This window comes from Populus trichocarpa, chromosome 3, assembly GCF_000002775.5.
Source record: "Populus trichocarpa isolate Nisqually-1 chromosome 3, P.trichocarpa_v4.1, whole genome shotgun sequence".
Lineage (NCBI taxonomy): Eukaryota > Viridiplantae > Streptophyta > Magnoliopsida > Malpighiales > Salicaceae > Populus > Populus trichocarpa.
The window spans coordinates 20,472,361-20,544,449 of NC_037287.2; the positions used below are offsets into that span (position 1 = coordinate 20,472,361).

Genomic DNA, 72,089 nt, shown 5'->3' on the forward strand with positions numbered 1-72,089 from the left:
AGATGCCAAAGTCTTGAAGACCCGTCGACCTTGATTTGTCATTTTTACCTACCTACCTAATTCCATTTTTAACCTTAAGATTTTCAAAGACAATAAAATGAGTAGCCCAAGTTGTCCATGGCATGTTCAACATCATCGCATGCAATGTTAATGTTGTTAAATCTTCTCTAGTTTAAATTTAAATTCCACAAAAATTGATTTAGTTAAATTTAGTTAACTCAACTAGTTAATTCACGATTTGATTGATCTATATATAATCTCTGCAAAATTAAAACTTGATTTTTTTTTCAAAATAATATTGTTACAACTTTGTTAAAATAACAAATTAAATACTATATAAATTATATCATCGATTGATGTTAGATATACATTTCTTAATTGGATCCTTTTTTCATATCCACTAATTTTTTCAATAAGTTCCATTTTATTGCACAAGAGATAATTAATAATGGATATTTGATAGAATGATCTAGTTGAAAAATGTATGAAACATTATGTTATGGACTTGATTCTTGATGAACCAGCATTAATATAAATAAATCCAGCTGCTCGGATATATTTGCTTGGTGAGAGAATTTGATGAAGCATATACATTATACACCGACAAAAATAGGTTTGTAAATTGAATCATTTATAAAATTTGGTAATTTCTTTATCAAGTACTTTAGTCAGGTCTTGTTATATACATGTCTTTTTTTTTATTTGTTGGCATGATGTCTTGCAAAATGTACGTTGTACAATGTCTTGTCAATTCCTAAAATTATATAGAACACATGTACACATCTCCCACCTAAAATGGGGACATTATGTAGAATCAACAATGAACTAAATATTCTGTCAAAATTATTGAAGAAGGAAGAGGGGTGAATTGATTGTTAGAGGACTTTTAGGCTATGAAATATAAGGATCCACCTCGCCAGAAATTAAAGATGGGGAAATTGATTTTATATTAATCATATTTGAAATCATGATCTTCGTGTGATGAAATTGGACTATCTTGCTTTCATTTCATAATTTAAGTTATTTTTTTGTATAAGCAATTTTTTTAATGTCAAATTTATTTGCTAAGACAACATTATTGAAACAATATGCGAAATTTTCTAAAATTAAATAACAATTAATCTTAATTGTCTTGAAATTTATAATTATACAATGATTATTTCTTTAAGCATTCATTTTCTGAAATAAATTTATTTTCAAGCAGTCTTATCATCAGCACAAGAACTCATGTAATGACTATTAAATTAATGTAAAAAATTATAATCTAGCTAGAAACATAGCGCAATAGCTCTAGGGACAAAGGACCATGTAATTTCTCTCTCATTTTTCTCTACTTTGGACGAAGCTTTTTATAAATGGACAAGAAATAGCCATGGATAGCTAGAGATTGATCATAGGAATAGGCCGGCAGGCTTAATTTGAAATAAAGCTAAAAGACAAGCATTAATCTTAACCCTTCTCACCCTTTTTCATTTCCCTTTCCCTCTCTAACTTTATGTGCGTGTGCATCTTTTTTCCCTCTTGTCTCCATCGATTTGCAAAGATTTCAAGAAATTCTCCTCCTCGGCAAACAATTGTTTATAGGAAAGTCTTGCTTATCACCTCAAAGCTTAATTTCTATTAGACACTATTCACCACGCACGCACACATAGTTAATCAATTCTGATCGAGAGGCATATATATCATTATCATTACTTTTTCTTTTTGAGATTTGAGAAGATTTTATTGCTAGATGGGAAGAAATTGTTCCGAGAAATATATGAAGCAATAGTGTTGTAGATATGGTTATCTTGACAAAGAATATCATGGAATATTGTTGGTATTTTTATATAGATATACTTGAATTTTTACAAAAAATTATTTACTAAATGATGTGAGACCTTGTGCTTGGTGATTTATCAATCATTAATATTCCATTTCATAATTATTTTTTATCATTAAATTTGCTAAAATTCACATTTCATGATTTGAATTACTTTCTTGTATAATAAATACCATACTCATTTAGTAATGGTGAATAAAATCTCAACAAAAAGTTCAATATTCTTAGCATTATTACTAAATATATCATCACGCGCGCAATCACTTATTGCCAACAAAAGCTGTATTTCAAAAAAAATATTATTTTTTATCTCTCTTCTCTAGTATTCGTCGATGTGATAACCATTAGCAATAACAGGAATGAGAGCAACGCTCCCATGTATATATATTGTGATGAATAATTGCTATATTCAATGGCGCCAATGCAACCAAAATAAAACTAAGAGATAGGTTTATATATGATGATAAGACTTAATTAGGGGCCAGCTTATGACAGGTCTGGGATAGGTAAATTTTTGTTTTCCAACTAGTTTGTAGGCACTCTTTCTAGCTTATAAATATTGACAAAAATCTTATCACAATATGGCTTTTATATGTCATCCGAAAATTTTCTTTAATTTAACTTGACATATCATAGATGGACCCATTGATTCATCTAGTCCTTTGATAATTAACTGTTGCTGTTCAGGCATTTGATAATAGCAATGCAATTGTAGGACCACAACATTTAAAACCATGCCTGTGAATTGTAGCAATCAACACTAAAAGCATAGCATGTGATTGATCAATCTTTTCTTGATCCCAGGTATGAACAGAACCTCTCGATTTAGCTGTATTGTTCACTCTAGCAAGCAGCAAACTAGTTAATGCATGCTCCATGCATCATGACTATACATAACCTTTTCCTGCAAAATTTAACAGCACATATGCATGAACAAGCGTGAAAAAAGGAATACCGGCTCATATGCTCCATCATGGATGTATGTATGCATTGGGAATGGTGGTTCTTGCACCATTTTATATATGCAATTAATTAAAAATTGAACAACTATGGAATTGATATTTCATATCTATGTACTTTACAAGCTAGCAACAAGAGCAAGATGTTGAACTTTGCTTACCTGGGATGAAGATTGGTTTGCAGCTTTGTTATTAAACCCAGCCTGGTTTAAGCTGAGTTTTAAATTAAATTATATAAGAGTTAATCTAATAAGATCCAATTAACTTGGTAGGTCAACTAGCGACTCGGTATGTAAAAATTTGATTATAATTTTTTTTTTTTAAAAAAAAAGCAATAACATTTTATTTTTAAAAAAAATCTTAAAATAATATTGTTTTGAATTAACCCGAGTCATTCAGAATTAATTTGCTCAACTCTTAACTTAGACTTTAACTTAAATTATAAGTTGAGATGAGTTTAATAACTTAGTTTGAAAGATAATTTTACCATTGAAAGAGAAAAGTAGAAGAAAAGACAAGTTTTGTTAATGAAGCTTGAAGTTTTGTGTCTAAGCTTTTTGTTATTTGTTTTTGTAGGGTTTGATTAAAGGGAAAACACAATTTTGGTTAGAATAGGTTGAAAAATGAAATTGATGTGATATATCTTCTAAAATATTTAGGGAGCATCTAAACATGTAGTAATAAGAAAAGATTTGATGGCCATTAAAGGATTCAATGAGAATCAAAGAAAATCAAAATGACTAGGAAATGAAAGCAACTTATGCAATTGTTTTTTGGATAGGTGAAATCAGCTAGCTTAGTTGAGTTCAAGCGTCAATATTAATTTCCTTATCTATATATATAGTATAATTAATAGCTTTTGGTAGGTAATGTTATTAAGGGTTTGATCTACCAGCAATACCTAACATATGATCATCAATTAACATAATTAATTAGCTTTAATGATACAACTAAATCTAATTTAATTTGAAACTAATCCCCACTTTAATTACTCATCTCGAAGTAACAGCCTTGCCACTTTAAATATCATTATTTATGATCAGGTAGTAGATTTGCAAATAAACACTTAATTGTTTTTAATTGATGTTTGCTAAAAAGTGGTTATAATTATGTCTGCCAACACACGTATTAGCTAGATTTTCAGATTGTTTTTCTTTTATGATCGAGTTCATAGAATAAACATTGGACCGCAAACGCGATGCATGATAGCCAGGTCTAGCTGCTAGCCTTTAATTTTAGTTACTTTTTCCTTTTCTTTTTCGTTTTTTATAGAACTCTATTAATTAAGCAGTATTTAATTACTGTTTTGGAATAAAAAAATAATTAAAGATAAGAATTGAGAAAATTTATTTTCCTGTAACAAAAATAAGTAATTTTCATAAATAAATTTATTTTATATTACCATTTCATAAATCATTCTACAAGTTGGGATGTCCAACTTAAAAATCCCTTCCACTCCCAAATACCAAAAAAAAAAAAAAAACTTAACTGAATTCAATGAAGATTTAAATATTATATGCTGATTGCAACATCAAATGAATTATTTTAACCTGTTATATCTCAAGTTATGGCTCTCAGTGATGCTTCCCATGTTTGGAAGCAGCAATGAACTTGCCTCGAATATTAATTTGACCTCTCAATTATTTGCTATCCTAAATAATCCTTGAGACAAACCCTAATCTTGATATAGACACAATCCTAAATTTCTGCAATTTATCTGGAGAATAATTTGGTGTTGGCCTGTACAAAAGTCAATATATAATTTAATATAGAGCAACCCACATGCATGTATTAATATTCCAAACATGTTTTTTAAAAACAAACAATCTAATTAATTAAATTAAGAAGTAATCTGGTTTGAACCTGATTTTGCGATCAACTAACTCAAGGCTCGGGTTATATATCAGACAAGCTAACCTTAATCAATAGAAAATTTTGTTTTTAAAATTTTAAAAAAATTATCAGACAAGCTAACCTTAATCAATAGAAAATTTTGTTTTTAAAATTTTAAAAAAATTACATTGTTCTATTTCTATAAAATCAAATAAAGTTTTGACCGCGTCAATCAAGTTGCGAGCTAATTTCCCCTAATTTAATTTGAAATTTGATTCAAATGAATTCCCGAACATATAATTAGTCGTCAGGTTGAACAACAAGTTGTATCCTATTTAATAACATTGGCTTGAACAATAATTGTAGATAAATCTTTCTTGAAAAGAAAAAAAGAATGAACAAGGTGACAACATTCCATCAACAACCCTAAGTCCATACCTAAGGTGCACGATCACATACTTCCCTTAGATTATGGAAGCCACCATGTGATAACCATGAAAAGAAAATCTTTTCTTGTCTTTTGTTTGGCTCTATGCAATATGCATTGCATCTTCTCTTGACTCCTTACACGTGTGTCTCCCATTTCCCTTGCTATATTTTTTGCTTTTAGGAAAATAAAGACCCATACTTTAACGAACAACTCATTACACTTAAGAACATATGGCTGCCATTAAGTACTGCTAATAATTCTGTTGTTAAAATGATACATTATTATCATAAATAGTACAAGCAACAAGGACACTTTTAGGACTGTGTTACAACCCAACTAGGTTGGTTGCGACAGCTTCCTAGTTGGCCTAGCTGTTTCAGAGGTTGTAATGAGGTAGAAAAGTGTTCTTCGTGGGATATCATTGATAAATGTTTATTAAACTCAAGTAGATCTAGTTGGTCGATTGGAGACTCGTTCAATCTAGCTCGATTATAAATTAGGTCTTTTTTAAAAAAAGAGTGAGGATCGATTTGGTCAAATTCAAACAACACAATAAGTTTATCTATAACCGGTTAATACGATGAAAATTAAATTTAATGTTTTTTTAAAATAATTTTGTTTTATTTAAAAAAATATAATGATATTATTTTAAATGGTTCGAGTCAATCAAATCAACTCGTTATTTAAATCTTGAGTTGAGTCATGAACTGGGTTGAAATTAATAACTTTAATTAGTATTTATTTTGATTAAATTTCTATAATTGAATATGAAATTAAATATAACACATAGTACAATTTGACTTTTTTTCATAATTACTTACTTATATTTTTAACAATTGAAAATGAAATTCATAAAATCTGAACTAGTTAATATATCAAACTATTTTACCAAGCGTGTTGCTTCCACTGCCTTTGAATTTTTTTTACATGCACCAAACCAAAACATCAATGTTATATTTTTTTTTAAAAAAAAACGATATATTTTTGGTAAGGAAAAAATGATATATTCAAGCTAACATGGCCATCAATAACCTGAATTTTATATCGAATTACAATCCAAATTTAATTTTATAACTATGTTTTAAACATTATAATCTTTCTCATCGACAAACTTGTAGTTTTCTATATTTCTCCACAAGCTTGAATAAAAAAAAGAGGATATATGTTGGTATGAGTATCAATTAATCTTAATTTCTCCAAAACTATAAAATTAAGAAATTCTACCATTAAGGTAGCAATTTTCACCACAAGAACAGCAAGCTTCAACCTAAAAACTTGTTTAGAAATGCAGGGTAATCTATATTTTTAAAATTTTGTTTTTTTATTAAAAATTAGTTTTATTTATATGTTTTGAATTGTTTTGATGAACTGATCTTAAAAATAATTTTAAAAAAATATTATTTTAATATAATAAATATTTTAAAAAACAATTACAACTACGTTATCAAATATGCCCATAACCCAAAGCATTGCTGTAGCATTACATAGCAAAGAGAATGCCAGCTATAAAGTAAACAGCCAACAAAGATAGTACAGAAGCTGCAGCAGAACCCAATAAATCTACTTCTGTTTCCTTCTTTCCCAAATTAGCCTGGACAATCAGCAAGTTAATCCATACCCATGGTGTACAAAATAGTAAATATACTCTCATAAATCCCTATCACTTAAAAAAAGGTAAAACAGCCAAAACCCAAATATATAAAAACAAAAAATACTAACTATAAAACCCAAATTTTAGCTCTCCATTGCACCCTCAAAATCCTCTCTCCCTCTCTAAACATGGAGCTACCACTATCTGCACCACCTCTATCGTCATCACAAAAACCACTGCTTCTTCCTCCACCACCACCGCCGGAAGACCAACAACACCAAAAAGACTTAGTCTTTGACAGCATTAGAGCTATCAAAGTCCTAGGCAAAGGAGCCATGGGGACAGTTTTTCTTGTCCATAATCAAGAAACCGACCCAACAGCCAAGAACCCCTTTGCCCTCAAAGTAGTGGAAAAATCCACACTCCACACCAAGTTTGACGCCGAGCGCCGTGCACGGTGGGAGATCCAAGTTCTGAACCAATTATCCACCCCAAAAACAGCCCACCCATTTCTCCCTCACCTCATTTCCTCCGTTGAAACTCAAGAATTCCTTGCATGGGCTGTCCCCTTTTGTCCTGGTGGTGACCTTAATGTCCTCCGCCACCGCCAAAACGACCACGTTTTCTCCCCTGCTGTAATCCGCTTTTATTTAGCTGAAATCGTCTGTGCCCTTGATCACCTCCACGAAATGGGCATTGTTTTCCGGGACTTAAAGCCTGAAAACATCCTGATACAACATTCTGGTCATGTGACTCTGACCGACTTTGATCTTTCTCGTACGTTAACGAGGAAAACGGTAAGAAATCTTATCTGTAACGCCGCCGCGTCCGGCTGTCATTTAATCACCGGCAACAGAATTGAACAACCTCAAAAGAAGCAGCAACAACAGCATAGGAGGAACTTGACGAGGTGGTGGTTTGTCAATGATAATCAACAAAAGAAGAACGGGTTAAAGAAGGCAAAATCGGCACGAGTTAGTCCAGTGAGTCGGAGAAAACTGAGTTTCAACAACGGAGAACGATCCAATTCTTTCGTAGGCACAGAGGAATATGTCTCGCCGGAGGTTGTAAGAGGGGATGGACACGAGTTCGCCGTTGATTGGTGGGCTCTTGGGATTTTGAGCTACGAGATGTTGTACGGGACGACGCCGTTCAAGGGGAAGAACAGAAAGGAAACGTTTCGAAACGTTTTGTTGAAGAAGCCTGAGTTTGTTGGGAAACGAAACGATTTAACGGACTTGATTGAGCGGCTGTTAGAGAAGGACCCCACACAGAGGTTGGGGTATCAACGTGGCGCTTGTGAGATTAAAGAGCATGGGTTTTTTAAAGGTGTTAGGTGGGACCTATTAACAGAAGTATTAAGACCGCCGTTTATTCCGTCAAGAGAGGACGGGGAGTTGACGGTAACGACAGGTGGGGTTGATATTAGGAAGTATTTTGAAGATTTAAGGGCGCCCCCTCCGTCAATGCCTCCGTCACCATCTTCGGATTGTCATAGGAAGTTGTCCGAGTTCTAACCCACACGTGTGGCAGATGGCATGTGAAAAAAAGTAGCATAGTTAATTTTTTTTCTTTTTAATTTCTGTATTTGTGTACATAAAATAAATGGGTTAGAACTTGAAAAACACTAGTCTTAGTGAAGAAGAAGAAGAAGATTACTTGTTACAAGCTATAAATAATAATTTTATACATTTATTTATAGTTTATAATTATAAAATCAATTTTATATGCTTGGTTACTTTAATATTTATATATGCACTAATGAGAATTAATTTAGTCCAACAATACTTTATTATAAAGAAAATAAATAAGAGGAAGATAGATTCAAATATTTATGTCTCTATGATTGCTATCTAAGTATCAAAAAACTAGAAAAACATGGTGGCTTGTTACACCTATATTATTGGAGAAAATAATGCATAAAATTAAATGGGTCTTGGGTGGGGATTGCTTATGGGAAAAATTATGCTTCTTGTAAAAGAAAATAATATTTATCTTGCATTTCTTGGAAGAAATTTCTTGAGGATGAGTGCTCATCGTAGCAAGCAATACAATATATTTTTTCTTGAGAAGGAAGGAACAAAAGTGATTGAGTTTTGTTTTATGAATATGGAAAGAAGTATATATTAAGAAATTAAATTATATTCAATTAATTAATGTCTACTTTTTATTACTCTGATCATGTTAGCTAGTGGGTCTTGATGGCTTTGGTTTTATAATTAATTACAGTGGTAATGAGAGGGATTAATAGGCGAGTGGGGTCGTGAATTTTTAAAATTGACATCATTTTGTTTACCGAAAGATGATAATAATGCTACTGTTCGTTCCGTGAAGAGTGGTGTGAAAAGATCGATGAAAAATGTTGCTGCAATTTATTGGAAGCTAAGATTTAGATTCTTTCATGTTCACGTGCAAAGATCAGATCTTTCATCACTGATGTTTGCCTAATTATTCTAGAACTTCATGATTCTTAATTAGATCACTGCCCTTGATTAATACGAGATATTAATTAGCGTGTTGATTTCATAATTTTAGGTATAGCTGGTAGATTCGGCTTTGCCGCAAGTAAGGTTTCAAAAACCTGAAATCTAGAATATTCTAGAATATTACTTTAATTAAGTTTCTGAATAAGATAATACCATAACAAAACTCAATCAATTTAATTAAAATAAGATATTTTTGTTTTGTTTGGGAATTATTCTTAAAACATATGGATATTCTAGCTAATATGCTAAATCTAAGATGCTTAAACTTGATGATTAATCAAGTATAAAATAACATAGGTTTGATATATTTGTCAAATCCAAACATTATAAGTTTGATATGTTCTTTTTTGTTTTTTATCTATATAATATATAAATTTTGATGTGAATTAATATGAATACACATACCGATGCCTGCCCTGTAATTATGAAAAAACTATTTATCGATGGATTAATCATTTGAAAAAAGAAAAAGAAAAGGAAAAAGAAAAAATAACCGATGATGAGTTTGAAGGAGTCAATAGAGGAAGAAAAAGGAATTAACTTACTGAAATTTAATCTAAAAAAACTGGGAAGCTCGATTTAATTTGTATTTCACAACGCCTATAGCCTATAGGAACTTTCCTTCCAACTTGCAAGTAAAAATTAAGGGTTGCTTGTTGGGAGATGACCACTTTGTAAAAAAGGTTAATTATTTTTTGGTTAGTTTATAAATTTCAATATGAAAAGTGAAGCTTCAAATGATTACCAGACAAAATGTTCTCAGATTACGGGGCTTGCTGGAGGGCTATTGCTTAATTGGCCTCTCAACTTTATTACACAATTCCTGACTTCTAAGGTTTGGCGTCCATTGTAATAATTACACCTTCCCTCAATCTTAGACTTGAAAAATTTTGCTAACATGTATCTTTTGGGTAGTGTCCCGTTAGGTAGTGATTGAATACTGTTTTCGAGGAAAGAAGATTGCGAGACTATGAATAATAAAAAAAAAACATTTTTTTTTAATACTAATCCAGCATTTATTTATTGATGTCACTAGTTTATTATTAAGGTTATGGTAAGTTGGATTTATTACATGGATTAATATTGGAAGTATTTTAAAAATAAAATTATTTTATGTTTTTATCTTTATTTTTTTAACTAAACATCTTTTTATTTATTTGTATTTATTTTTACTGTTCATTGTAGAAGAAACAATGATAGCAAGGTGAAAGGAAATACATTTATGTTATATATTCATTTTTATTTATTCAATCAAATATTTTTTTTTCATTTTATATTTGTTCATTTTATCTTAAATTACTAACGACTTTATATTAACATTCAAATGAAGAAAAAATCAGGTGACAAATAGGTGAAATAACCTACTTATTCAATCTTATTCGAATATAAAAATCCTCGACTTCATACATCCTTTGAAGAGTTTTTTTTATGCCAATTCTTGAATTATAGAGTTATAAAATGTTTTGATTTGCATATCTTTTATTAGTTTCTCTCAATCGAAACCGTTGAATAATACGTGGGAGTCATCACATGTTTTGATGGTGCTTTAGTTTGTCGATGATAATTAAAACAGAAAAAAATAAAGAGAACGAGGACTAAATTCAAAAAAAATAAAAAATCAAGATTATAGATCCAATGATAAAATTAAAAACAAAATAAAATTTGATAAAAGAACTAAAAATCAAAATTTAAAATAAAAATATTGAGGGTCTAACTTTAAATATTATCAAACTTTGAATCGAATGATAAAATTAAAAAGAAAAATTAAATTAACAAAAGAATCCAAAACAAAAAAAAATATCAGGAGAATGAGGATCAAATTTTAAAAAAAATAAAAAACCAAGATTATGGATCCCAAGATGAAATTGAAAACAACTTAAAATTTGATAAAATGAATAAAAATCAAAATCTGAAATCAAAACATTGAGGGCCTGACTTTAAATATCATCAAACTTTGAATTGAAGGGTAAAATTGAAAACCAAAATTAATTCACAAAAGAATCCAAAATAAAAAATAAAAACCAAGAGAATAAGGACCAAAATTGAAGAAATTAAAAATCAAGATTATAGATTCAGGGATGAAATTTAAAACAAATTAAGAATTGATAAAAATACTAAGAATCAAACTTAGAAATCAAAACATTAAGAATCAAATATGTAATGTCATAAAATAAGATGACAAAGTTAATTTTTTAATGGCCAACACGAAATTTGATGGGAGAGAGGGAAAAGAGGAAAATAAAAAGAAGAGGCGGTCGACGACAAACCATCATTGCAAACACCACATGCGTCCCCCCACGTGGAAGCTGGTGTCGTGAAGCTTCAAAGACTGTAGCAGAAGCTGGTGTTTCTATCGGACGACAACTTAGGTGTTGGTCAAAGAGTGCGAAGTAGCCTCACATGCTAGCACGTGTGTAATAATTTTTTTTTAATAATTGTTAAAAATGGAGAAAGATGATTGAATCCCCCTAACCCAACTTAATAATAATAAAACAACTTATATGAAATGACAAAAATATCTATGGATGCCAAACTTAGAAAAATTGATTTTAGAAGTAATTTAGTCATTTTAATTAAAAAAAAAACCTATTAGGAACCAAAAATGCCCTTTAAAATAATTAAATGAAAATAACTTTTAAAAATATGAGATGATTATGATAATCCTCGTGAATTTGACAGTGATATTTGAACTCTTATAAAAAGACTGAGTTACCGTCCTAGCTAACCAAGTTGTTCATGTAAGGAAAGGGTAAAATGATAAATTTATTATGCTAAACACTGTAAATTAAGAGTGTATGTACAGTAAAAAACCGATCGCCTTTTAATTTTTTTTTTAACCTTTTGATATAATAATTGTCTCAATTTTCCTGCATCTGTGAAGACACCTGAACAATGGTAACCCTTTATTAAATGCCAGAGTTGCAAACTAGCCCTTGACTCCAAACAACTAAACTGTGACCATCCAATTATACCAAAAAAGTAGGTTCAAATTTGTGTACGTTAAAGCTTATAGTTAGTACTACTAGAATCATATAGAATTTGCTAGACCACTAGCAGATGGCACCAGGTGCTTAGATCACTAAAATTTGGAACTGGTTCCCTAGGAGGCACTGAAATGGTCTAAATTTGTTCTATCAGTCGCGGAATTCAAGGCTTAACGTGACAAAATGTTTATAGCAAATGTGAGGTTAGGTCCACTCATGCTAGAGACCAAATTGACCCTTTGTCGTCTACTTGTGGATCTTGGCATATTGCAATTTAATGAGAGTCGGCCCTCCACTCATCAACACAACTTGTTATGTTACGTTTGCCGTAATGAACAGGGAGAGGGTCGCAGAGGTGGGTGGCCCTTACTTTCCTCTTATAATTGACAAACATCAGTAGGTTACTTTAGTGTTTTGTTTTTCTAAGCCCAGCTAGGTGGAAAGACGTATCATTTCAGTTCTTGGACAAGAAATCGATCAAATGTGAGCTTCAATTGTAGTTATCACATTATCTATCCCCATAAATTTCCAGTGAAAGCTAGAACATAGAACTAAAATTGTGCCCTATGGCAATTTGGTGTGTGGCGGGGCAATTCTATTCTCATCCCTCATAATATATTCTATTACTTCAAGAAAAAATTATCAAAAGTTAGGTCACGTGCAATGTTGAGTGTACGATTTGCATGGAACTTGGCATCATATTGTAAGGTCATGGACACGCTTTTGAATTTTGAGCCATATCCAGTCCATTTTGTCAAAAGCTTGATGGATACAAACCATGAAACAAAATGGAGTTGGTGCCAAGCTCTCAAGCTTCTCTAGTGTCATGATCATCTCAAGTAAAACAAGAAGAAAGGAGGCCTTGATTATGAGTTTGTCCCCCTTTTACTAGTTTTGACCATGACCAAACTTTGGAACCCTCTTTCCAATGTCAGGCCAGTACTGTTCGGTTAATTTTACTTTGATGTTTTCAACATGCATGGCATCTATGTTTACCGATGAAGAATAGGATCTTCATGACCATGATACTTTAACATTTTTATGGTGCTATAAAGGCTATTCTTTAAGTTGTCAAGAGAGTCAAAGCAGACATTTAGTTTTGAATCTTTTGATGAATGGGATCTCTAGGATCCTTTAGTAATATCATAATATGTTTGGATTGAAAGTAATTAATTAAGTTCAAGGAAATTATCAACTTCTATTGCCCGTTAAAATGATTTCTAAGTTAGGTAATTAACAAGATTTCCTTTTCAAAGTTAGGACTTCCAACCTTTCGAAGTAAGGACTTGAAACCTTTTGTAGGTGGTTGTAAAAGCATATAATTTTGTAAGGCTAAATGTTCATTTACATATTTGATGATGGGTGCTGCTGCCTGGATTTTGCTACTCGGCCTCTTATGCAACTACAAGACTTTCATTTTCTGGGCTCGAGTATTGGACTGTTTGTACTTTTTTCATGTTGTCGGCTCTTGTTTCTTCTTCTTCTTCTTCTTCACTTATCTTTTTGCCCTTTGTTACACTAGGATAGAGACTCATTGGGCTTTAGCTACAGTATTATAGCCTATAGGAGGAGTAGCTCTTTCTTTCCATGAAATCTCTTTCCCTAGCTTTTCTAACCTAGTAAAAAAACAATTGGTTTGTTGACTAAGGAGGTATGTTCACTTCCTTAACTTTAGGAATTCAAACCTTGAAACAGGAAAATTTATTAATTTTTTAAAATATATCATATCAATCCTGAAAGTATTTTTTTTTAAATTATGAAACTTAGTCTTAATTGATACATAAATTGATTCAATTATACCCCTTATCATTAAACAAAATTTTATTTTTCTAACATTGATGATTAAAGTATTTTTAGACTAGCTTTCATTTATCAAACACTAAATTCTAATGGATACAGAAAATTCATTAAATTCAAACTCAATATGATTGTAGAACAAATCTACTTACCAAAGTATTATTATTAAACGAGCTAGTCAAGATAGCTTCCTATTTCTCCTTTATCAAATAAGTAGTCAACATGGCTAAATTACTATAGTGTCTTTAGACCAACTGCATACACCCTTTTAGCAATTAAACTTCTTCAAGGTTGAAATGATTTCTACTCTGGTAAATAAGTTACTTTTTCAAAGGCAGAAAGTAGTTTTAATGGTCAGTTATGTGACTTTAAGGTTGAATACATCATATCTATGTTGTTGAACTTGAAACCGGCAGCTTCAGTCGAATGTTTCCTCTTTCAAACACATAATCAATTGTTCTTAAGTCAAGACATATAAGATCATAGGACCATTCTATAAGTAGGCAATAATTTCCAGTTGAACAAGGATCCGATAAGGAAATGTAGGAAATATCTCGACACCCATAAATTAGTTGACCTGGTTTATTTCTCTTTTTCGGTAGAGAATAATAGTACCATAGAGTAAATGCAGAGAAAAAGTACCCTAGTGGAAATGTAGGAAATAGAGGCTAGCACACATAATTATGTCTAGAATCACTGGTAAAAATTTGCGATTACGTACTGGTAACACTTGATTTTTACATGACAAAGAACAATTGTCCTTGAAAGTGGAGAAAATTCGTACGTAAAAATGATAAAGTGATCAATCATGTTCATTAAGCTTGGATATAGAAGGTTACTTAAATATTTCTTGAACAATTTAACATGCTCCCTCTTCGTAGTTTCATGAGGATATCAAAAACTTAACACACACACATCTTTTTTTTCATCTTTTAAAATCTTTTTGATCTCTCTCCCTCTCTCTCTCTCTCTCTCACACACACACACACACACACATCTTTTCTTTCATCTTTTAAAATCTTTGTAATCTCTCTCTTGATTGAGAGAGAGAGAGAGAGAGAGAGAGAGAGAGTATTCAAAGTTAATTACATGATCTAAAAGTAACTTTGAAGTGCAATTTTACTTCCATTCTAAAAGAAGTGTCGAGTACTCTAAGGTTATGTGGTATTTTTTCTCAGTTATTATACAGCAAATAAAGATTTGAGTTCATAATTTTATAACATTATCAAGGTTTAGCGTGTGATTGGAATTAATATTGCGATTGGAATTATTATTTTAGAACATGTGGTATAAGAAAGGGAGAAATCATAAAGGAAATGAATGTAGATCCAGGAGTAAGTGGATGAGAAAGTAACATTCAATGAAAAAGGTAAAGCACATGCTTCCGATAAGAGAATATGGACCTTGTACCAGGTGAAAGATAGAACAAGTCCAAGATAGATTAGGTGCAAGATGATAAGCCCACAATAAGGATAATTTTTTATTTATTTATAATAGCCCACAATAAGGAGATGAGTCCTTGTATGAGAGATGATGTGATATAAGAGGCGACAACACATGAAGAATGAGAAAGAGTGAGAGATATTAATTCTTAAAGAATGAGATGAAACAGAGTCATATAAAAGAGCCATTTAGAGAGGAAAATCATGGAAGAAAGATTTTTGGCCAAAAATATGTGAAATGGTTAAGAGAATCCATGTTCAAGCAAATAAATTTATTGAAGAAAATACAAATAATGAGATGGCAATTTGATGCCGCAAACTAGCCATGGTGAGAAGAGAATGACTAAGACAAAGATACAGGAACTAAAATTTGAACACTAAAAAAAATACGAATGTGAGTTTATGTTAAAGAATCATCTTAACGATTTCAATTCAATAGCTTAAACTGTTAGGTGAGATCATAGGATATGAATTTATATTAATCTTTAACACATCTCCTTAAGTAAAAGTTCTTTGAGCTTGAAACTTGCACATGTTCATTTTACCTTGTGCTTAATTTTTATCAAATAAATAGGGATGATGAGATTCGAACTCGTGACCACTTGGTCATCAAGGCTCTGATACCATGTCAAAAAATCATCTCAACCCAATAGCTGAAGCTGTTAAGTGAGATCTCAGGATATGGTTTATATTATTCTCTAACAGTTTATTCAGAAAATCCTTTTAGTTCTTACAGGTTTATATACGTAAAGCATTAATGGTTTGATTATCCTTAAATTAATAAATGTATATGTTGCAAGTATTATATTTCAAGTCCAAGTTCACATCCCTTTCTCTCTTATAAAAATAATATAATATGATAATGGGAGATGTGTTTCTATCAAGCTTCCTCCTCCTCCTTCCCCCAATTTTTTTTTTCTAACAGCGTGATAGGAATAGCATTGTGAAGGGACACATAAGGCCATAATTATACCCAATATAAGAAGTTGAAAGCAGTTGATTGTTAGGTGTGATATAAAAGTTGCAGCTCTCGATTGCATATTTGTGGACAAAATAAAATTTCCACCTCTAGAGAGTTCAGCTCCCTAGCCTGATTTTTCTTTAGCTAGTTTAATTGTTGCGTTTTGTCTAGTTTTTGATGTTTGAGCTTCTACCCTTTTGTATTTGTTTGTTGCGTTGGCTAATATTCTTAACCTTTTATAATTTTTTTTTTCTTCATCACATTCAAAAAAATAAAATAAAAATGAAAGTATGCTTCATTACCATGAAAAAAGGAGAGCAAAAGATTCTATTTTCTTGGATTTATTAAGTGAAGTTATTGATGGAGCTAAATTGTTATTAATTAAGCTGAATTAATTTTATGTTTTGACCGTTTAATTTATACACCCTTTCTGCATACTTGCAAGGTAAATAAGTTTCTTTTTCTAAGGTAGAGAGTAGGTTCAAAGGTCGGTTATGCGGCTTTAAGAGTTGAATACATCATATTTATGTGTTGGGACCAGCAAGACAAGATGACAGTGTCCTTCTCTTTCAAGTTTCAATTTCACAACAATGGAAAGGGAAAAAAACATAAAAGAAAAAGTTGGAAGTGAATTAAATGAGGATATCTAGAGAGGACCACTTCTATAAGTCGGAAATAATTCCAGTTCAACAAGATCGTTCAAGGATCCAATGAAGAACTAACTATTTCAGAATCACCGAGGCAGTGTAATAGTAATAGACAGCACAAGAAACAGTTTTATGTGTTCTTTGTAAATCAAAATTTGCCAGAGTATTATTTAATTTGATCAAATTAACCTCTTCAACATCTATTGACAATATAAATTCTTGTATAAATCGATCAAGTTTGAAGCACATATTGAGGGTAAGACGATCAATACCTCCAGATATAAGGGTTTAATAGGTGATCTTTAATTAAAAATTACGTATTTTTATCGCATTAGTCTCTAATTAGTGATCAATTTTTATCTCATAGATTTCATTTTGCTGAGAAAATTCCAAAAACATGTTGGTTAGATAGTGTAAAAACTTGTAACGTTTTTTTTTTCTTTGTGAATTAAAACATTGTTTTCTCGAGTGAAAAAGGAAATTGAAAATGATTGATGAAGACAATATGGAAGGAAATTAAAGAAGAAAAAAAAGGAGGATTTTTCACGAGATAAATTTGGTGATCTACAAACCACAAATTAACATTTTGCTTATCTTCAACGATCTTTCCGTTTCTTTAAGAAGTGTGACCTGCGCGCACTCATGTTTTAGCAACTCTATCGATCCCTCCTCCTGTGTCCTAAGAAATGATAAAGCAATTTAATCGTACCACTGGCCAAGAATGGGTCATACACATTAAACGAACCCTTGATGAAGGTATAGATGATGAAGATGTAGGCGTTCCTGTCTGCATCTTCAGTGTATCCAAAGCCATAGTTTCAACCAAACAAGAAGCATACATCCCTCAACTAGTTGCAATAGGCCCTTATCATCATCGACGCGTAGAGCTCTTCGAAATGGAGCGTTACAAGCTCATTGAAGCGGAAAGAGTCCAGAAGAAGTATCAAAACATTAGGTTCAGTGACATAGTTGAGCATTTGGAGGAAAATGATGCCACTGTCCGAGCTTGTTATCATGCCTACTTGGATTTTGATCGAGAAGAACTGGCCTGGACTTTTGCCATTGATGCTTCCTTCTTGCTTGGGTACCTCCGAACCTTCACAATTAGAACTGAAGAGCCATCAAGGAATCGTTCATCTTCTAGTCTAGCAGATATGGTCAACCACCTCGCCAAGAAGAAAACCATTCGCCAAGCAATCCTCGGGGATATGCTGATGCTGGAAAACCAAATCCCTTTTTTCGTGCTAAGAAAAGTCAATAGGTATTTTCAGTATGAAAATCCTGATGAAGCGTTGGCCATGATGTTAATGAAATTTTGTAAGCATGCGTCTCCGATTAAAATCGTGGATGGACAGCAACGTGTCAGCGAAGAATGTCTCCAAAAGAACCATCTACTTGATCTTATCTATTGCACGGTTGCACCAAAATCCGAAGATATTGAAAGGGAAATCGAAGAGTCGAACGAGGGCAACGAAGAGCATGAGGAGAATGGTTGCTTTAAGAAAACTTGGAAGTCAATATGGAGCTTTTTATGTTTCATTATTGTAGTTCCTCTTCGGTTTCTTATACGAATACTCAAATCAAAAGCTGTCAAGGCTGCAGTAACCTTACCATGGAAACTCATAAAGAGTGTTTGCCATCTTAAACCCACAAGTGAAATAACCAATCTTGTATCAACAGCAGAAACTGTAGCTGCAGAGATCGAAAGTGTGTCTGCATTGAACGATGCGAGTCTATTGATCGAAGAGCTATCGATTCCATCTGCGACAAAACTTTTTGGGATTGGTGTCAAATTCATTCCCACAAAGGGAGGCTTGAAGACTATCAGCTTTGACAAACCTCGTGGAGCATTTTATCTTCCGGTGGTGAACTTGGACGATGACTCAGAGGTGTTACTGAGGAATCTTGTAGCTTATGAGGCTTCTTTAGCACCAGAATGCACGGTGTTAGCACGCTATGTTGAATTGATGAGTGGAATTCTGGACACAAAAGAGGATGTGAAGATTTTGAGGGATTCAGGGATTGTCTTGAATCGACTCAAGAGCGACGAGGAAGCAGCAAATCTTTGGCATGGAATTACTAAATTCATGAAGCTAACCAAAGTTCCAATTCTTGACAACGCAATAGAGGAAGCAAATTCTTATTACTCAAATAACTGGAAAGTTCGGATGTCAACGTCTTTCAAGAAGTATGTTTATAGCTCATGGCCTGTTCTCACATTCTTAGCAGCTAATCTTCTCATCTTGCTGTCTGCTTTGGAGGCCTTCTGTTCTGTGTATGGCTGCTCTAAATGGTCAGCTTCTCTATGATAAATTTGTAGTACTGTATTTTAACATTTCTATTGCCAATGTCATTGTAACACACTTCTAAGAAGTTTCAAACAAGTGATCATTTTCATCCATACTATTACAGGGAGGCAAACCATGCAGCGGATAACCTGGCAAAATTATGGAGGACTTCATAGAACAAAAGACCTCATTGCTTGGCTTTAATTTCTGTAACAGATTTGATTAGTTTGGATTTTTTTTATTTCTGTTTTTGACCTTTTAAGAGCTTTCTTATGTAATCTATGAATCTTGTTGGCTTCAAATTATGGGACACAACATCCTTGTGTTCCTCGTTTCCTTAATGAAAATCGACTTAAGTTCATCAAACAATGGGTATTGTAGTGAAGAGTTTTTTTAGTCTTGTCACTAGATAGAGACATCTCGATGATTTATGATTAGGATTGATAGAGTAAAATTGAAAATAAAAACCATCACCTAGTTTTATAATAATTAGAAACTTTAATTGACCTTTAAAATTCTAGGTATGAAGCTAATTATGCTAAAGATAAGATTTAATCTTTTGCTCCTTTAAAGATATATCTTAATTTTTGGCTGACTATATATTTTAATTAAGACATGATCATAGGTGCTAAATGACAAGCCCACAATAAAGAGACGAGTCATTGTATGATAGATGATGGTACTGTAAGAGGAGATCACACATGCAGAAGAGAGAGAGCTATGAAAGAATTCACGACTTAATATATATGAGAGTAATATATATAACATGATATCGATAGAATGTGTTTCTGCCATGTTTGCTGCTCTTCCTTCATAAAGATATCTAGAGAGGACCACTTCTGTAAGTAGGCAATGATGCCAGGTCCATAAGATCACAAGAATCCAATGAAGAACTGACAATTTCATAACCACGATGCTCTGAAATAGACAACACTTAATTAAACAGCTTTATGTCTACTTTGTAAATCAAAATTTGTTGTGCAAATTGAGCCAAAGTATAATTTAATTTGATCAAATTAATTACGTTTTCAACATCTTGAAAATATAAATTACAAATTCTTGTGTCAATTTCATAATCTCTTTGATCATGGGATTTTTTTTGGGATAAATTTGATAAAATAACATTATTGAATAGATGTATAAAATATCCAAGAGATCATAAATTAAAAAAATAGTTGGTAAAAAATCAACAAAAATATTAGAGGATAATATAAATTAATTATTAAATTTTATATAAAATTTAAATTTAAATACTTTTTTTTATATGAAAAAACAGAATTGATTATTCAAAATAACGGTAAACGTACTTCAACGTCTCATTTTTCATTTCAAGTTATCATCATCATTATTATTGGAGCTTTAATGTAATTTTCATTTCAAGTTTTTCTCTCTCTCCTCGCTGGTAAGTTTGGTGGTCTTCTGTTTTATTTTTCTTCTCTCCAGCTGTCCTGACCTTTTCTTCTCCTTCTGGCCCATAACCTGGTAAAGCTATGGAGGACTTCAAAGACCAAAAGACCTCATTGCTCGGCTTTAATTTCTGTAACAAATTTGATTAGTTTGATTTTTTTATTTATTTCTGTTTTGGGCCTTCATAGAGGTTTCTTTTGTAATCTACGAATCTAGTTGGCTTCAAATCATGGGACACAACATCCCCTTGTTCGTCTTTTTCCTTAATGCAAATCAACTTAAGTTCATCAAAATATTATGGGCATTGTAAGAAGAGTTTTTGAGTCTGTTAACATCAAATTGGATTTACAGCTTTTCGAAAGTGTTGTAGTTACTTTTTAAAATATTTTTCACTTGAAAATGCATTAAAATAATATTTTTTTTAATTTTTAAAAAATTATTTTTAATATCAGCGCATCAAAATAATCTAAAAATAGCAAAAATAAAAAAATAATTTGAAGGAAAAAAATAAAAAAATTCAATGTTTTTTTAAAAGTACTTTTGAAACGCAAAATAAACAAAAAACTTAATGTTTTACAATCATTGATCAGAAAATAAGGACAAAAATAAAAAATCAAAAGTGTAAGAAAGTATTATAAAATTATTCTTGGAACCTTACCTTACACCTTAAACTTTTAGAAAAGTTAATTTTTTGATATAATATCAGAGTTTTGTTGACCAAGTGATCACAAGTTCAAATCTCACCACCCCATTTTAGTTAATAAAAATTAAGCACAAAATAGTATGAAGCTGTACAAGTTTTAAGTTCAAAGAACTTTTCATTTAAGAAATGTGTTAGAAAATAAATATAAAACTCTGTAAGTTTCAAGTTCAAAAAATTTTACTTGAATAATCTTTTTAAAAAAACTCACTTAAACTTTTAATTGAGATGATTCTTTAACAAAAAAATAATAATAATTGCATTCATTTTTTTTCATTCCCTCGTTTGATTTTTTTATTATGAAATGACTAAAACAAAAGTTATTAAACCCAAATTTAATTAGTAATTAAAAATTAATTTTGAATAATTTTTCTAAACCAAGTTTTTAATGGATCGACAAAGGTGTTGAATATTTAAATATTGGATCAAAATGAGTAAATTTCTGGTTGATTTGTTTTTTTATAAAAAACCAGTTAAGATTAGTTTATTTAGCATGCCTAGCTATCATTTGACTCTTAAGGAGGTGTCCTAGTAATTAAGATGATTTACTTCCATTTACTTAATTTTTTTTTTTTAGTTTAACGTGGGTGTCCGGGCCAGCTTGTGCGCACCTCGACTAATCCCACGGGCCCTGAAGTTAACGACCATGTAAGCCTCCAATGACCATCATATAAACAACCACAGGGCTCGAACCTGAGACTACGGAGAAAGCAAACCTCTTAATCCCAAGCTTTTATTATTGGATCACCACCAAGATGGTTACTTCCATTTACTCATTTGATTTCGTGAATCGTGAGTATAAAACTAGAGGTAAGTGGAAGTAAACCATCTTAATTACTTCCATTTACTTATTTAAATCGCGTGTTTAAGAAAAATAAGCCTTGCCCATCCTGCAATTGTGGTGGGTTGGGTTGGGTTGGGGTACAGAACTCTCGGTTCGACGTGGACATTAATTGTGGTTATTGGGTCTAGGCTTTAGATCTCTTTAGCTGGACCAGATAAATTTTAAACCCATCTAAAACTAGAAATAAATAATATTTTAGCTTATATTTCCACCTTCTTCGACTGTATACCCAGCATTAATTTTGCACTACTTTTTCTTTAGCTCGACATGGACGTTTTTAATTGATAGATTTGTTTTACAATATGTTGTTTTCCAAATCGTAATGTTGCCTTCGTATATGTAATTGGCTGTCTATAGATAAGGTTTATACGCATGTGGTTGTTGTTAGCTTATTGCTAATACATTGATTAATGGAGGAGGATGGAGCAAAAATGAATTTAAAATACTTAAACTGGAATTATTTGTGTATTTTATTGATGTCCAAGTACTATAAGCCTCTAGGAAGCATGCCACGATTAATTTATTGAAATATGCAATGATTGATTTAATAAAATATAGATTTTTTTTTGTCTTGTTAAAACAATTTAATATTCTAAATTCTATGGGGGATATTGAGTATGTCGAGGTGTTTGTTAACAAAAGTATACACCAACTAATACCAGCCCAATACATAAAACGCTGCCAGATCTTCCATGATTCAAAACAATGCATAAAAAGGTGATTAACATACTCAGTTACCTTGGTATAGAAAGGATAAACTGCTTAATTTGCTCCAATGGATATTAAATTTCTTCAACTAAAAATTCCCTTGTACTATCTCTATCTTGAAGAAGCAGCCACAAGAACATTTCAACCTTTGATGCCGCAATTGATGCGTATATATATATGCTCCAAGAAATTCAATTCGATCCAATATATTGGTGCTAGACTTGACTGTATATACTCCTTGACTTTCTGCTATCCTCTTAATTTGGACTCAAACTAACATCATTTAGCAATTGTAGGAGTTGTTGACAGTGAGAGTTCTGATGGCCTTAATGAAGCTTCTTTTCCAGTTTAACTTCCAATGCCAAGTTCCCTTCACATACTCTCCCATGTCAGCCAAACAATAAGCAGGTGCAGCAGACAAAGCATAAAGGCCTGGAAAGTTGTCCCTTAAAATCCCACTTTGTAACCATTTGTCTGTTAAAAAATAAATTGTTCTTCCTTTCCCATCCTTGAAATAGCACTCACTCTTCAAAACTGATAAAGTTTCAGAATTAGAGTCTATAAATACTGTTTCCATGTTTCTGAAAGTGGGACATTAATTAAAATATGGAAGACCATATTTTGGAATAACCTTAAACTCACCTTGTTTTCTTGGATCAGTTGAGCAACCAAATTTAATGGTTCCCGAGATTAATTTTGGAAGAGAAGATAAGCTTCCTTTTCATCAATAATTTTTCTTTTCATGTCCCCGTAGAATCAATCATATATTTACTTTTCTTGTCGAATGATGCGAGTCGGATGATATTTCAAGATTAAATTAGTAATTTGATAGAAACAACCTCCCAGATCCTCCATAATTTGAACTCGTACGATAACCTCTAATCAGAGAGGAAAGAAGGGCTAGAAATTTTTGTTTGATCTACCAAGTTTTCTTTTCCTGCCCCACTAATGTATTATTACAAAGCCAGCTGAGATGAATGAGACGTACGAGACATTTTTTGAGCAACTTGTCCAATTCTCTAACCTACATATTTGGAAGCAACGACAGCCAACCAGGAGAGGTTTCTTTTCAGCTATGGAGACTTGAAAGATATTTAACACAAATGTCCCATCACATGAGAGCTTTGTGTAACAAGAAGGTATTCTTAGCAGCTACAGAACATTTATGACCATACACTCTCTTATGAAACTTGGTTGGACAGTACTGTGCTTGAGACATGGAACTAGGATTATTTTAAAAAATAATATTATTTTAGATTTTATTTTTAAAAATGTTAAACTAGGATCCTTGAACAATTTTTTATTTGGTTTGATATAAAACCCGACTCGAACTAAGTTTTGGACTATTAGATCAGGTTAAATTTGTTTTTTATGATATGAACTCGAAAACCAACTTCCTACTAGTTTGATAATACTTTATAATATAAATCTTATACCAAGTTTACTGGATTGACTTGTTGGAACTAATCTTATTTTTGTAATAATACTTTAATATATATATTCATGGAAACAAGTTAACAATGCAGTTGCATTTGAAATAAATATCAGGAAACTGATGTGACAAAAGGAAAGTGTCATATTTTATTTTTTTTAAATTAAAAAGAAGAGTTAATTTTTATGGAAAGTATCGAATCATACGTGCTACATCCAATTACAAATCGCATGATATGAGACTCTCTTTCTCAATCTATTCTGCAACTTGCATGGATGATTTGGCCCTTTGGATAAATTCAACCAAATAATTCTTAAAATAACTGGTTTATTAATTGAGTCCTTTTCATGCCTTCATTTATTAATTAACAGTTTATTATATGAATTTACTCGATATTGAATGAGAAATGTTTAAGATTAATTGAAATTTATTACTGTCAAATTCAGTAATTAATGTAACATATATTAAAACCATAAAAAATATGAATTAATAAAATAAATTTAAGAAATTATCATCATCTCAAATTTTATTCAAAGTACATGAACACATAGGAATCAACAAGCCTGGATTTAATGGAGAGAAGTCTCGATCGAGTAGCTTAATTTTTTTTTAAGGACTGGGGAGGTGAGGTCAACCTTCCTTTATCAATATTTAATAAAATGGGAGGAACTAAAAGATCAATTTACAGTACATACTTCATTTGATATTAAAATAGACTGATTGATTACATACTCGACTGGAAAGATAATTTATCAAAAATAAAATAATAATATAATTCAAATTTAAAAATTAAAATTAAATAAATTACCCTTTATTAACTCTGCTATACTTCGAGAGTGTTTTTTTTTTCCAACTTACCTTTCAAAGTTTTTTTTCTAGAAAAACATTAAATTGATTTTTAGATATTTTTTAATGATTCTGATATAAAAAATAATTTTAATATATATAAACAATTAAAAATTATTTTTAAAAATCACAAAACATCACATTATTAAACACTGTTCATGCTGTCCAACAGTTGAGGAATTGTTTTTTTTCTTTCAAAAGTTATCATACGGACATTATTGGGTGGAGAAGTTGGCTTTGGTATTTTTCATATCATCTTTTAGGTTTCAACTCCAATGTTATGAGAAAAGACATTTTTTCATAAATTTTTTAATTCTGGTATAGATAAATTATTTGTCAATATTAAATATAAACTTAATTCTAAAGATACCACTTAACATTAAATAAAAACAAGGGAAAGAAATTCCATAAATTCCAAATTTCATATAGTGATTAATGAAAATCTAAAGCTAACGACGAAAACTTTCATCAAATATTTTGTGATTTTTGCTTCGTAAACAAGATTTTTATTTTTAAAAATTAAAATAATATTATTTTAGTATTTAAAAAAATTAAACTAGATTTTGATAAATTAAGTTAACTTTCACTCAGTATTTTTAAGCCTAAATTGTACCCATAACACCTTTTGAGATGGTGATTCCAATAATAATTAAAAAAACTAAATAAATTATTTTACTTAATTTATTAATTTGGTTGAGATGATTTATCTAAGATTTGACGAGAAAAAAAATTTAATCTTTCTATACCAAATGAGCAAAAACCGTTCTCTTCTTATTCCAAATCCAATAAAAACAGGAACAACCCACAAAAAACCCGGGAACTTAAAAATATTTACAACTTATATATATATATATATATATATATAGAACCCTTTTAACAGCTAAGTTCTTACTTTATATTTAAATAGATACATAGCTCTGTGTTGTTGTCTCTCAACAGTTGTCAAAAGATAGATTCTATGTTTTTGTAGTTTTACTCATCAGATACTGCAGATTCCTCTTTTCCAGTTCTGCAAATTTTAGTCACAAGTAGCCTTCCATAGAAACCGACACCTTATCCGTGATTCTTCTCTGTCATCTTATACTCTCTCTTGTCTACTCTAAATCCCTCTCTCTCTCTCTCTCTCTGTATGTGTGTGTGTGTGTGTAGAATACACATTCCTTGTTGTTTTTGGTTTCTTTTCTTATCTTTTGTTTTTTAATGTGCACGAAACCAAATTCTTGCCTTTCACGAGATGATAAGAGAGTAGTAGTGGTAGTAGGAGGAGTAATAGCTTTTAGTCTTTTTAGCTTGATATTTTTGGACTCTTTCTTGCTATTGTTGGCGCTGTGTGTATGTATATATAGGGACTTCACGTGCCCTGTTTTATTCAGCTATTCAAGGCCCTTTGGTTTTGATTCTTTCTCGCTTTGTTTTTGGTGTTTTTCTTTGACTTGGAGTCTTGTACAATTCTGTGTTTATTGGTATAAGATCAGTACCACTTGAATTTGATGATTTTGAGCTTTGTTTCTGCAAATTTTGGCAAAGTGAGGTTTTGGTTTCTGGGTTCTAGTTAAAGTTCATGTTTTGATTCTTTTTAATTGAATTTGAACTCAGAAGAGTTGTTCTGCTAAGCTTAAGTTAACTCAAATTGGGTGTTCTTGAACTGTGATTTATGCAAATGGAAAAAGAAATGAATGGTTTGTTAGTTTTGGCCATGGTGTCTATGCTATGTAGTTTTGGTATCAGCAAGGAGTGTACAAACATCCCGACTCAGTTATCGTCACATTCATTTCGATATGAACTGTTATCATCACAGAATGAAACATGGAAAGAAGAAATGTTTGAACATTATCATTTGATACCTACCGATGATTCTGCTTGGTCCAGTTTGCTGCCAAGAAAGATACTGAGAGAAGAAGATGAGCATAGCTGGGAAATGATGTATAGAAATTTGAAAAGTCCTTTGAAATCCTCTGGAAATTTCCTTAACGAAATGTCATTGCATAATGTGAGATTGGATCCAAGTTCAATCCATTGGAAGGCTCAACAAACAAACTTGGAGTACTTGTTGATGTTGGATGTGAATAACTTGGTGTGGAGCTTTAGGAAAACTGCAGGTTCGTCTACACCAGGAAAAGCTTATGGTGGTTGGGAGAAACCGGATTCCGAGCTTCGAGGACATTTTGTAGGTTAGTTTTTTGTGGTTTTTGCTGATGATCTTGAATTTAGTGTTGATCAATATTAGTACATATATTTTTATGACAGACAAATTTGATTTGGCTTGTTGAAGGGCACTATTTGAGTGCATCAGCACAGATGTGGGCTAGTACTCATAATGAAACTCTAAAGAAGAAAATGTCTGCAGTAGTTTCTGCTCTATCTGCCTGTCAGGTGAAAATGGGAACAGGATACCTTTCTGCTTTCCCATCTGAATTATTTGATCGGTTTGAAGCTATAAAGCCAGTCTGGGCTCCTTATTACACCATTCATAAGGTACTATCTACTTCAAAATGGTTCACTGTAGTGATTCTTTAGAAAGTTATACGACTAACCATTTGTGTTGTTGACTTTGACAGATCCTAGCAGGTCTTTTGGACCAATATACATTGGCAGATAATGCTCAAGCTTTAAAAATGGTTAAGTGGATGGTTGATTACTTTTACAATCGAGTTAGAAACGTTATAACCAATTACAGTGTTGAAAGGCATTATCTATCACTCAACGAGGAAACTGGTGGTATGAATGATGTCCTTTACAAGTTATTTAGCATAACAGTAAGTACACTAATCTGTGCAGTTTCCTTTGCTTCTCCTGATTCTTCACTTCATGAGTCCTATGAATTGTCTCCCTGGAGCTGGAATGGATATATTTTTGAATTTACTCTGTTCCGTGGAAGATAAACCTCTGGATATCTTTAACTCGAGCCTTAAATGTTACTTTGGTGCAGGGAGATCCAAAGCATTTGGTGCTGGCTCACCTGTTTGACAAGCCTTGCTTCCTTGGTTTGCTTGCAGTACAGGTAATTTATGACTATCAATTGTTGTTTATCAGCTTTTGGCTGGTGTTTTAGTCTTCTGGTTTTTCAGGTCTTTTCCTTCCTTTTGCCGATAAGAATAGTTTCCCTTTGAGAAAACAAGCTTCTGATTTTGTAAAATGAAATGTTATCATCTTTGACATAACCATTCCAATCAGTTAGAGCAAGCCTAATTTAAGATGAACTTCTGAGTTTTTTATATTGCAAATAGAATGAATTTGGAATGCAGGCTATTTTATAGAAGCTTCTTCTCTTCCTTGTAGGCCGATGACATATCAGGTTTCCACGCCAATACACATATCCCTGTTGTCATCGGTGCACAGATGCGATATGAAATCACTGGCGATCCTCTTTATAAGGTTAATGCTTTATATTAATCATAGATTACCTGAGCAACATTTTCTATGAAATGTTGTAGCATTTTGATTACTGTTCTACTGAGCTATTGCAGTTCATGTTAGAGTAGTCATGCATGCATGATCTCTGATCTTAAAACTGCCTAAGACAGATTTGATCTTCCAGGATATAGGAGCATTCTTCATGGATGTAGTCAACTCTTCTCACAGCTATGCAACTGGAGGAACTTCTGTTAGCGAGTTCTGGTACTGATTGTTGTTTTTCGTTCAATAATAATAGTGATATTCTGAAGTAGGTTTAATGCCTCCATATAGAAGAATCTTGCTTCTACTTTCATAAAAAAAAGCTTGCTAAGATCTTATCCTGTGTTGGTTGACACCTTGCCTGATGTGTGAGTAGGTCAGATCCAAAGCGACTGGCTAGCACGTTACAGACAGAAAATGAGGAATCCTGCACAACTTATAATATGCTGAAGGTGTGTTTCATCTCATATCTCTGCTTACTGATTTAGATTTTATGTGTACTTGATGAATAGAATTTGTTTCGATCTTTTCAAAAACTTATTTTGACTCCAAGGTCTGTATGTCAGTAAACATTTTGGCATCTATACGGCATTTACCTGGCAGTTTTTTCATCTTCGTGTTACATAAATTTTCCTGCTTAAATACTCTGCACTTTTTTTGCAACCTGTAGGTCTCTCGCCACCTGTTCAGATGGACCAAAGAAATGGCTTATGCAGATTATTACGAGCGAGCTCTGACAAACGGTGTGCTAGGCATCCAAAGAGGAACAGAACCTGGAGTGATGATTTACATGCTTCCACAATATCCTGGAAGTTCCAAAGCCAAAAGCTATCATGGATGGGGGACTTCGTATGATTCTTTTTGGTGCTGCTATGGAACAGGTGTGGAAACTGTTACCTGCCTCATCCTTTCTTAGCTGCTAATACAGTTCACTGTTTTTAATCATTTTTTACTTGTAAGAGGAGAAACATACCTCTGCTTCTGTGCTAACAATTTGATATTATCTTTTGTTGCTGTACCCACAGGAATTGAATCATTTTCAAAGCTGGGAGATTCCATATATTTTGAAGAAGGAGAAGCCCCAGGCCTTTACATCATTCAGTATATATCAAGCTCTCTTGATTGGAAATCTGGACAGATTGTGCTCAGTCAGAAAGTTGATCCTATCGTTTCTTCGGATCCATATCTTCGGGTGACATTAACCTTTTCTCCTAAGAAGGTATTTGCTGAATCGATCTATCATATGAGCATACGGAAACTAGTGTTACTTTTGAAGGAGGTACTTGCCAATAAAAAAAAAATTCAACCTGGATCCTCCTTGGCTGGGAAAAGGATGTTAAAAAGTGGCTAAATCTACTGGAAATTTATAATTATTTTTGTAGTGTGCAAGTGCACAGAGAATAGAAAGTCTTAACAAGGGGTGGAAAAAAAAGGCTTACCTGTGATCATAATGGATCTGATTTGTGCAGGGGACTAGCCAAGCATCGACCTTGTATTTGCGGATACCAATTTGGACAAATTCAGAAGGTGCTACTGCAACAATAAATTCTCAGAGTTTGCGTCTACCAGCTCCAGGTGTGAAGTATAATCATGACTATTTGCATCTGTTAATCTACAGGTTTCTCATATCTGATTTAATACATTTTATAAGTGCTAATAGGAGAGTTCATTGGGCATCTTCAGAGTGATACCTGGAATAATCTCTAATACTCAGCTTCTAATGCAGGTAGTTTCTTATCAGTCAATAGAAAATGGAGAAGCAGTGACAAGCTAACCCTTCAGATTCCCATCAGTTTGAGAACAGAGGCCATTAAAGGTATTTTCTTTGGATTCCTGCTTGAAATGTAAAATATTTTCGTGAATGTCTATAATGATGATGGACGTAGAGCTGACAAAGTTCTCTGAACAACATTCAGATGAGCGGCATGAGTATGCTTCTGTTCAGGCAATACTTTATGGTCCTTACCTACTTGCTGGTCATACAAGTGGTGACTGGAACCTCAAATCCGGGTCAGGAAATTCTCTTTCAGACTCAATAACACCAATCCCTGGCTCTTATAATGGACAATTAGTATCTTTTTCCCAAGAGTCTGGAATTTCGACTTTTGTGTTAACAAATTCAAACCAATCAATATCAATGGAAAAGCTCCCGGAATCAGGCACCGATGCTTCTCTACAAGCCACCTTTAGACTTGTATTTAAAGACTCTTCTTCCTCGAAACTCTCAAGTGTTAAAGATGTTATTGGAAAATCAGTCATGCTTGAACCCTTTCATCTTCCTGGAATGCTTTTAGTGCAGCAAGGAAAAGACAGAAGCTTTACACTCACAAATTCTGCTGATGATGATGGATCATCTATCTTCCGCGTGGTTTCTGGATTGGATGGAAAAGACGGAACTGTATCCCTGGAATCAGGTATCCAGAATGGTTGCTACGTGTACAGTGGTGTGGATTATAAGTCAGGTCAAAGCATGAAGCTTAGCTGCAAATCAGGGTCATCATCAGATACTGGTTTTAATCAGGGAGCCAGCTTTGTAATGAACAAGGGACTAAGTCAATATCATCCAATCAGCTTTGTTGCAAAGGGGGACAAAAGAAATTTTCTTCTTGCACCATTACATAGTCTGAGAGATGAATCTTACACTATTTATTTTAACATTCAACCTTAACAAGTGTTGATAGAGCTATTGATTAGTGACTCTGCTGTTAGATAAATTAAGTTCAATACATAAAGAGGAGGATTGAACTTGAAACCTCTTACGAGGAAAGGGGACAATAATTGGTGTGGGGCACTTTCTTAATTAGTTTAGTATAATTATTTTTATTATATTACTTGCTTAATTGTTAAGAGTTTTTTGGCGTTTCCAAAGACTAGTGTAAAAACATGCTTATCTTTTGAGTTTGATTTAATCATTGGATCAAATTAAAATGTTTTAAATATCTAATTATATAGGATAACTAGCTTACAAGCTGCTTTTGTTTTTAGACCCAAATTAAGCTCGAAAGCTGCCAATTAATTTTTTGTTGTTTTTGAATTTTTTATATATTTAGAAAAGGATTTTAGATGTGGAACAACCAGCCAAGAATTTTTTTGATTAAATTTACAAATAGAATATTTAAGAAGCTATTCAAATGCATAGGCTGATTCAATAAGAAAATTCTTATTTTATTAGATAAAAACCTAATCATTCTAATATTTATATATATAAAAACTATATTTTTAATATCAAGAATATATCTTACGTATAAGTTTATAATTCCACGTATTAAAAAAAACAAAATAATTTTTTTAGAATTTTTAAAATATTGGTTCAGTTCTTGTTTTTAATAAACTAGTTATTAAAATTAAAAATAAAATATATATATTTTTTTTTTATCTTTGAGAGACTTGATTATATTATATGCATGAAAACAATATATTTTTTTGTGTAATTTTTTTATAATGTTTTTGGTGAAAATAAAGTATTTTAATACTTGATCTAAAAAAGATCAGGCTGGAATTGATACAAAGATTTTTTTTTTTTTTTTAATAGGCCGGACCAGCCCTTAAACAGGGGAGACTCTCCGGTCTTCACTGTTCACTTTCCAGAACAGTGGAGCTGGCGCAGAAACAGAAGAAGGGGAAAGAGGAGAATGGCCGGGGGAAGCTGACCTGCGGTGGCTCACGGCGGCGTTCTCTGGTGGCGGTGGCGTTGCGGTTGCAGACTGTGGAGCTACTTGGCCGGTGGCTCTTCTTTCTTTCTCTGTGTTTTCCTTATGCATTTTTCCTTTTCTGGGTTTCGTTTTTTTGCTCCTGCTGTTCCCCCTCTATGCTTCTGTTTCCTTTTCTCTTATCTCTCTGTCCCTCTCCGTTTTTTTTCCTTTCCTGGTTCTCTCTCTTTTTCTGTCGTTCGTCCTCTGTTTTTTTTGTCCCCCTTCTGTAATCTTTCTCTCCCCCTTTCTGTATTTTTTTGTTAGTTCTCTCGTCCCCTGTTCTTCTTATCTCTTTTCTGTTCTTTTCTCTCTGGTTTCAAAAACAATCTCCCCCTAAATCTTTCTGTCTCTAAAAACTTCTCCCCCTCTCTGCGAAAACTCCCTCACGTAAAAATGTCTTCTCCCCCCCCCCCCCCGTCCTTTTTCGTCTGTTTGTTCCCTTTGTTCTCTGTTCCTTCGTTTTACCCTTTCTCCCTCTGTTTTTTTCATCCCCTGTTTCAAAACAATCGTCCTCCTGGTTTTAAAAAATCTCTCCTCTGTTCCCTCTCAATCCCCCTGTTTCTTTCCCTTTTTTTTTTTTCGGTTTCTCTCCACTCTACCCTCTGTTCTTTGTTTCTTTTTTTTTTTGCTAATCCTCCCTCCTCTGTAACCTCCTTTCCCCTCAAAATCCCCCCTTCAAACTGTCCCCAGCTTCTGTTATCTATAAGGGAAGGGGAGAGGGAGCCACCCTACCCTGTACAAGCGCAGGGTAATGTGGCATGGGGCGGCCTCTGTGCAGCCGCCCCAAGGCATGTCTCCCCTCTCTTTTCTTCATCATGTTGGCAGGGTATGATGGGTATGGGTTGTGTCGGGTTTTTGGGGGGAGAGAGAGAGGGGAAAAAGCGGGAAAAATCATCTTCTTCCCTGCCTCTTCGCGCGCAGGGGAAGAAGAAGATGCAAGCCGTTCAAAACGGCACCATACCATGTTTCCTCTTCTTTTTTTTTAACAGTGTATGCAAAACATCGTTTTGCACAAAACACTCCATTTTATTTACAAAGAAATGGCGCCAAAATGTGCCAAATTCCAAATAAGGCCTCCATTTTATATTTGTTCAATCAAGTCCTCAATTGCAATTTTAATTTTAAAAATCAATTCAATTGCATCCCTGCCAAATGCTATCATCGGCCCTAAATATATTTGTCTTTTTCACTTTAGTCCTTAGTTTGAATTTGTGGATTTTGACCCTCAATTGATCAATAAACTTTCAATTTCTTTAATTTAGCTCCTGATTCAGTCAATTTCAATGCCTATAGTTACACACTCTTTCCATTGTGGTCCTTGGTTTTGGATTTCTTCATTCAAATTTCTAATTGGCCATCAAACTTCAATATTTATACAATTAAACCCTTAATTTGACCAAATCAACTCTTAAAATTTATATTTTGATCTTTGAACTTTAAATGCTTTCAATTAAAATTTAAATTGACTTAAAAATCAATTTTTCTTATAATTAAACCCTCCATAAATTCAATTCAATCTTCAATAAAATTTCATTGAATCCATAAGCATATATTATTTTAAACTTTCAGGATTATTTGTCAAAGCAGGCAGTTCCATCAAGAGGTCAGCTTTATTTCTTAATTATTAGTTTTTTTTAGGAATCACATTTTTTGTTCTCTCTGACTTTTCATCTCCTCCTGTACATGTGTCTTAAAATAATATACTGAAGAATTTATATATATATATATATGCCAACCGTGATTTTTTTCCCTCAATGATTGGATGAGCTACAAGAGAACACAAAGTGATATAGGGCATGCAATCGCGTGAAGGATCCACAAAGTTCTTCGGCGCTGTACATAGAACCGTTATAAAGGAAATCCTGAGCGAAAAAAGTACAAGTTCATCCCAATCTGAAGCTGAAAATGATGCAAGTTCAGGGAAATAGCCAGCATGTTTTGCTGCAACAAGCTTGGAAGCAACCACTTTGCCCAATGACTAGGTGCTGGGAAACAATTGCATGAAACAGCACAATTCATGAAATCTCCTGACAAATTAAAGCACAATACAATAGTCGAATAAAAATTTAATGCTTGTTTCTGTCAAAAGAGTCGTCTGGCATGATCAAAAGTTATGCTTGTTTTTTTTAGAAAGGTCTTCTAGCATGATCATAAACTACGTTTTGAACTTAAACCTATTCATCTAGTTCATAAATGTGTATGCTAAGCTTTTCTGTAGTCTAATTATTTGATAGATCTATCCAGATGAACTTTTCTCTGCTAAAAGTAAAATTTTTAAAACTGAATTTAGATAATTGTTCTGACATCTTCATAATATTGTAAAATCTATTTTTATATGCTATTTAGTTCCTGTTCAAACAATTCTGTCATAAGACACCTGCGCTCATTTTCTTCAGGTCTGTGATTGCATGTCGTTGTTCTATGCAAGACATGATTAATGTTTAAGTTAACATCCTTTTTTTTTCTTCAACATGATTATTATATGAATCAAACAGCAATCAATTTGTCAAAATAGTAAAACCACGGAGAAGGGACATGAAAGATTGAACCCGTAAGTTAATGAACATTATACTGTGTCTTGAAACTAAAACTAACTAATATGTTTCCTGCTTCTTAGAAAGTCCTATCAGAAAACACTAATTGCTTTCAAAGTCCTCTGCCCTAATTTATTTAACTTTGATGTTGAAATAAACAGTATCATTTCTGTAGTTCAGTAATGGTTCCAGAAGAAACTTTCTTAAGGGTTTTGGGAGGTTTTCAATTCATTTATGATATCTTGATCTTAAATTTTTTTTTGTGAACCTCGATATGAATTCATTGAGAAGGCTTTGAGTGTAAACACATGGAAAGAAGTTTGTTTTTGCATGAAAGTTGCACTATCAGGGTTGACTGAGTTCCCTATTTTCAAGACATCGCCGGAGCAATTCTAACATTATCGTCGCCAAAGACTACTTGAAATAGGTAAAGGGGATGCTCATCTTTCATTTGAATTCAACCTTGCTCAATTTTAAGATCTATAACTCTACATTTATTCGTTTGAAGTTGCTAACTCGATCAGTCAAAACTGGCAAAATCAGAGTCCAATCAACCGAACGACGTGTCACTCACCTTCTGTTCTTTAATTATGAACGACGGGTCATTTATGTTTTTTTTTTAGGATTGTAAAATTTTAATTGAGCCTCTATTCTTTCAATTTCTTTTAATTACACCCATAATTTCCTATAAATTTTTAATTTCATGCAATTTCACTTCTACCAAACTCAATTATCAGCCCCTAAGTTGTCTGTCTTTTTTATTTTTGGTTCTTGATTATGAATTTATACATTTTGACCTTCAATTGATAAATAAACTTTCAATTTGTTCAATTTTTCTTTTGATTTGGTTAATTTCAGCCCCTATATTCACGTGCAAAATTTTTAATCTTTGATCTTCCTCAAATCATATGTTGATACAATGCCAATTTGTATCACCAAAATTAATTTCATGGTGAGGGGTCTTTTGGTGTGTTCGAAACACACTTGATGATGAACTACTAGTTCAATGGTCAATGATGATAAATGGAAGGTTTCAAAGGAAAATATGGAAACTACTCTTTTATGATATTACTTGGAGTATTTGGTTAACCATAAATAATTTGGTTTTCAATGATATTCAACCAAATCTAGAATTTTACTTTTCCTTAACCCTCCATCGGTTGTCTACATGGTTAAAGAATTGTGAAGCATATTTCTCTTGCACAGTTAATAATCTTCAAATTAATGTTGATTGCATTCAACGATGGACAAATGCCAAAAGATAACGTTGACTGTTTGTATGGTTTTGGTATCACGTTGTAGGCCTTTTCTTTTGTTATCTATCTCTTGTTTCCTCTCCATTGGATCTCTTTTATATACAAACTATATCTTTTCATGACGGCCATCCTCTAAATGGCTAGCATGATTTTAATAATACCTTCTATATTATTATATATATAAAAAAAAGAGTTGCGTAATTAAAATCGAGGCTGATGATCACTAATCAAACTCGAGGCACGTGAGAAATATAGGTAAGGTCAATGAAGCTTTTAAAATTTTTTATGTACTGTGACAATGTGGCATTTATATTATTCACAATCAGTACAAACTTATTGCCTTTCACACCCGAATTCAGATCGGCATTATGTAGGTAAGGTCTATTCTGGTTTATTTAGAAGTGCAAAAACGACGTATGCAATATGATATCATGCTGCTGCTGCTAGCAATGATCATCCTCGAAGAATAATTACAGAAAGGACAGAGCTTGAGCTTTGAGGCTTGTTTATTTATATAATTTAAAATTATAATCAATAAATCGGGGTAAATATTTTTGATTTAGGAGGTTCTAATCAATTAATAGAAACAAATTTATTATATTTAAAACACGTTTGACAAATATGTATTTGGACTTAACAAATAGGTACAAGCCTAAAAAGAGGTTTAGTCCTCTGAGATGGCCTATCTAAATGAAAAGCCCAAAACTTTTAGATTCGATCATTGTAAGTGACTCAAATTTATTTGGAGATTCTACAAGTCTAGGGTCAAATTGTTCTATCAAATAGATTTGCACGCCATAATTAAAGGGCTTTTAAATAATGACTTTTTTTTTTAATTTTATATTTTGTTAGATGGGCTGAAGCTGAACGAAATGAAGAAATTGGCAACATTTTAGATCCTCATTTGTGACGTGGGAAAGTTTCTTTGCTATTTTTGGTATAATAATGTTTATTATATTAATTCATCAATGATTAAGATTTTTAGTTTTTTTTAGAGTTAAAAAAATTCTAGATATGCAATTTGATAAATCAAGTATAATTTATAATTCAATTATTAAATTAAGTTTAAATTTTTCTAGAAAAATCTAAAAGTCATGTTTTGTATTAGATTAAAATTTTATGATAATCACGGGTCAAGAAAACCTTAAAATAATTCTTAGAAATTACAATGCAAGATTTTTTTTAATTTACCAAGTTGTATTTGAATTCTTTTTTTTTACTTGACTTATAACTTTAATATTTTAATTAGTATTTTTCTTTATATAAACCCTAATACTAGATAAGTTTTATTAGTTAGTTAAGTTTTAATTAAGTATTTTTTTCTATAAAGAATTTTAGTTTTAATGAAAATTTATTTTCTATAAAGGATTCACGACTAATATAAAGGATTTAAGATCAGGAACAGGAAAACTAGAAATGAAAGGAACTACCATCGCTCAGGATTTGAAGTACATTGAAATCATAAAAACAAAAGAATATACAAAGGGATTAAATATTTATCACAATTGAAGGATAGAGCACACCGTTTGTATGACAGTGAGTACAAGGAGAAAAGTAGCAGCAACAACGGAGATGCCAGTCCATGGATTGTTGAAGTAAACCTGCTTCAAGGTTGCCTTCCACTTGTACCTACGCTTTCTGCAATGTAAATTCAGCTCTTCGCAGAGACCCGAAAGAAAACTTTCTGAAGAGATAACATTTTCTATGAAAAGATTGTGAAAAAGATTTGACACTGCTTCGTCACTGCTTAGCATATTTTTCATATTCTCATTGTGAGCAAGTACTTCCACATCTTTGGTAGCACTGACGAGGCAGCTGATGAAAGTAATATAGTCATTTACGAAAGTATCCCCGTTCGCATGATGGCATTGCTCAAAGGCCTGGAGATTTCTGAATAAGATTTCTATCACATCATATATTTTTAGTTGTGGAATTTCTAGAATCCCATTACTGAATGTTATGTCAAATAGTGAGCTTCTTTCTGTATTCTTAAACTTCACTCCAGATTGATGGAGCTCCGTCGCAGTGGGTGCGCTTAAGAAAGCTTCTTCTTTCGCTGGACGGTGCTTCTCTGTTGGCTGCTGACACTTGCTTAGGAAGTCAACGAAATGTAGGACTCTAGAGGAATCGATTATTTTCCAACTGTCCTCTTTCACCCAGTCAGACCATTGACCTTTCAATAACCCACAGCTAAGCTCAATAAGGGTACAATTCTCAGGATTGGCAGCTACACTGGATAGCTCAAGCAACTTCTGGAGGATGAAGAATGGAAGCTGATTTTCAAGCAAGCTCATATCAAACAATACATCAGCAAACTTAAATGGACGATAGAAAATGTGGTCACTACGTCTACTTTCATAAAACCCGCTCAAGTACTTAATGTTCAGTAAGACCATAATAATGAAGACAGCATCCAGTAAGATCATTGTTACGAAGTCTTTCCTACCAAGATTAATGGTTTCGGCATAACTATCACGTAATTCCGTTTCATTCTCCTTGATAATGTTAATTAAATCCTCCACACTTACTAATAAATTCTGTTCGAGAAACTGCTGCAAGTACATTATTTTGTGGTCTTCCATAGCTTTTAGATTTTCCTTACCATGGTGAATAGGGCCTATTGAGACTACTCGAGGTGTATATGCCTTTTCATTTAACTTCCGCAATCGTTCCGGGACTCTGTAGATGCAGCATGCCAGGGAGAAAGCCTTCTTGATTTTCAATTGCTCCCTTAAAGAAATAGCTAACTCATTGACATCAAGTGAAACTTCATCGCTCTGATCCATTATATGCTGATCAGTACTACTTGATGTTCCACCAATTTCCACCCTGTGACTGAACTGATACAATCGCTGGTGTTCAGAAACAGCACGTGTATACTATCACTTATAAGTCATGAAAAAAAACATATTCTGAAAACAACCACAATAATAGTTTGCATGAAATCAAATTTGTACTTCTTTCACTTAAATCACACAATAGCAATATAATGGCTAAACGCAGATATTTTTCATGGGCACTTAAGCTCACTTAAATTATAATGGCATCAAAATGTACGGTCCCACAAAAGAATTTTTTGGCCAGAAAAAACAATCTTACCAGAAAAAATAAAAAACATATTAAAAAATAATATAAATCATATCTTGAGAACTTATATAATAGCTTAAATTATTAGGTTGAATTGGTTATTTGACATGACATCAAAGCCTTGATAACTAAGCGATCACAAGTTCGAATCTCACAATCCTCATTTATTTGATAAAAAATAAACACAAGGTGGACCTGTACAAGTTTGAAGTTCAAAGAGTTCATTTAAGGAGATGTGTTAGAAAATAATATAAATCATATCTTATAATCCTATCTAATAGCTTAAGTTTTTAGGTTAAGATAATTATTTGACAAAATAAACCATATGGCATACCAACTTGCTAAACAAGGAGTTTCAAGAATCTGAGTTTGTGGCTTGGATGTAATATTGTGGCTTCTTTAGATCGATTATAGAACACTAGATGTTATGATGTTTTGATAATAAAAAGGCTGGGATTAAAACATTGGCTGCGGAATTTTGAAGTCGTTTGTTTTAGCTACATTTCCGTAATGATAAATCTCTACGTACAGTGTTTGTTGCTGCTCCTTCAAATGGCTACTGCTATGGGCTAGAAAATCAGAGGCAGGTTCTGTTGAAGTTATTGATGCTGTTTTAGGGTGCTGCAAATAATTCTCTATGGTAACGTCAGCTGTTGGTTTACTGGAAAATGATCAGCTGGAGCTGCAGTTTTTTTTTAAATTATTATTATTGTTTTTCTAGTCTTTGTGTTTTCTAGGGTCTCTTTTGCTTGGTTCTTGGCTGATGTATTTTTCGGCAAACTCCATGAGTTGTTGTTCTTGCCTATTCTAGGCTTTATCTATTTTGCTTATAAAAAAAAACAAAAACCTTCTCATTAACAAGAAACTATTGACTCGTCTGCTATTGAGATAATTCATTTCACTCGAACTTTAGTTTGCAATATTATTGAATTTTTAATTGTTTTTGAACTCTGTGACGCAGGGCGTTATTTTTTAATTTTATGACATAATTATTTTTATTATAATATTTATTTATTTATTAAGAATTACAAGGATTTATTTAGTTTAAAAATTTTAATGCTAGCTAGATTTTATTAACCACGCAACTTTTACTATGAAATATTTTTTGATTTTAGGTTTAGAATTTGTAAAAATAAAGCTGTCTAATTTATTTTTGTAAACAGAGATAGACAAATATTAGTCAAAAATTTATCTATAATTTTGGGCTTTGAAATTCTATTTTTTTTCTACTATTTAGGACTGTAAAATATTAAAGCTTGAAAATCCCTAGTGCTATATATATGCGACGTTACTTTGGGATGGAAATTAATTATAAGGACACAATGGCAAAAGTTGTTGTTGATCCTAAATATGGTGAATTAAGAGGAATTTAATCAATTTTTTTACACAACTTGATGAATTAAGAGGAATTTAATCAATTTCTTTTGATGTAAATTTTTTGGCGAAATAATTAGAGATGCCTAAATATGGTTGCATGCTTCGCTGCCATGTATCAGGTCGAAGGAATTCTTAATGCATTTAGTACGTAATAGAAAATTATTTACTCTAAAGAATAATTATTTTCTGTAACCAGATACATTACTAGTACCTTTTTATTTGACACTTGTTTTTTTAACGTATAAATATATGTTAGGTTGCATGTTAAGAATATTTTTTATTGTAATTTTCTCGGTATATATTGAGAGAATATTTTTATTAATAAAATTTTTTAAAAATTTACCGATAAAAATATATTTTTAATATTTATCGATTTTTTTTATAGTAAAACTAACAAGAATTTACTTGTTAGACCAAATGAGAATAATGCTTTCTGGACCTCTAAACAAGTATGTTCCTGTGTGTTGGTAGTTTCCATCCACTATCTTAAGCCATAACGCCAAATGATAAATGATAAAGAACTAACTCAAATATTGTATCTTAATTAATAATCTCGTCTTGATAAACTGATTTATTTCTAGCCAACCAAATTCCTACCGTAAGCTAACAAGAAAATTACATATTGCGCTGAAATTTTCCTTTAACAATGAATTCTCATTCAAACAACAATTTATCTATGGTGTTCGGTATACACCATTGTAAATTCAACCATTTTAGAAATCAGTTCTACAATTACCAAACAATATAACAATGTAGAAAAAGGTGCCTAACATACCTTGATTTCTTTGACTAAACAATATTACAGTGGCTAATATGTAACTAAAAACTTAACCACACAAAGAATTATCATTAATGGTAAATACAATAACTTTGGAATTAGAACATACCTTGATTTCTTTGAAAGCTTCCTGTCCAAGCACCAAGTAAATCGCACTAGCTTTCACTTTCTGCACAAATTCCTTAGCAGTGTTTTTGCGACGAGCTTTCCCACATACAGAAAGTTCGTAATGATTGTGTAGTTAGGACAGAAAGTTTCGGTAGGTTATATATAGTACATGTGAATCTCAATAAAACAAAAACTCACTCCAGTCTCTTAACTGGAGAATAATCTTATGACAAGTTGAACATGTGAACAAGCTTAAAAAAACTACTCGCGTAATTGACTAGACATATACCTTTAAGAGAATTTGCAAGCGGGATTACACAAAACAATTAAAAATATATATCACTAGTTGAATGACACCCAGAAACGAAAAACAAGTCACTAGTTGATGAATAAAGAAAGGAAAAAACAGCTGCAATGCCAGATCTCTTAAAACAAATTTCGTTGACATTTATAAGTTGCGTAATTAAAATCGAGGCTGTTCACTAATCAAGCTCAAGGCATTTGAGAAATAGAGGTAAGGTCAATGAAGCTTTTTTTAAAAATAAATTGTGTTGCGACAATGTGGCATTTGTGTTGTTCACAATCAATACAGGCTGGAAATAAAACACACAAGTATGGTAGAAAATAAATGCATACATTTATGAGATATTTATTATATATTCCTGTTAATCCATCAATTAGTTGAATCAATAAATAATTAATGATTCATGATCAGTTTTCCATTTCAACACCACTAAAAACAATTTCCATACTTTTGAATGGTTGGCCCTCCATTATTATTCGTCTCTCCAGAGATCATAAAAGGGCCGGAGACCAAGCAATTGTCAACTTCACATTGCTAAGCAAGATTCTCCTTCGATCTGTTCATGTCGAAAAGAATAAGTAAAAAATTAGGAGTTAATTTCTCCTCCTAAAATGTTAAACACTTTATTCTTTTGAAAAAAATAAAATTTGGTATGGGTACGTAGAGAAACCAAAACATATATTTGGTTTCTTTAATGTAAAATGATATTTTTTCATTAGAAAAAAAGTACGATAAAGAAATGTGCAAATAATGTTGATATTCTTTTCTATTATATATGAAAACTATTTGTGACACAGTTTTATTTGGAATTACAAAAAAAAAAAAAAGGGGTCAAACTATGGATATTATTGAATCACAATTTTTGTATATTATTTAGAATTAAATACAGATTCGTTTCACACCTATATTGAAAAAAGAAGAAAGGTACTCATGATAATATTTTCTTGAGTATGATAATTTAGAGATAAAATTGATGAAATTAGTAGCACAGATCTCAATCTGTGATAACTCAAATAAGCCAGGAGCAAAACCATCATTAAACTCATTTTTAGTAGCATGGATGAAGGAACTTGGTGATGGTAAATATCACTCCCTATAAATCTACGCAGACTCGCAATTGCATTGCCCAAAGGCGTGGAGATTTCCAAGTAACTTCCTGTACGTGGGGTCTATATAATATCTCCATCAAATTTGATCTCAAGTCTAAATCAAGGCACAAGGCAATCTTATTATCAAGAGAAGATGATTATTGACAAATACCGAGAAGCTTGATGGGCAGTATGATTTTGAAGATAAATGCAGATCAGTCCCCGGTTAATCGCAATTTTGTATACAATTAATTATTCACCAATATTGTATTTTCTTAAAACTCCAAAGAGCTGGTTGAAGTTATAAGAATAAAATAAATGATGGAAAGAGAAACAATACGAGTGCTTACAATACAATTCTTTCTTAAATTTTCTTTTCATTATGGAATTATTTTCCCATCCTCAATACATATTTATTTCAAATTTTCCATACGATATTAATTTAATTATTCATTTAATTTTTTTTAACTGGGGTTTACAATAAATCTAAATTAATATGCATTTAATTAACGGTCAACAACCCTAACCTTCAAGTTGCAAAACATTGATAGTTGTAGGGTTGGATTCAAGAAAGGAACAATATCCTTGAAGGCTGAAGGACATAAATTTTCTGTGTGTATGTGCTAAGTTATATAAGGCCCAAGCCTCTACTGGAAACCTGATTTTAGGCAGGGTTGATTGTATGGTTTAATTTGTAGGCAAATATATACATTCTCAATATTTTTGTTTCATAATCTTGCCCATTATGTCATGAGACTCAGTTTCAATATGAGGATGCTATGGTAACAATTGTTTTTACAATATTTTTTACTCAGAAACATATTAAAATAATATTTTTTTTATATCAATATATTAAAATAATTTTTAAATATAAAATATTTAAATTTTTAAATTTTTTTTTTAAAAAAAAAAAACCGTGTTATCATCCTTTGTGGAATGATGTTTTGTCTTGTCTGACAAATTATAAAAAGTGGCCTTAGTAGGGATGGATCATGAGAAAAAAAAAGTTTGGCCAAGTGGGCTAACTGTTGCATCTAAATTTAAAAGGCGCAATCTTTGCCCAGCTAAAAATCCTCAACCCCTGCAGCTTAAAATCAGGGTTCAACTGGAGGCCTCGGCCTTCTATCATTTAGCAGTATTGTTTCTGACATGACTTTCCACGAAGCGAATAAAAAGAAAATAAAAGAAACAAAGAAAATATTAGAAGAAAAGAAATATAAAATAAAAGGAATAACCATCAAAATGAAGCAAAGGGAGATTGATAAAAGGAATAGCCATCAAAATCAAGGGTGCATCATGACCTTATAGGGACAGTGATTCCCAGGATAGAGTGGCATTTTTTAAATTCCCAAGTTGTATTGCCTTAGGAGGGAGATTAATTTTATTCAGCAACAAGATCTGGAAAACAAGAAATGAAGGGAGATTGATTTATGATTTTAAGTACATCACAATCATAAAAAGAAATAAAACAAAGGGGTTAAATATTTATGGCAATTGAATGATAGAGCACACTGTTTGTATGACAGTGAGAATAAGGAGAAAAGTAGCGGCAAAAACAGAGATGCCAGTCCATGGATTGTTGAAATAAACCTGCTTAAAAGTTGCCATCCACTTGTGCCTACGCTTTGTGCAATATGACTTCAGATCTTCGCCGATACCGGAAAGAAAACCACCAGCAGTGACAATATTTTCTTGGTCAAGATTGTAAAGAAGATTTGACACTGCTTCGTCACTATTTAGCATATTTTTCAAATTCCCTTTACGAGCAAGTACTTCCACATCATTAGGGGCCCTAACGAGGCAGCTGATGAAAGTAATATAGTTACTTACGAAATTATCATTACCCAGATGGCATTGCTCAAAGGCCTGAAGATTTCTGAATAAGATTTCTGTGGTGTCATCTATTTTTAGTTGTGGAATTTCCAGAATCCCATTACTGAATGTTATGTCTAATAATGAGCCTTTTTTTGAATTCTTAAACTTAATGCCAGATTGATGGAGCTCCGTTGCGGTTGGTGAGTCAAAAAGAGCATCTTTAGCTGGAAAGCGCTGTTCCTTTGGCTGCTGACACTTTCTTAGGAAGTCAACGAAATGAAGTACCCCAGAGGAATCGATTATTTTCCAACTGTCCTCTTTTACCCAGTCAGACCATGGTACAGTTAATAACCAACAGGTAAGCTCAGTAAGGGTACAATTCTCAGGATTGGAAGCTACACTGGATAGCTCAAACAACTTCTGGAGGATGAAGAATGGAAGCTGATTTTCAAGCAAGCACATATCAAACATTACGTCAACTATCTTAAATGGACGATAGAAAATGTGGTCACTACGTCTGCTTTCATAATACCCGCTCAAGTACTTCGTGTTCAGTAAGACCATAATAATGAAGACAGCATCCAGTAAGATCATTGTTGCGAAGTCTTTCCTACTAAGACTAATGGTCTCTGCATAACAATCACGTAATGCTGTTTCATTCTCCTTGATAACATAAACTAAGTCCTCCACACTTACTAATAAATTCTGTTCGAGAAATTGTTGCAGGTACATTATTTTGTGGTCTTCCATAGCTTTTAGATTTTCCTTACCATGGTGAAGAGGGCCTATTGAGACTACTCGAGGTGTATATGCCTTTTCATTTAACTTCCGCAATCGTTCCGGGACTCTGTAGATGCAGCATGCCTGGGAGAAAGCCTTCTTGATCTTCAATTGCTCCCTCAAAGAATTGGCTAACTCATTGATATCAAGTGAAACTTCATCGCTCTGATCCATTATGTACTTATCAGTACTTGATGTTCCAACAATTTCCATCCTGTGATTGAACTGATACAATCGCTGGTGTTTAGAAACAGCACGTATATACTATCACTAAGTCATGAAAAAAACATATTCTGAAAACAAACACAATAATAGTTTGCATGAAATCAATCTTAATTTGTGGTTATTTCTATCTGTGTTAGTTTTCAAGGGGTTTCTAGTGACGAGCTTTTTACTCATGTTTTATTATGGAATGCAAAAGTAGTGGTGTCTTGCTGTGAAATAAAAGGGTAAACTTCAATTATTTTCCTTGTAATAGATTCATTAATATTCTACTTCTACTCCTACTCTTATAGTTTTCATAAAATCCTGTTAATATTACTCTTAACTACGAAATATCTAATTCTTTTTAATTTTGGTTTTTCAGTTTTTTGGGTTTCGGATTTTTGTTGTAAGATACTATGACATGCATAAAGACTTGAGAGGAAATAATAAGAGAAAAATTAAAAAATATATATATAATATGAAAAGCATCAGATTATCACACAGTTATTTAGTAGTAAATAAACTATCAGGATAGAAGTGAAAACGTTGGATAATTTTAAACTATAGGGATAGAAACTTACAGGCAGTTGTAGAAGGTTTGCTCGTTGTCAACCTGCCTCCAGCGTCCAAAAAGATGTACAAAGAATGGTACTAGACTCTCCCTCTTTAATATGAAAATTCCAAAATGTTCTATTGCTCCTTTACAATTGCTACAATGGCAAGCAAAGGATAAGATTCCCAAACACTCGTGATAATGATGTTTGAAAAAGATTTTGGATTTGAGATATAGATATATTTTGTATAGTGGTATGGGATGGCCCCAAAATAAAAAGACCCAGCCCAAAAAAAAAATTAAAAATTAAAAATTAAAAAAATATATGCATGCATAAAAATAAATTTATTTTATTTTTTTATTCACTGATGTTAGAGTTAGGAATAAAAATACAGAGTTAAATTTATAGCTATATAATATTTATCAACGCTAGAGTTGGAAGTATTCGTAGTTGAATATTCACTGGCACCAGAGTAAAGAATATTTCAAGCAAACCATCATAGCATAAATCAACAAATTTTAGCAATTTAAGACAAAACTAGCAATGCAGCTTACCTCGGGTAGGGTGTTCTAGGGGTGCTAATACCTTCTCTAACCACAACTAGTCCCGAACCATAGAATCTCTGTTGACCAGTTAGGGTTTCTAGTGATCGTAATACTAGATGGTGACTCCTTAAAACAAGACTATTCCCCATCAAAAAAACAAAATGTTAGAAATTTGTTCTTTTCATTTTCATTTAATATATTTTTAAGGTCGTCGCGATGTCTGAGTGTGACAATGTTTATTACTCATTTATCTATATATATGAGAGAGAATCTCATTCATATCATTTGTATTCATTAGCATATATTTATAAAACATTTTTATTTTTTTATCGGTCCATCAATTAGCTGAATCAATAAATAATGATTCTACAATTTTCAATTTCAATATACCAATAAACCATTTCCAATACTTTCTATGTTTTTTTTTTCTGAATGATTGCCCTCTATTATTTCTCTAATAAAAGGGGATGACCACCTCTATTATTTCTCATAAAAAGGAGACCACCCCTCACTTCTCACTCAAACTGTGCAATTCTACAGTTTTTCTGAGGACTTTTCTAGTCTTGTACCTTATCTTCTACAGTTGTGCACCTCGTCTTATTCTACAAATCTCTGAATCAATATCGAATCACAGGAAAAATGTATCACTTTTGATCTTTTCTACTTTCATTCCACAAAAATAGCAATTAAAAGGCAACAGTAAGAGCACTGAGGGTCTTGGCCTGGCGGTGGGAGGGGCTTGTCTCCTTCCACTGCTCCTGGGTTCGAGTCCTCATGTGCACGCCTGTCACCCCCGCGGTGCCTTACATACCCACTGGGTCTGCAGGGTATTTAGTGGGCCGTGGGATTAGTCGTGGTGCGCGAAAGCTAGCCCGGACACCCACGTAAATAAATAAAAAAAGGCAACAGTAAGAGCACCTCTGATGTGGACCGGGTAGCAAAACAGCAAAAGGGTTGACTGTTGTTGAGTTATAACTGGCACAGTCAAGCACGTTAAATTTTTTTACGTAACAGTTGGAGTTTCCTCTCATTTCATTATTTAGCTTTTACTCTCCCAATTAATTCGGGACTGTTTGTTTTAGAGGGTCTAAGAGTTTCTTTTCGTTCTTCCTTTAGCTTTCATTTCCACATTAATTCTGGACTGTTTCCCAATTTAATGCAGTTGTTTTAGGAGTCTAGGAGTTCCGTTTTCTCTATTTATTTGGTTGTAATCACTTGGTGAGGTAGACAGAATAAAAATAAACAAAACTCCTTTGAGTAGTTAACTTAAATATCTTTCTTTCTTTTGTTTTTCTGCGGAATTACAGATTGAAAAAACCTTGTGTGTTAGAACGCGTGTGAGTTCCGTTTGTTCTGCATCAAGTTGGTATCAGAGCTCGGTTAGTTATCATCGTTATGGCACCAAAAAGACGCGCGAACCTACCGAACCTTCGTGAACAACCGTTGGATGAAGTCTACGAACGTGATGAGATTGCACGTCTACAATAGCAAGTCGAGATGTTAATGCAGCAGTTAGCAGCGTCAATGGCTCAACATCAGGATCCAAATCCACAAGACGTGGAAGAGGAGTCTGAAGGTGATGAAAATCCATTCGCTACTCAACCAGTACAGAGGAGACCAGCGCATGATGAATCGAGGCGCTGGGAGACAGGCCTCAAGGTTGACATACCAGAGTTCCATAGTGGTTTGCAAGCGAATGAGTACCTTGACTGGATCAATACGGTAGATGAAGTTTTAGAGTTTAAACAAGTTCCAGAAGATAGACGAGTAGCACTGGTTGCAACAAGGCTTAGAGGTCAGGCTGGGGCTTGGTGGCAACAGGTGAAGAAAACAAGGACTCTACAAGGAAAAGAAAAGATCACGTGCTGGGACAAGACGAAAAAAAATATGTGTTTTGCGTTTCTACCATACAAAACACACACGGACGCTCTACCAATGGTTACAAAATCTAAAACAGGGAAACCGCTCAGCTGATGACTACACTATGGAGTTTTATCAGTTAATATCGCGAGATGCGATTGCAGAGGATGAAGAGTCACGGGTTGCGCGATATATTGGCGGGCTGCGAATTCAATTCCAAGATGTTCTTAATATGTTTGATGCATTGAGTGTGTCAGACGCCCACCAGAAAGCAGTGCAGTTAGAGAAACAACTAGTGCGCAGAAATACAGGGGGTATGAACTTTGGAGGTTCTGGTGCAAATACAAGCAATAACAGCGGACGAACAGGGAGTATGAATTTTGGGGGGGCCGGTGCAAGTAGCAGTAGTGCACGAACAGTCATTCCACCATCTCCTATTACCAAGCCTACTATGCCTACACACATAACGACACCTAACAAAGGTTTTCGTTGTTTTAATTGCGGAGAACCAGGACACAGGTTTGCAAAGTGTAAGAAAGGACAGTGGAGAGGTTTGTTTTCAGACGTTGAGGAAATTAACAGGGAACAAGAAGGCGATGTTGAGGCAGAACCAGTTTATGATGAGGAAGAGCGTTTAGAGAGGGATGCAGGACCGATGTTAATGATCCAGCGTAGCTGTTTAGCGCCACGCGGGGTAGAGGATGATTGGATGCGCACTAATGTATTCCAATCCACTTGCACAATTAGCAGAAAAGTCTGTCGGTTCATTGTTGATTCAGGTAGCTGTGAGAATATAGTGTCTGAGGAGGTGGTCCGTAAACTACACATGACAACATAATCACATCCTCAACTGTATAAATTGACATGGCTAGATAAGAAGAATGATGTTACAGTATCAAAACACAGCTTGGTGTCTTTTTCAATTGGCACAACATACAAAGATCAGATTTAGTGTGATGTGGTCTCCATGGACGCCTGTCATTTATTATTGGGCAGACCGTGGTTATATGACCGACATGTGAGGTATGATGGGTTCTTGAATACGTGCACTTTCATATTCAATTCAATCAGGGTTGTGTTGTTACCAAAGAAGGAAATTACAGGTAGCACTCCAACAGGAGAAAACAACAATTTATTAACAATGGCTAAGTTCGAAGCAGAAGTCAGAGAATCTAGAGTTGTTTACGTGCTGATCGGAGAGATGGAGGCTAAGAATTGCATTATTCCAAGCAGTGTGGAGCCATTATTACAAGAGTTTGGAGATATATTTCCAACTGAACTTCCTGAAACCCTACCCCTATTAAGGGACATTCAGCATCAAATTAATCTGGTCCCGGGTGCCAACTTACCCAACATGCAGCATTATCGGATGAGTCCGAAGGAGCATGAAGAGTTATGGCGCCAAGTAGAGGAATTGCTAACAAAGGGGCATATTCGGGAGAGTCTTAGCCCATGTGCAGTGCTTGCCCTTCTAACCCCAAAAAAAGATGGGACATGGAGAATGTGTGTCGACAGCAGGGCCATTAATAAGATTATGGTTCGTTATAGGTTTCCGATCCCGCGGTTAGATGACTTGTTGGATCAATTAAGTGGAGCCACAATATTCACGAAGCTGAACTTGAAGAGCGGGTATCACCAAATTCGTATCCGACCAGGGGATGAATGGAAAACGGCCTTCAAAACTCGAGAAGGACTCTTTGAGTGGATGGTCATGCCTTTCGGACTATCTAATGCCCCAAGCACATTCATGCGGGTGATGAATCAAGCCTTGCAGCCTTACATTGGTAAGAGCGTGGTGGTTTATTTTGATGACATTTTAATTTATAGTGCTGATCCTAGGATGCACCTACAACATCTTCGGGAAGTTTTGACTGTGTTAAGTAAAGATCAATTCTTCGCAGCAAAAGGAAAATGTGTGTTCTTAAGTAACCAGGTCTTGTTTTTGGGATACATTGTTTCTTCTGAGGGGCTTTCAGTAGACGAGTCAAAAATTGAAGCAATCAAATAGTGGCCACACCGCAAACCATGACTGATGTCCGAAGCTTCCACGGGCTGGCATCATTCTATCGCCGCTTCATTCCCCACTTTAGTGGCATAATGGCCCCAGTGACTGATTGTATGAGGAACAATAGCAAATTTGTGTAGACACCTGAGGCCGAAACAGCCTTCCAAGAAATCAAAAAAAGATTGACCACCGCTCCAGTGCTTGTCCTACCAGACTTTTCAAATCCATTTGAGCTACATTGTGACGCCTCAAAGCTAGGAATTAGGGCAGTTTTGAGTCAAAATGGCAGGCCTGTTGCTTTTTTCAGTGAGAAGCTTTCAGGGGCAAAATTACGGTATAACACCTATGATGTTGAATTTTATGCAGTGGTTCAAGCAGTGAGGCATTGGCGACATTATCTGTTTCTTCAGGAGTTCGTCCTATTTACTGACCATGATGCCCTCAAACATATGGGGAGTCAAGATAAGATTTCATCCCGACATGCATCTTGGGCTGCGTACTTACAATAATTCACTTTTGTCATCAAACACAAGGCGGGTACACTGAACCGAGTAGCTGATGCCCTCAATCGTCGAAAAAATATGATGGTTGACATGCAAGTCAAAGTGATGGGTTTCGACTCCTTTCAAAATTTGTATGCATCTGACCCTTTTTTTGCTGCTGTAATAAAGAACATTCAGAACAACCAACCGAGTGACTTTGTCCTCCATGATGGATTTGTTTTCAAAGGCACCCAACTGTGTATACCTGAGTGTAGTCTTCGAACCAAGATCATACAAGAATTGCACAGAGAAGGCCATGTAGGAAGAGACCGGACTTACTTACTGGTGGTTGCGTCCTACTTCTGGCCATCCATACGGAAGGAGATTGGTCGTTTTGTTGAGCGTTGTAGGATCTGTCACGTGGCCAAGGGAAGAGCCACCAATGTCGGTTTATACATGCCACTTTCTGTTCCAGTATGACCATGGTCCGACATCAGCATGGATTTTGTTCTAGGCCTCCCGCGTACACAACGGGGATTCGACTCCATTTTCATAGTAGTAGACAGGTTTTCAAAAATGGTTCACTTTATACCGTGCAAGAAAACGACAGATGTTGTTAATGTGGCTGAATTGTTCTTTCGAGAAGTTTATCGGTTGCATGGGCTGCCAGAGTCAATTGTGTCAGATAGGGACACTCGTTTCCTGAGCCATTTATGGCAGAGTCTTTGGAAAATGGTTAATACTCACCTGAACCTCAGCAGTGCTTATCATCCTCGGTCCGATGGACAAACCGAGGTGGTGAATCGGTCATTGGGTAATCTCCTTCGTAGTTTGGTGGGAGATCAGTTAAAATCTTGGGACAAGAAACTTGGCCAAGCAGAGTTTGCCCATAACCATGCAGTCAATCGTAGCACCAAGCTCAGCCCCTTTGAAATCGTGTACGGGTTTCTCCCACGATGTCCTCTTGACCTGGCTAATCTCTCGAGCAACACTAAAGTTAATCACAAGGCAAAGGATTTTGTCACTCAGCTGCAGGACATTCACAACCTTACTCGACAGAATTTACTAGAATCTATTGCCAAATACAAACACGATGTGGACCACAAGCGGCGTCTTGTCAATTTTGAGATGGGTAACTTAGTTTGGGATGTGCTAACGAACGATCGTTTTCCTATAGATGAGTACAATAAACTGTCTACACGAAAGATTGGTCCAGTAGAGATTATTGAGAAAATAAATTCAAATGCTTACCGCCTCAAGCTGCTTAGTCATCTTCGGACAACAGATGTATTTAATGTCAAACACCTGCTTCCTTTCCACGAGGATTTGTCATCAGCAGAGGAAGATCTCCTGAATTCGTGGTCGAATTCTTCTCAGCTTGGGGAGGATGATGTGGACCGGGAAGCAAAACAACAAAAGGGTTGACTGTTGTTGAGTCATAACTGGCACAATCAAGCACGTTAAATTTTCTTACGTAACAGTTGGAGTTTCCTCTCATTTCATTATTTAGCTTTTACTCTCCCAATTAATTCGGGACTGTTTGTTTTAGAGGGTCTAAGAGTTTCTTTCCGTTCTTCCTTTAGCTTTCATTTCCACATTAATTCTGGACTGTTTCCTAATTTAATGCAGTTGTTTTAGGAGTCTAGGAGTTCAGTTTTCTCTATTTATTTGGTTGTAATCACTTGATGAGGTAGACAGAATAAAAATAAACAAAACTCCTTTGAGTAGTTAACTCAAATATCTTTCTTTCTTTTGTTTTTCTGCGGAATTACAGATTGAAAAAACCTTATGTGTTAGAACGCGTGTGAGTTCTGTTTGTTCTGCATCAACCTCCAAGCGCTGTACTAAATGTAAAACTAAAAATTTTTAAAAATATTATTTTAATTTTTTTCATATTTGTTTTAGACGCTATAGAATTGTGACTTTTGCTTTCATTTAGTAGGTTCAGGTCAATTCTAATCACTTTATGGAGGAAAAGTTCGAGTCTACAATGAATTATTGACATAAAAATCTCAATTAGTTGAGTGAAAATTTGTAAATAAAAAGCAAACTGCGTCAAAATATCTAGCAGTATTAGAGCGTGTTTGGCAGTGTGGTTGCGGGTGCTTTTCAAATAACTTTTCGTGCTAAAATGCATGTCAATGATGTTTTTTCATTTTTTTAAAATCATTTTTGACATCAGTATATCAAAACGATCCAAAACATACAAATCATATTAAATTTTAGTAAAAAAAAAAATTCAAATTTTTTGGAAACGCAGCCGGAGCCGCGTTCCCAAACGTGCCCTTAGTAGACTCATGCAAAGTTTCGAGGAAGAAACAAAAGGCATAATTAAAATGCCTTGTGCCAACCAACTATACATCCCATCTTCCTTTCAATAGCGTGTAGGTAATACAAAAGCTGGGGCTTAAACAAATTAAAAGTTCAGAAAAATCGCAGCAAGATGAACAAATGCTATTCTTTAAAAGAGAAAAAGAAAAACAGTGAATGGAGACTTAAAATGAATTATTATTACATAGATTAAGTATCTAATTATCTATAAACAAACCAATAAACACAAGACACATAGATAAAATATAATAGCCCCCACCTAATGATTTATGTATTGCACATGATTTTATTTAAGTGTTTTATTAACATAGTTTATGAATAATGCAGTAGATTAATCTGTGTAATGATTCCTCTCGTTCTCCAAGCCTTAACCCCCTCAAGTCTTGCAGAGGTGGAATATATTCACCGACGATCCAAACAAAATTCAAGAACACAAAAACAAGAAAGTAGAACTGCACATGCATCTTTGAAAAAGCACAGATTAATTTTAGATGAGCATATATCATCTGTGAAATAGGCATGGCTAGTAGCTTGTAGCAGAATCCCTGTGAAGCAATTAATTTTAGATGAGCATATATCGTCTGTGAAAAATCTGCAAGTGCCTGCAGCAATCCAAATGATGAATAAGATGGTTTCTTATGATTTATTTATTTTATTTGGAACCAATAAATGCTGGGTTGAAAATAGATATAGAGAAAAAAAAAAAGAAAAAAAAAAAAAGAGGACCGTCAGGTTTCTTAAGAAAATGTATTGAAAGAGACATCATGATTAAAGAAATGGTCTTGATAAGTGAGGACATAAGGGCCCGCATCTCTAGGTGGTGGAAGGAGAGGGGATCTCTTACGTGTATGGTAAGTTGCTTGGGTGGCGTGGTGCGATTGGCCTGAAACCATGGAGGGATTCTAAGGCTGAGGAACCATCCCATTAGGGTTTTTTAAAAAAAACAAAAATCAAAAGGGTAAGTGAATATTTTTAAGTTAGGAAATAATAGTATCCTCCCTGTTTGGAGCTGTGGTTTAAATAAAAATTATTTACTATAGGTAAGGTCAAAGAAGATTTTAAGAAAATTTATTTGTTATGACATGTGACATGCATGTGATATTTACGTTGTTTCACACCCGCCATTAGGTTGGTCGATTCATAATTGCAGAAAGGACGTCGAATAATTATAGAGGGGACCGATCAACCAAAAGGTGATGTAGACTGCAACAAAAACAGTTAATGACACTCTCAATCAACCCTGAAAAAAATAAAAGTCATAAACAAAAGGTGATGTAGACCGCAACAAACTGCGAGAACTGTGGAGCAGTGCAACCAATTCGTTTGCAAATAAAATGAATTCAAGGGATAGAGCGCTTGTGCTGAATCAAATAAAGAAAGAAAATGAGCAAACAAGAAGAAAAAAATGTTTATCTATAAAATTAAAGGTAAATGGTATATTTATGAGATATTTATTATTCCTGTCAATCCATCAATAATTAGTTGAATCAATAAATAATTCATGATTCATGAGTTTTCCTTTTCAACACCACTAAAAACGATTTCCATTAGTATTCACATTGCTAAGCAAGATTCTCCTTCGATCTGTTCATGTAGAAAAGAATAAGTAAAAAATTAGGAGTTAATTTCTATTATAAACCTCGTTTGAAGCATAGCACAAAGCAAACATTCATGGCACATTATAGAGCATAATTTATTAAAAAATTTCTTGATGCTTTTTCGTTGAGAAATACAGCAGGTAAATTTAACAAGCTAACAATGACTAGGCAGTGAAGTACACAGAGTGGAAGTCATACAGAACAATTGAGATAGCATAATCAAAGAACTTGAATGATTGAACAAACGGTTTGTATGATGCTGAGTGTGACAAGAACAGCAGCTGCTACAACAGAGATTATAGTCCATGGATTACGGAAATAGTTCTGTTTCAAAAATGCCTTCCATTTGTGTCTCCGCTTTCGGTAGTACTTGTTCAGATCTTCAACCACACCAGAAAAGTAGAAATTGTTGACGTTGATAACATTTTCCTTGGAAAGATTGCGAACAAGGCGTGAAACTGCATCGTTATCATGGAGCCAATTTTCTATAATTCCTTTTTTAACAAGTATTTCCACATCCTTGGCATCGGGGACAAGCAAAGAGAGCATGGTAATATAGTTACATATATATTTATAAGCATCGCAATTGCATTGCTCAAAGGCTTGGAGATTTCTAAATAGGATTTCCGTTTGATCCAATATCATCAACCGTGGAATTTCCAACGTCCCTTCATTATCATCAAATTTTATGTGGAGTACGTTTATGCTGGACCCTAAATTAAACTTGATTCCGGCACGATGGAGCTCCGCTACACTAGGTGCCGTTAGAGTTTTAAGTTTCTTTGGCTGCATGTGCTCTGCTGGCTGCTGACAGATTCTTAGAAAGTCAACAAAATGCTCTACTTCAGACAAATTGTTTTTCTTCAAAATGTCCTTTGGCACCCATGAATCCCATGCACATGATAAGAGATCATGAGTAAGCTTTATCATGGAACATTCCTTACGATGGTGCAGTATTTTGGATAGATTGAACAAGTCCTCAACAATGAAGAATGGAAGCTGATTTTCAAGCAAGCACAAATCAAATCTTATTTCTTGTCTCATCCATGGTTTATTGAATATGCGGTCAATATATATTGCTACCTCGGATATCAGAGAACAATCTTTTCAGGAAGAACATAATGAGAAATGAGCAATCCAGCAACACCATTTCCACAAATTCCTCTACACTTAGATTATCAAAGGTTTCTGCATAACAATTACGCAATCTAGGCTCCCTCTCTGCAATAGCTGCAAAAAAATCCTTCACATTTACCTCGCTCAATTCAAGAAATTCCCTCAGGTACAGTCTCCTTGTGCTCTTCCATTTCTTTGAGCTCTTCTTTTCCGTAGTGAAGTGGGCCAATGGAGATCACTTGAGGTGTGTAAGCCTTTTCATTTAACTCACGTAATCGTTTAGGAACTCTGTATATTGAACAATTACTGGAGAAAGGACGCAAGATTCTCAACTTTCCTTCCACAGAGAATGCTAATTTTTCAATGTCAAGCGAAACATCCATCTGATCTCTTGATGTTCCAGCAACGTTCATCATGTGCCTAGACATTCGCTAGAATCACAGTTATCAATTTGTTAGATAAATGCTAAAAAAAATTCAATAACAATTGTAAAAGGAGATGAAAAATGCACAATCAAACACAAGATTCCCAGACAACCATAAGAGCATCTGTAAGGAATCAAATCTGATTTTTTTCTTTTTCTAATTGTAAATGTTTCACATAACATGTCTTTGTCTACTTGAAAGAGCAAAACATTAAAAGTCAATAGCTTCTCTAAATGAAAACTTACAAGCATTTTTCTAAACAAAAAGGACTCGGTAGCTCTCACTTACACAAACTGTGAAATTCAGAAGTTTTTCTGAAGAGTTTTCTTGTCTGCTACTTTTTTTTCCTGCAATTCTGCACCTCTTCTAATTCTACACAAAATTCTTCGTCAACGTTTTCGGACTTGGACGTCAACTTGAAAAGTAAGAAAAACTATGAAAAGCTACCTTTTTTAAGTTACTTGGTAGTAAATAAACTATAGGGATAGATGTGAAAACATTGGATAATTTTAAACTATAGGGATAAAATTGAAACATTGATAAATCTATAAAGGCAAAATACCAAAATGCTAAAATAAATTCAATGTTATTCAATGTAGTATCAGGAAGAAAATAACAATATGCATTAAAACAATTAACAAAGACATAAAAAGCCTATTGGACCCGAAAACAGTATGCGTTAAAACAATTAACATACAGAACTGGTATCCAGTTCTATATGTTACCCAATTTTGGACTAAAAAATTTCAGTTTTCTGGGGGGTTTTTAGCGACAAGCTTTTCACTTATGTTTGATTATGGAATGCAAATTAGTGGTGTCTTCTTGTAAAATAAAAGGGTAAACCTCAATAATTATCCTTATAGATTCATCATTGTTCTACTTCTACTCTTATAATTTCAATTTTCCCACTATTACCCTTGTAGTTTTCATAAATTTCATTAATATTACTCTAAAAGCAATTAACAGAGACATAAAAAACCTGTTGGATAGAAACTTAAACACCTAAAAGCTCTCGACAACCGGCAGTTTTAGAAGTTCTCGTTTCAAATGATGACAATCTACCTCTAGTGTCCAAAAGGTGTGCCGAGAATGGCAGACTCTCCCTCTTTAACATACCTTCCAAAATGTTCCGTTGCCCCTTTACAATTACTCCCATGGCAAGAAAAGGATTCTCTTTGATAATAATTAGCTTTTTCCAGAATATTTATTCTCCCATGGCTGGAGCTGACTTCCTGGCTGCCTTGTTGGCTAGCTGCTTCCTTGGGGCTTTTCCTCCGGTTGATTTTCTTGCTGTTTTCTTTGTGCCGTTGAAATAAGTGAATTGGGAAATAGGGTTGTCGGGTTTCTGTTTGTTTCTCGAGAAAATGAAGGGAGGTTAGGGATTTGAGAGTTTTGGGCGGGTAGTGATAGGAGGTTCTGGGGATTTTTATAGGGCAAGGGGAGAGGTGAAAAGGAAGGAAGGAGACAGTGAAATAGGATTTGAGCCGTTGATAGGTAAGCTAATGGGCGGTGGAGATGGAGATCAGCGTGCACGTGAAGTGGCCAATAGGATTGCTTCTTTTAGGCGGGCTCGTTTTTCATCTTATGGAGCTCCTTACCTCTCTTTGGGGAGACTTTCTGGATCGTGGATCTTAAAGTGATCAGCGGTTGTGAATGTTTAGAAAAGCGTGATGAGGATCGCCACCTGCGTACTCTGTTGAGTGACCAATATAAATGCTTTATTTGCTTCCTTTTAACAAGTAATGTACAAAGCTTCGTATCATGTTTCTTTCTTGAAAAATTATTTTTAAAAAATTATTTTTTAAATATTTTTTAGTTAAAAAAAATTTGATTTAATTTTCAAGAAAGTATTTTCCTGAAAACTTTGAACAGAAAATATTTTTTAAAAATTGTGAAAAATTTAAAAATATCATATCAAATTTGGTCTTCAAACTTTTAATTACTATATATATTTTGTTTTGAATATTTATTATTCAATTTCATCTTTTAAAATTTAATTTTTATATTAACTTTGGTCTTTATTTTTATAATTGTTATTTGTTTTTCCCTTATCATTTTTTTATTGAAATTTTTTATCTATCAAATTTGATCCTCATTCTTTTGATTGTTACTTATTTTATTTGAAATAATTTATGAAATATTAATATTATTATTTTAAATAATTTATGAAATATTAATATTATTATTTTAATTTCTTTATCTTTCATTTTTTTTTTATTTTTTAGATTTGATTTCTATTATTTTGATTATTATTTATTTTATTTGAGATGATTTATAAAATTATATTTTTTTTTCAATTTCATTCCCATTCAACTTTTTAATTTGTAAGATTTGTTCTTCATTATTTTAATAAACTTGACAAAAATAAAACATTAATAAGTTATTTTCCAGCTCATTTTACATGACATAACCAAACACTAGAAAGTATTTTCCAACTTATTTTCTATTACACTATCAAACATCAGAAAATAATTCACTTTCCTGAAATTTACTTTTTAAAAGAAAACTACTTTCCAGCAAATAAAAAGAGCCTAGGTTTGCAAAATTTCTCTTTTCTTAAACACACATTTATAAGATATTTATTATTTACGTCAATCCATCAATTAGTATTTGTTTAAATAGTTATTTTTTAAGTATTGTTTTATTTAAAAATATATTAAAATAATAATTTTTTTATTTTTTAAATTTTATTTTTGATATCAATACATCAAGATAATTTAAAAATACTAAAAAAAATAAAATTTTAAAAAATATTTTTAAAATGTAGAAACCAACATTCACTTAATCAATAAATAATTATTGTAAAATTTGCGTTTCCAATACCACCAAACCATTCCCATACTTTTGAATGGTTGGCCCTCTATTATTCTTCTCTCGAAAGATTAAAGGAGACCAGACAATTATCAGCTTAGCAAGATTTTTCATCTAAAATTTCATATCATGGAGCTTTCCCACTTTCAACAAAAACAAAAACCTTAGAGTGTGTTTGCTTTATGAGGTTAAAAAGTTTTTATATATATATTTTTGAATCATTTTGATATAATAATGTTAAAAAAAAATTAATAAAAAAATTATTTTAACACATTTCTATATAAAAAACACTTTAAAAAGAGACCGCTATAACAATTCTCAGAGATTTAACTATAGACTATTTAGGTTTTATTCGGTATTGCGGTTTAATAACACTTTTGAAATTTTTTGAAATTTTTATTTTTTTAGCTTTAATTTAAATTTTCTTTCATATTTTTATATTATTTTTTTATGTTAATGTAAAAAATAAATTATTTTAATAAAATATTATTTTACTATATCATTAAATAAAAATCAGTTTAAAAAACAATATCAACTATATTTTAACACATACATTTAATCATTATCGTACCTCTTTTGATATCTTACCTAAACACGTTTTTATTTTTCAAAATTGGTTTCGTTTTTCTTAGATATTTTACAAGCAATTCTATATTCAAGAATAATTATTTATTGATTAAACTAATTGACCCTCATCAAATGGTGGAAAATATTCGAAGGAGCAATCCGAGACATGATTTTCACTGCAAGATTTCACAGTTTTACCGACGGACATATTCCGTCGGTGTGTGATTAGCAGTTCATCGGTGATTTATTTACCGACGTCTTCACCGACGGATTACATCCGTCGGCTTTCCTTTCGTCGGTGATTCCCCCTTCCGTCGCTATATCGTCGGCAAAACAAAAAAAACCACTTGCAGATGGTTTTACAGACGGAATTTGCGCGCAAAAAAAAAATTCCTGCTTGAAATATACCGACAGATTTTTATTCCGTCGGTGATATCGTGATTGACCGACGGATACGTACAGTCGGTAAATTTGTCGGTGAGTGTTTGAGATACCGACCGAATATATCCGTCTGTAAATTCGTCGGTAAGTGTGGCAGCTACTGTCAAATGCCGACGGATTAAGTCTGTCGGTAAAGCGGTCAGTGAGTGTTTGAAATACCGACCGAATATATCCATCTGGAAACGCGTCGGTGAATGCTATTGTCAAATACCGACGGATTCATTCCGTCGGTAAAACCCTTTGTAATAGTTTTTTTAAAATTTGTTTTTAAAAAATTATTTAGAATATATAATATAAAATTATATAAATTAATGGTAATAAAAACCAATTATGCAAATAAAATTTATATTAAACATCAAAAACAAAAAATCAAAGTTAAATAATATTCATTACAAACTGAATGTGTTTTAAAAAAAATATTAAATGAAATTTTAAAGGTAAATAATGTTTATTACAAATTAATATAAAGGTGGAGCTGGAGGAGGAGGAGGAGGCTGGTGGTTATACGGCCAAAAAGGATTAGGCGCACATGTTCCACTTTGTGTTGCCATGTTCATGACCACTTCGCAAATCTGTTCATAAGCCGCTTTTTGTTGTGCAAACTCCGCTCTTTGTTGTGCATGAGACGCTTTGAGTTGTGCGTACTCCGCTGATAGGTGGTTGTATTTTTCGGTGAGCTGAGTCGTGCGTTGCTGCAAGGCCACAGACTCCTTAGATTGGGAGCTCGATATTGATTGGGAGCTCCTAACGGTTGAAACACTACGGGCCGTCCGCAAGTTGTCGGCCGTAGTGTTTGAGAGCCCGTAAACCCAATTTTTATCGGGTCCACCTGACGATCCAACCTCCATCCACAAATCTGGATCGAATTTCGGATGGGTCAAAATATTGTCCCCGTATCTCACCCTAAACCGATTATTATAGGTCTCCTAAAAATAAAAAAAGTAATCATCATATTCAATTCAATAAACATAATAACTTACAAAATAAAATGGTTGAACAAACATACCACGAAATGTTGAGCACGGTTATCAACGAACTGTTGCACCCCCTTTTGGCGGTCTTGACTCCGCACGTGCGTCTCCACAAACAGCTCCATCGGGCTCGGCTCACGTCCAAGAGACGTAGCCTATAATGAAAAAAGATTTATTAACAACAATTTAATTTAACAATATATTTCATTTAAATTAATCTTACCATCCGTTTCGCATGTGCAGCAAACAGAATGGAGCCGCTAGTGTGCGTTGTCACCGAGCCATGAATTGGCCGATTTCGGTTGCTAGCACCGGACTGTGAGTGTCGTGTGAACAGCTCAGACGTCACGTGCTCAAGATAGTGCGGTCATATATCTTCTGGGATGTATATCGGTTTGAAATCCCTCCAAACCGCAACATCGTTCCAGCCTTGGAAACCTCTATCTCTCGCGATTTTTTTTGCCCTTCTTTGAGCTTCATACCAAAAATCACACAACCTACTTCATGCAACCAAAAATTACATTTCAAAACATAAATTTTTGTCTAAAAAAAATCTTGTATTGTTTTCGATATTACCTAGTTGCCGCGTGATTTTCCCACACCCTCCTCACAACAGTGTTATGCTCACTGTCCCAGCAGAATTTGTTTTGTGTATAAATAATTAATTTTAAATAAAAAAATAATTTATTTACAATTATATTAATAATTTATTAGAAATAAGCTGAAAATTATAAATTAACACCAACCTCAAACCTGTCAAACCATGCATTGATTTGAGGCATCCATTCAGGATGCTTGGATATCTGACTCCATTGAAACAATGGAATCTCCATCGACGATTTAAACGCCGATGATATTACTCGGGCGGCTTCAATGTTTGTGAACCTGAAAATAAATGAAATAAATTCAATAGTGATTACTTCATAAATTATGTTGTAATGCTTTTTTTTTTTTTAAAAAAAAATAAAACCTTAACAAACTTACATTGAAAAGTCGTCCTTCCACTGTGCCTCGTACTTGCGGGTAAATTGATTTCGCTGCGAAGGCACGCCGCCTCTGCGCTGTGAAGTAGCGCTAGAAGATGCAGCATCGGTTGACGGCGCAGGTGGTGTAGGTGCCTCTTCTTAAGAGGCACCTAAGAAAATATCATCCTCGCTGCTAGACGAACTAGCTGCGACCATACATGAGCGACCAACTCTGGTTTTCATTTTACGCATCTACACAATTCTATACAAAAAATTATATAATTAAATTCAAATGTTAAAAAAAAATTCGACAGCACCTCCCCTATACTGGATACTACCCAAATCCACAAACCTGCACATATTAACAATAGCCACAACCAATTGACCCAATCTATACTAATTATTCCAACATATTCAATTACTAATCCTAAGGTAAATTCAACATTAAGAATTACAATTCAACAAATTATTCAATAATTATGCCAATACAACAATAAAATATATTCAATAAAAAAAAAACTCTAGACTAACAATTAAAATTAATGGAAAAAATTAAAAATAAATCATGCAATAATAGAGTAAAATTAAAAATTATTCCAAAATATTCAATTACTAATACTAAGGTAAATTCAACATTAACAATTACAATTCAAAAAATTATTCAATAATTATGCCAATACAACAAAACAATAAATTCAAAAAAAAAACTCTAGAATAACAATCAAAATAAATGGAAAAAATTAAACACAAATCATGCAATAATAGAGTAAAATTAAGAATTATTCCAACATATTCAATTACTAATTCTATGGTAAATTCAACATTAACAATAAATATTCAACAAATTAACTAATAATAATTATGCCAATACAACAATAAACAATATTCAATAAATTCAAAAAAAAAACTATAGACTTTAGCAATAAATTATGCTTATTTTAATAATGTGTTGAATTCAATACTTTATCTACATTACAAAAAATACACCAAAACAAAAAACATAACAAAAAAAATAGCAAAAAAAAAACCCTTAAAGTAAAATGAAATAGAAAAAACACATACCTTTTAAACTGATGAAGATTCACAAGAAAACTTGTTAGAGATTGCAGGTGAAAGCTTTGAATAATGGAGAGGAAAAGAATCGGTGAAAAACTGAGGAGAAGAAAAAATAAATTAAAGAGGCGGTCGCTGGAACTTATATGGCAGTTTTACTAACGGATTCACTGACGGATATAAAATTAATTATTATTTTAATTTATTCCGTCGGTGAAGTGTCAAAAATCCGTCGGTAAGTTTTGAATTTCAGTGAAGTTTTGAAATGACCCTCCATATTTTTCGAGGTCTGTCGGTAATTCCGTCGGCAAGATCACGCAGTCAGAGATGCATTTAATGCATAACCCTTTGGAATTCGCACAGTCCGTCGGTGATTTTGTCGGTAAAATTGACCCGTCGACAACTTACTGACGGAAATATATCCGTCGGTATATACGTCGGTGAATGTGGCATTTCAAGTAATTATTTTCGAACTCTCTGTGAAATGCCGACGGACTTATGCCGTCGGTATTAACGTCGATGATTGTGGCATTTCAAGTAATTATTTTCGAACTCTCTATGAGATGCCGACGAACTTATTCCGTCGGTATGGATGTCGGTGATGGTGGCATTTCAAGTAATTATTTTCGAACTCTCTGTGAGATGCTGACGGACTTATTCCGTCAGTATGGATGTCGGTGGTGGTGGCATTTCAAGTAATTATTTTCGAACTCTCTGTGAGATGCTGACGGACTTATTCTGTTGGTATGGACGTCGGTGATGGTGGCATTTCAAGTAATTATTTTCGAACTCTCTGTGAGATGCCGACGGAATTATTCCGTCGGTATGGACATTGGTGATTGTGGCATTTCAAGTAATTATTTCATGTCACAAAATATCATCCATGATCTATAATTATTTCAAGTAATTATTTCGTGATTGTGGCATTTCAAGTAATAAATATTTTGTGTTACAAAATATATCATCCATAATCTAAATTACATGAAAAAAAAGGTTTTATACAGGGCTTCATTTTGATAGTTAGTCAGAATTTTCTTCTTCTTCGTCATCAATTGAATAGTCATCACCTTCATCGCAATCTTCAATATGGATATCATCTTCTTCATCGACATTTGCTTGTCCGCTAGAGCTCAAAACAACATTCAACTCCTCTACGTCAACATCAACAAGACTATCATCAAAAACACAAAAAATTGAATTTTCTTCCAATTCAATCGAAGGAGCAACTCGATATGGTTCAACCAACTCACTTGTGTCTTCGTTCTCATCCTGAACAACCTCGACACGACCCCGAGGTTTCGTTTTTAAAACGGACAACCAATCCACTCTTGATCGATCCTTTCTAAATGAAGGGGTGTATGTGTAATAAACTTGTTGACATTGCTTTACGAAAACAAAGACATCGTTTATGTTGCGGAGTCTAGCTTTTGAGTTGATTTCGACCAGACCATAGTGCGGATCAACTCTGATTCCTCTGTCAGTCGTGTCATACCAATAGCATTTGAATAAAAACACTCTATTCTGCTCGTTATGATATTGCAGTTCGACGACCTCTTCTAATCTACCATAGTAGTCAACTTCTAACCCACTACTAGTAGATCCCTTAACACAAACACCGCTGTTGTATGTCTTTTCTTCCTTGCCCGTATTTTTCAGTATGGAAAACATATCCATTGACAAAATACCCGTTGTAGCACTTACATTTTCTTTCAGGCTCCAGGCTTAGTGAAGATAATGACTTAGGCGCACTCCTTCCCATTTGATAAACCTTGTATGTAATGTACATCAATAAACAGTAAATGAACGAGAATCTCGTAAAGACATGCATACGTACAGTAATTTTCCAAGTTAGAATGAGTTTGTGATAGTGCTTACATGTGTTCTAAACCACGTGGCAAACTGTTCATCTTGTAATTGAAAGATTTGGGATTCGGTCAGCTGTGAGTTATTGGAGAGCAAATATTGTCGATGTTGCCTACAAGTGATAATGAGTGTATGATATTACAATATATAATTAACAGTATATTACTAACCAACCTTGACATGTTCGATGCATGTCCATCCGAAAAACGCAGACTCTTAAGCCATTTGTAGACTAGCAGTTGTGCGTTTTTCTCTAACACGAATCTTGCTCTTGGTTTTGCGACCCGTGACTCATCATAAACCAACTCTATATTTTTACGGTTACAGTATAAAGCTATATCCAATCTAGCCTTGATGTTGTCCTTTGTCTTCCCCTTCACATCCATGACGGTGTTGAAAATGTTCTCAAACATGTTTTTTTTTATATGCATGACGTCAAGGTTATGGCAGAGCAGATTGGTCTTCCAATAAGGAAGCTCCCAAAAGATACTTTGCTTTACCCAATTATGGGTCAAACCAAAACCAGGAAACTTTTGCTTACCTGATTGAAGGCCAAACACAATGTCACCGTACTCTGAGACAACATCATGCAATTCTTCACCAGAAAGACGCGGGGATGCAACATCTTTTTCAACTCTGCCAATAAAGAAATATTTTCTGTTCTTTCTGTACCTGTGATTAAGTGGCAAGAAGCGACGGTGACAGTAAAAAAAAGAAGCTCTACCTCCGTTTGCTAGCGTGAATGCCTTGTTGTTTTCCATACAGTATGGACATGTGAGTTTCCCATGCGTGCTCCAACCAGAAAGCATTCCATAAGCTGGAAAATCATTGATAGTCCACATCAAAGCCGCCCTCATAAGGAAATTTTGTTTCCTCGATATATCATAAGTTAGAGCTCTGGAGGACCACAACTGCGCAAACTCATCAATCAACGGTCAAAGAAAAACATCTATATTCCGCCCCGGGCTGCTTGGACCGAGTATGACAGTAGATAAAAACATGAATTCCGGCCTCATACACATTCCTGGTGGCAAGTTATAAACTGTGAGTATGACCGGCCAACAAGAATAAGGAGCAACAAATGACCCAAATGGGTTGAATTCGTCTGTACACAACCCAAGACGCACATTCCTTGATTCAGCTAAAAATTGAGGATGCACACTGTTAAAGAGTTTCCACGCTTCGCCGTCAGAAGGATGCACTATCACTCCATCAACCGCATCATATGCTTGGTGCCATGTCATGTGCTCAGCAGTCCTTGGTGACATGAATAACCTCTGCGGTCTAGGTGTGATCGGGAAGTATCTAAGTTTTTTATATGCCACTAGAGTCTTTCCCCTGCCAGTTCTAGGTTTGTAACGGGAATGCCTGCATGTCATGCACTCGGTCATCTCAGCATTTTCAAGGTAGTATAACATGCAGAAGTTAGGGCACATGTCAATTTTCTGGTATCCTAAACCGAGGGGTTTCATCATGAACTTCGCAGCATAGAAGTTCTCTTTCAGCCTGTTCCCTTAATGTAAAATGCTTCTTGCCCATTCAATAATCTTGTCATACCCGGCCTTACTCAACCCGTGATCTGACTTGATGGTGAACACTTATGCTACGACCGGAAATTTACTGTGGTTCGTGCAGCCATCCTATAATGGTTTGTCAGAATCTTTCAACAAATTAAAAAACCTAGCTGCATCTGCATTAGGTTCTTCTTCTACGATTGGACATTGACTGACATTACCTTGATTCATTCTCATTGCATCCATAACAATATTTCTGTAAGGATTAGTGTTGTCATTTGCCGCTTCATGCACGTTGCTAGCACTAAAAGTAGACCCAACCACCGTTTCTTCCATTCTCCTCTTACTACCAAATACTTCTCCATGTGCATACCAACACTGGTAATTCTCCATAAACCCTTTGTGTAGAAGATGCATCATTACAACATCTGATTGCAGATATTTTTTATTTTGACACTTCCTGCATGGACACCTAATACCGCCTCCAGTAAAATTTCTGGGAATAGATATTGTGAAATTAATAAAACCCTGAACCTCGTTACAATAATCAATCCTCCGCAATTTTTGAGGTGAATCTCGATACATCCATGAACGATCATCCATGACTTATATCGAACCTCTATAAAATCATGATGACATCATGTATTAATTAACTAAGTTAGGTAAATAAACTTGCAAAAATATTACTTTACCTCAAGATTATCCAACAAACCAATTACAACTTCTCATAAATATTAAATATTCATTATCATTTATCAACGTCCATACAAATTAATATATATATAAATTTACAGAAATTACCACTCCGCAATACCATTGATAAAACTTTAAACGGATCCATTAAGCAAGCTATTAATTATTTCAAAACAGCACATGTAATTCGGTAGTTCCATAAAGTTTTAACAATTTAACAAACAAATACAATCTTACAAAATCTAAAACAAATTAACCATAACAGGTATAGAATTATACATTCATATACTACAAGTTTGTTGAGAAATAACAATAAAAGATGTACATCTACTAACAAAATACATATACTAAAAAAACAATAAAATTGACATTTAATTAAATGTTAAAATTTAAAAAGATAGAATTACTTATAAAAATTGATAAAATCCGTCGGTAAATTAGAACACGGATGTTGTGACCACAAAACTTCAAGAAATATAACTTGTTGTGCTGAGATGAGGGAGATTTTTGTTTGGGGGGGAGGGGGGGCTGGTTGTTTACAGATGGGGAGAGTTGGGATTAGGAAGAAGAAGGAGAAATAGGGGAGGAGAGGCTCGGCAGAGAGGACATATATTAACTTTTTCCGACGGTGTCACCGACGAATTTTTTGTCGGTGATTCTGACGGAAAAATCAACACGTCACTGTACAGATCTGTCATTTCAAATCCCTCGGTGATTCCGTTGGCATTTTAAACGGCGAACCGGTCACGTCACTGTACGGGTTGTCGTTTTGAATCCGTCGGTAAAAATAACCCCGCCAAAACCTCCACGTCAGCGACCTGTTTTTTTTTTTTAATTCGGGATGTTTTTCGTCGGTAATTTCAACCTCAAATTACCAACATAACTATTTCGTCGGTAAATCCGTTGCTATTGAGCGAATTTCTAGTAGTGTTTTTGGAGTTTTGTTATTAATAATGATAGAGGGGACAGATCTAGAGCTTAGAGTCTTGTTTATTTATATAGTATAAAATCAAATTCTGCTTATTAGGGTAAATAATTTATATGAAGACTATTTAAAACTTTGTTTTTGATGATGTACAAAAATATACAAAAAATTTATTTAGTTATTTGTTTGTTTGGAAGTATGGTTGCGGTTGTTTTTTAAAGTACTTTTTGTGTCAAAATGCATCAAAATGATATTTTTTTATTTTAAAAAATTAATTTTTAAAATTAGCATATTAAAATGATTTAAAACATACAAAAAAATTTTTTTAACAAAAAATAAAATAAAAATTAATTTTTTAAAAATAGGACCATCTTTCCAAATGCTCTTATTGGAAATGCTATAAAGGTCATCAAGGGGGCAAAGGTGTAAGAAAATATTGTATCTGCAAATATTATTACTCTTACAAGTAATTTGTGTTTTTTTTTTAAAAAAAATCAACTGTACATACTTAATGCAATTTTAATGCAAGACTTGTATAAAAGCTCTGTGCAAGTTTTATCTCTATAATTATCTACATTGATGACATTTTCCAATATTTTAAACCTTTACGAGATCAGCTTTTACAATAGTAATCTTTATCTTTAATTCTTTTTCTTCAATTAAATGAAGTTTATTTCATGTACAATACTGCATAGGATATAAAATACTTTACAAATCAATCTGTAAACTTAATTTATTAATTAAGTTTGTTTTAGCGTAAATAGTTCTATAAATATTTTTTAAATAATAATCAATTCTTAAGTTTTGAACACGTTTTTATGTTTCAAAATTGGATTCGTTTTTCTTAAATATTTTTACAATTAATTCTATAATTTAGAAATTTAACTGCTTAGATATGTTCCTTGAATTTGTTTACACGGTGACGACCCTTATTCAATGTTGGGAAAAAAACTCGAAGGAGCAATCCGATACATGTAATTATTGTAATATATATTTAATCTTTAAGATTTAAAAAATTGTTTAATTTAAGAATCTCATTCATGTGATTTTCTATAATAATCATTTTCTTAATTATTTTAAATTCAGAACTAGTATAAATAAAGTTGTATAATTTATTTTACATTACATTGTTCTTACAATTGGATTTTATATAATTCATGAAAGCTGTCGTGATGATGATATTAATTTTAAAAAGAGTTCTTAAAACAATGTGAATAATTGGATTTGTATATTCATCTGCCCTATCTTTGTCGATTTCAAAATAGAATTTCCATGCCCTTATTCAATGGTGGGAAAAATTCGAAGCTATATGATTTCTCAAAGTTTTTTTATAAGATAAAACAAAATATTATCATCCAACTAGTGCCATGCACTGACATGCGGTGTTTTGTGGCTTTGATCTTGAACCGTTAAGAAAAAAAAATCTAAGAGTTTGTTTTTTTAAAATATTTAATACTTTATTTTTTGAAGAACATTTGGTGTAGGTACGTAGGGTAACCGAAACATATATTTGATATCTTTAATTGATTTAATTTAAAATGATATTTAATTTTAATTATGTAAAACATATTTAATTTTATCAATAAAGACATTATTTATCTTTAATATTTATTTATGTTTAATTAATGAATTTAATATTAGATAAATAAATTTAGAACAAAAATAAAACTCATGAATAAAAACATTTTACAAAAGAAATTATAAAAATATTATAATCATGAGATTTTTATTAAAAATATGAATTTGTTCTTATCCTCATGCCAAGTATTTCTACAAAATATTTTTATATAGCCATCAAAATATGCTCCTATCATATTAAAAAAATGATGTTTATTTTACGAGGTATAAAATATATTACAAATCAATCTATGAAGTTAATTTAATTATTAAAAAATATTTTTAACTTAAATGGTTCTATAAAATATATTTTTAAATAATAATCAAATTATATTATCATAAATCTTTCAATTATTATTATCATTATTATCACGTTTTAATTATATAAAAATATATTATAAATTCCGATTAATAATATAAAACATATTTATATAAGATAGAATAACAAAAATATGTTCCTTGGATACAGTCTATGATGATGTGTTTAATTTCTTGAGTTTAATGAAATTTGATGATGTTATGAAAAAGAAAGAGAGGAAATATTACAAGTAAAGAAATAGAAAATAAAAGGAAAATTGTTTTGAAGCACATGTATGGATAAAGCTGCTGAATCACTGCTGAATTTCCCTTTTCCCACGACCATAGAATAACTTATGCAGTCGCACTCCCTGACTGGTACTGATACACGCTGAACATGCTTTTTTATCGGAATCCGATGCTGGGAATCTGTTTCCCCTGTTGAAACCGCTTCAAATTTGCACGTAGACCATAAGACCCAAACCATATTCCATTAAGCTTTCCAAGGCGATCCTGTTGTTCAGAATCTGTTTGCATTGTAACAAAGCCAGACCTCCAGTTTCTTCTGTTGTGTCGTCGTGATATGTACATAACAATTACTACGCCATATTTGTTAAAAGTTCTGCGGAGGGTTTGATAATCTAACCAAGAGGAGAATCGCTCAAAGTAAATCTGAGACGGTGTATGAGGCAAGGTTGATGGTGACAGGGTATTGGTGTGGTTGGATTTCGATGCTGTGTAAGTGTTTTGGCAGGGACGGCTGGTTCTTTAGGTGTTATAGAGGAAAGGAGATGGTCGCATATTATTTTCCTTAGGAGGGGGATTAATTTATTATGCAACAAGATCAGGAAAACAAGAAACGAAAAAGATCTGTTATTACTTAATTCGGATTTTAATTACATTGCAATCATTGTTGAATATTAAACTCAATCTAGATGGTCAAGGAAGGCAACCACCAGCTGCCACCGACCAGCCGCCAGCCACCAGCTGCATGCCGCCAGCCGCCTTCACACCACCGTCCACAGCCGCCTTCACACTTGAAGGTTGAATTATCTTGTTTTGAATTTGTGTATAAATAGCTAGCTAAGCTTATGTTATTGTGTGTGGAGAGATTAGAGAGAAACACTAGAGAGAAAGAGAGGGTGTGTATTGTAAGCTTCTGTGTGTTTGTAAGCTTCTTGTTCTTGTAATAAAACAGTGTGTTTTATCCCCTCCGAGTGTTTCAAAACCACCACAAGTGGTTTCTCCCACCAACAATTGGTATCAGAGCCCCGTTCGTCAGAAAAACAGAAGTGTTTTTGGGAGATAGCCGAATTTTCAAAGTTGTCAAAAACAAGTTTTGATCATTCCACCGTGTAGAGCTCATCCATACGAACTCACTTCCGCAAAAATCAGGTTGATCGGACACCGAGGTGATCCACACGCACCTCCTACAGATCCAGTAACTGTAGCCCAGTCGCACCCACGCGCGCTAGAGGAAGAAGACGAGTGCCGTCCACGCGCGCCATATCGAGCCGTTTAAGCCGCGCCGAGCCGCAAGCCAAGCCTCCAGCCGAGCCGAAGAATATTCCCGAGAATATTCCCTTTTCAAGCCAAGCCGCTAAGCCGAGCCTCTATTAGCCGAAGCCGAGCCGATAGAATATTCCGCAGAATATTCCCGGTTCAACCCCAGCGAACCGCCCGACGCCCAGAATCGGTATTTTGACCGGTTCACCCATTTTCGGACCCGATTTCTACAAATTCAGACCGGTTCCCTACTATTTGGACCATTCCGGATCGATCTACAGTGTCCGTTTGGCCAAATTCAACTCACAGAAGGTGATATAGTCATTCTAAGAGCAAAATGACTACAGAAAGTAC

General features: G+C 33.5%; 4 protein-coding genes and 1 pseudogene across 4 annotated transcripts; 3 read left to right on the plus strand and 2 right to left on the minus strand.

Annotated features, from left to right (window-relative positions):
- The first annotated feature begins 6,598 nt into the window (after window positions 1-6,598).
- LOC7478339 (serine/threonine-protein kinase UCNL) lies at window positions 6,599-8,363 on the plus strand. The gene has a single exon (XM_002304728.4). It carries the CDS (start codon window positions 6,824-6,826, stop codon window positions 8,150-8,152), a length of 1,329 nt encoding a protein of 442 aa, XP_002304764.3. The 5' UTR covers window positions 6,599-6,823; the 3' UTR covers window positions 8,153-8,363.
- A 9,171-nt stretch (window positions 8,364-17,534) lies between these two features.
- Window positions 17,535-19,609, plus strand: LOC7478338 (putative UPF0481 protein At3g02645). Its single transcript, XM_002304727.4, has 2 exons — window positions 17,535-19,245; window positions 19,365-19,609. Exons 1-2 carry the CDS (start codon window positions 17,639-17,641, stop codon window positions 19,414-19,416), a joined length of 1,659 nt encoding a protein of 552 aa, XP_002304763.2. The 5' UTR covers window positions 17,535-17,638; the 3' UTR covers window positions 19,417-19,609.
- Window positions 19,610-26,068: 6,459 nt separating this feature from the next.
- Window positions 26,069-31,399, plus strand: LOC7493266 (uncharacterized). Its single transcript, XM_002304726.4, has 12 exons — window positions 26,069-27,348; window positions 27,450-27,652; window positions 27,736-27,933; window positions 28,107-28,178; window positions 28,457-28,552; window positions 28,716-28,795; window positions 28,950-29,025; window positions 29,244-29,454; window positions 29,599-29,792; window positions 30,043-30,148; window positions 30,300-30,389; window positions 30,490-31,399. The coding sequence occupies exons 1-12, from the start codon at window positions 26,832-26,834 to the stop codon at window positions 31,239-31,241; spliced, it is 2,595 nt and encodes an 864-aa protein (XP_002304762.4). The 5' UTR covers window positions 26,069-26,831; the 3' UTR covers window positions 31,242-31,399.
- Window positions 31,400-37,462: 6,063 nt separating this feature from the next.
- On the minus strand, window positions 37,463-45,583 carry LOC18097209 (UPF0481 protein At3g47200). The gene is made up of 2 exons (XM_006385964.3): window positions 45,416-45,583; window positions 37,463-38,690 (listed from the first exon to the last, which is right to left on the minus strand). The coding sequence occupies exons 1-2, from the start codon at window positions 45,564-45,566 to the stop codon at window positions 37,555-37,557; spliced, it is 1,287 nt and encodes a 428-aa protein (XP_006386026.3). The 5' UTR covers window positions 45,567-45,583; the 3' UTR covers window positions 37,463-37,554.
- Window positions 45,584-55,127: 9,544 nt separating this feature from the next.
- Window positions 55,128-57,906, minus strand: LOC18097211 (putative UPF0481 protein At3g02645; annotated as a pseudogene).
- Window positions 57,907-72,089: the final 14,183 nt, after the last annotated feature.

Coding starts and splice junctions, on each gene's coding strand:
- LOC7478339 (XM_002304728.4), top strand. CDS start 6,824: ATGGAGCTACCACTATCTGCACCACCTCTATCGTCATCACAAAAACCA.
- LOC7478338 (XM_002304727.4), top strand. CDS start 17,639: ATGATAAAGCAATTTAATCGTACCACTGGCCAAGAATGGGTCATACAC. Junction 19,246..19,364: donor GTGTATGGCTGCTCTAAATG/GTCAGCTTCTCT, acceptor ATACTATTACAG/GGAGGCAAACCATGCAGCGG.
- LOC7493266 (XM_002304726.4), top strand. CDS start 26,832: ATGCAAATGGAAAAAGAAATGAATGGTTTGTTAGTTTTGGCCATGGTG. Junction 27,653..27,735: donor CTTATTACACCATTCATAAG/GTACTATCTACT, acceptor TGACTTTGACAG/ATCCTAGCAGGTCTTTTGGA. Junction 29,455..29,598: donor TTGGTGCTGCTATGGAACAG/GTGTGGAAACTG, acceptor CTGTACCCACAG/GAATTGAATCATTTTCAAAG.
- LOC18097209 (XM_006385964.3), bottom strand. CDS start 45,566: ATGGATCAGAGCGATGAAGTTTCACTTGATATCAATGAGTTAGCCAAT. Junction 38,691..45,415: donor AAATGAAAAGGCATATACAC/CTCGAGTAGTCT, acceptor AGGCATATACAC/CTCGAGTAGTCTCAATAGGC.